The sequence below is a fragment of the Falco biarmicus genome, chromosome 5 (genome assembly GCF_023638135.1).
Source record: "Falco biarmicus isolate bFalBia1 chromosome 5, bFalBia1.pri, whole genome shotgun sequence".
Classification (NCBI taxonomy): Eukaryota; Metazoa; Chordata; class Aves; order Falconiformes; family Falconidae; genus Falco; species Falco biarmicus.
Window position 1 is genome coordinate 32978209 of NC_079292.1, and position 71112 is coordinate 33049320.

General features: G+C 43.2%; 2 protein-coding genes across 6 annotated transcripts; both read left to right on the top strand.

Annotated features, from left to right (window-relative positions):
• Window positions 1-11669: 11669 nt before the first annotated feature.
• Window positions 11670-43510, top strand: NAP1L1 (nucleosome assembly protein 1 like 1). Of its 4 annotated transcripts, none has more exons than XM_056340317.1 (15): window positions 11670-11801; window positions 25710-25744; window positions 26438-26526; window positions 30680-30782; window positions 33869-34010; window positions 34456-34536; window positions 34773-34901; window positions 35397-35468; window positions 36120-36259; window positions 37981-38126; window positions 38210-38229; window positions 39426-39548; window positions 40565-40597; window positions 41000-41110; window positions 42796-43510. In XM_056340317.1, exons 2-14 carry the CDS (start codon window positions 25728-25730, stop codon window positions 41060-41062), a joined length of 1158 nt encoding a protein of 385 aa, XP_056196292.1. In that variant the 5' UTR covers window positions 11670-11801; window positions 25710-25727; the 3' UTR covers window positions 41063-41110; window positions 42796-43510. The 4 variants fall into 4 exon arrangements, with proteins under 4 accessions (XP_056196292.1, XP_056196291.1, XP_056196290.1 ...); XM_056340316.1 differs by having other exon boundaries at window positions 34776-34901; window positions 41000-41050; XM_056340315.1 differs by having other exon boundaries at window positions 11672-11801; window positions 41000-41050.
• A 7690-nt stretch (window positions 43511-51200) lies between these two features.
• On the top strand, window positions 51201-59044 carry PHLDA1 (pleckstrin homology like domain family A member 1). 2 transcript variants are annotated; one of them, XM_056341543.1, is made up of 3 exons: window positions 51311-51912; window positions 52160-52416; window positions 57940-59044. In XM_056341543.1, exon 1 carries the CDS (start codon window positions 51455-51457, stop codon window positions 51905-51907), a length of 453 nt encoding a protein of 150 aa, XP_056197518.1. In that variant the 5' UTR covers window positions 51311-51454; the 3' UTR covers window positions 51908-51912; window positions 52160-52416; window positions 57940-59044. The 2 variants fall into 2 exon arrangements, with proteins under 2 accessions (XP_056197519.1, XP_056197518.1); XM_056341544.1 differs by lacking the exon at window positions 57940-59044 and having other exon boundaries at window positions 51201-51912; window positions 52160-56016.
• The last annotated feature ends 12068 nt before the right edge of the window (window positions 59045-71112 follow it).

A 71112-nucleotide genomic window follows, 5' to 3' on the forward strand; every position in this document is an offset into this window, starting at 1 on the left:
ATTCCAAAGTGATGGTTTTTCAATAAGTTGTTTATATAACACACGCACATTGGGATTACCAAGTCTGCTTTCAGTCTTTTCTCTCTGTGTAGCTTCACTGTTGGATCAGCTTACCTCGTCACCTGTACAGTGTCTTGTTTGGATGAATCCCCCCTGCTTAAATGCTGCTTTATAACCAGGCATTTCTAGCTCACTGCAGATTTGTTCACCAAGGGGCACATCCTCTAGCAGATTTAGACCTTTCAGGAATCTTGACCATCGTTTTTGTCCTGGCATTTGCAATAATACTTAGACTTATGGCTTCCTGACACAGCAAATTTATGAGAAAAGGTATCCTGAGGCCAAGGACCACAACTGCTCCAAAACAGCAGAGCTGCACTAATGGAAAGGAGCAACATATCTGACAAGATTTGCACATGCGCCCATGTCTGGAATTTTGCAGCCACCATCAAGAACCAGCAAGTAATTCCAGAGCATCTCAGGAAGAAGGGACCCAGCCAGGTCCCTACTTATTTCTCTACCTAACCTGAGGACAGCCAGGTGGCCTCAGGAGGAGATGTCACCCTTTACAGCTCCAAACCCAAGCCAAACAACCAGACCCTACTTATACTCTGTGCATTTCAGAGCCAGACACCACTGTGGAAAACAGAAAGCAAAAACAACACTAAACATGCAAAATAGATACACTGGGTGATTCATGTTCCAGGTGCTCTGGGGAACCACCAGCTTTGGCAGGTAAAAGCTGCCCAGATTTCTTATGTTGTTCAGCTTCCTTTCTTCATTTTTAGGTGTTCAAAACAGTGCTAGAGAGTTGAGGTTGATTCAGTAAATGCACACACTTACATTTGAGCTCATCCTCTAAGCCTTGTATCGTTAGTAGACAGAAAGAGGCATTTCTAAGGCACAAGACAGCCCATCTACAAGCAGATAATTGAAACAGCCCAGGTGAATTACACTGTACAACAGCTTATGTTTCTTCGCTATTAAGGCAACCTAAGAGAGATGAGATATTGAAGCTGAGAACATCTGAAGTTAGCTGGAAGTTAGTTCCATTCCCGATTTTTAAAGGCTTTGGTTATTTCACGTCGCAAATCCACAGCTCTCAACACACTTCCTCTCCTTTGCTCTCCTCCCATCCGTTGCAACGGCCCTTTATTTTTCTGCCTAGTTTCTGCCCTTCATCCTTTTTCAGCTAATGTAGCACTATCGGAGTTCTTAAGAATGGCAAGTCTGTTTATTTGCAGTTGGAGACAGAGAAAGATGAAAAGTAAAAGCATCAAAATAAAGCAATGGAACAAAATGACAAGCAAAAACTCCAAAGCAGTTTTATCACTACCCTCAGCTTTTAAGTACTGTTATATTTCATAAGAAAACTGCCTAAATTGGGATACAGATACAATTTGAAACACACAGAGATTATAAGACTAAATGATGCAGAAGCAGTCTGCTTTTCTGCAGAATACTAAAAAACTATATTTATAAACAGGACTCGGCATGGCTTTATAGAAAGAGACCTAATAAACAGCAGAGAGTATAGCCAACTTTCAGTTCCCCAATTAAGAAGGCTTTCTTTCCCCATGCAAATATGTCACGCAAATCATGGAGAACAATTCCAATTTGCCTTCTACATGAACACTTTGGAGTTAATCAGACAGACATGTGAGCACTGTGTATGTTAGACGTGCTGTGCTACTGTTCCAGTGGTTTTAAATTAATAGTATGACATTGCACTTTTCATTATGAAAAATTTAGCTGAGGTTTTTTCCACAGTTTTTCAGTCTCGCATCCTTGAACATCAAATATCAACAAGGCTTTTATGTAAATATCACAGAATAGTTGAGGCTGGAAGGCACCTCTAGTCCAAACCCCTGCTCAAAGCAGGAACAGCTAGGGCAGGTTGCTGAGGGTCATATTCACCTGGGGTTTGAGTATCTCCAAGGGTTCAGCCTGTGACAGTGTTTGATCAGAGTTAAGTGTTTTCATGTGTTTGAATGGAATTTTGCATATATTGATTTGTGCCCATTGTCCCTTGTCTTTTCACTGGGCACCGCTGAGAAAAGTCTGGCTCTGTCTTCTTTACTACCCCTGAGAAGGTGTTCATAAACACGGATATAACCTCCCTGAGACTTCCCTTCTCACACTAAACAGTACTGGCTCTCTCTGCCTCTCCTTATATGAGTCCCTTTATCAGCTTCACGATTCTTTTCCAAACCCAATATGTCTGTCCATATTGCTTACTGGGGAGCCCCGGACTGGACCCAGCACTCCAGATACCTCTCACCAGGGTGGAGCAGAGGGGAAGATCACCTCCCTTTACCTCATGCAACCCAGCAGGCTGTCGGCCTTGGCGGCAAGGGCACATTGCTGGCTCGTTTCACTCGGTGCTCACTGGGACCCCCAGGTCCTTTCCTGTAAAGCTGTTTTCCAGCCTATCGTTTCCCAGCTTGTCCTGTTGCCTGGAGTTGTACCTCCTCAGAGGCAGGACTTTAAATCTCCCTTTGTTGAACTTCATGAGGTTCCTGGCAGCCCATTTATCCAGCCTTTCAAGGCAGTGCAACCATCTAGATTATCAGCTAGTCCTCCCAATTTTGTACCAAGTTTTGCAAGCTTGCTGAGGGTGCATACTATCCTACTATCCATGTCATTAATGAAGATGTTAAACAGTGTTGGCCCCAGTGTTGACCCCTGGGGTACACCACCAGTGACTGGCCTCCAGCTGGACTTTGTGCTGCTGACCACAACCATCTGGGCCCAGCCATACAGCCAGTTTTCAGTCCACTGCCCATTTATTTAGTCATCAGTTTGTCTACAAGGGTGTTATGAGAGACAGTGTTGAAAGTGTGCTTTCAACATAAGTAAAAATAAACATCCACTGTTGTCCCTTCACCCTCCAAGCCAGTCATTTCATCGTAGAAGGCTACTGGGAGGGTGAGGCACAATCTCCCCTTTGTAAATACACGCTGACTGCTTCCAATCACCTTTTTGTCCTGACAAGACAATTGTCAGTGGCCAAAGACAATTGAGTGTCCCCGCAATGACATTAGCTGTTCCCTCAGTGCTCAAGGCTGCATCCTGTCAGGTTCCATGGACTGCTGTGTGTTCAGCTAGTTTAAATGTTCCCTAACCTGATCTTCCTCCACCAAAGATAAGTCTTCCTTGTTCCAAACTTTCCTCCTGATTTCAGGGACCTGGAATGCTTGAAGGCAAATCTTATCTGTGAAAACTGGGGCAAAGAAGGCATTGAGTATCTTGGCCACTCCTGTGTCATTTGTTACAGTTTCCTGGTCCCATTCAGCGCTGGGTCCTTCCTGCTGAGATACTTGTAGAAGCCCTTCTGGTGGCCCTTCATGTCCCCTAACAGATTTAAATCCTGATAGGCTTTGACTTTTCTAATGCTATTCCTGCATGCTCAGACAGTGTCTCTACATTCCTCACAGGTCACCTGTCCCTACTCCCACCTCTTGTTATGCTTCCTTTATATGTCAGAGTTATGTCAGGAGCAATTTGTCCATCCATGCAGACTTCCTGCCACCTTTGCTTGACTTCCTGCAAATCAGGATGGACTACTCTTGAGCTTGGAAGAGCCGGTCCTTGAAAAATTAGCAAACTCACCTGGACCCCTCATCTCTGCAGGTCCATCTCCTATGGGATTCCCCTAAGTAGATCCCTGAGCAGGCCGAAGTCTGCTGCCCTGCAGTTCAGGGTTATGAACCTGACACTGCCTTGCTCTGTCTCCTCAGTATCCTGAACATCACCATTTTACAGTCACTGCAGTCAAGGTTGCTCCCAAAGGTTGCTTCACTTCCCTGACCAGTTCTTCCTTGTTTGCAAGTACGAGGTCCAGCAGAGTGCCTCCCATCATTGGCTCATTGATCATCTGTGCTAGGAAGTAACCAGCAATGTACTCCAGAAACCTCCTGGACTGCTTGTGCCTTGCTGTGCTGTCCCTCCAGCAGATATTAGGGTGGCTGAAGTCCCCTGTGACCAGATCCTGTGAACATGAGGTTTCTTCCAGTTATTTGATGAAGGTGCCTCATCTATTTCTTCCTAATCAGGTGGTCCACAATAAACACACACAATGTTGGCCTTGCTAGTCTGTCCTCAAATCCTAAGTGGTAAACTCCTCATTGGCTTGTCATCCATCTCTAGGAAGAGCCCCACACACTCCTGCTGCTCTCACGTAAAGGCCTCTTTGAAGGATGCCCAATGCACCTGGATCACTCCAGCCATGTGAGCTATCCCGTTATGTCTCTGTGACCCCAATGAGATTGCAGCAACAGTACACGGAGCTCAAATTCCTCCTGTCTGCTTGCTCCCCATGCTGCATACATTAGTGTATTAGGCATTTCAGAGAGGCACAGGGTTGTGCTGATTTCCCAGGAAAGGTGTGAGAGCTTCCCTCATACCGTAGTCCTCTTGACACTTCCTCATTTGAGTGTATATGCTTGAGGTCCCATTCTGTACCTCTGGTTTTGAGGTCTCTCTCATCCATCCTACATCTTTTGCCAGCCAACCAAGTTCATCACTTCCTCACTTGACTGTGGGTTATCATCATTTCCCTCCCCCATCATTCCCAGTTTCAAACTTTCTTTACCAGGTTTGCCAGCCTGTTGGAAAAGATGGTTTTGCCCTCCCTAGTCAGGTGGGATCCCATCTCTTCCCCTACAGTCTTTGATCCTCACAAAGGATCCACGGTCATAAAAAACAAATCCCTGTCATTGATACCAGCTGCACAACAACAGCTGTTCATCACAGGATCCATTCACTCCATGTTAAACCCTTCACCCTCACCAGCAGGATCAAGGACAAAACCATTCGGGCCCCTATGCCCTTGTCATTTGGTCATGTTCAATACACTCCAGGTCTTCCCTGGTGGCAACATTGGTGTTCACCTGGAAGAGCAGCAGGGGTTAACAGTCTGAGGACAGGACAAGTCATGTCAGTATTTCCACAATGTCTCAGATCTAAGCCCTCAGCAAGTCTCAAACCTCCCTAGACAGGGTTCAGGTTGGTAGATGGGGGCCTTGCAGCACTATCTTCTGATCAAAAAGTTTGCTTTGGTTTTTGCAGAAAACAGGATTTGAGCATCTTAGAAGACCATCAGTACAAACTCTTGCAGGCACCCTTTGTGACAGAATAGGTATCAGTTCCTGACAAACTGTCCTGAGAAACTGTGTCTGGGAACATGCAGGGATAACGTGAGATACTGCTGCTGTTGGCCCAAACTCAAAGGTCTTCAGCTGAATATCCTTCCCTTTCCCTTTTCCTCTTCTCAGTTCTAGCCTCAAGCCAAAGCTAAGAGGAAGCAGTACAGGAGTAAAGAGAGAAAATCATCGTTACAAAAAATTTTAAATATTTTTTTTTCTTACAGATTTACTTAATAGTTTGTCAATATCCCTAGGCTGACATTCTTCAGACAGCGTTTGCTATGCAGCTGATCGGCCTTTGAAAGCCATCCACTTGAAGTGCTGTGTTTCGAAGTATAACTTTAAGACACTAAGTTATATAAAAACTTAGGTTTTTGGCTGACTGAAGTAGGGTAGCTGCAATTCTTACCACCCATATTCTGCACTGCTGTGGGATGCCGAGGCACCTTCCTTCAGACAGAAGTGTTGTCCATGTTGCTGAAAAAAGCAAAGTTTTATAAAAATGTGTTGAAAAAAGCAAGTAGTCTGTATACATCTGTGCTTATTGAAGGTTCACCATCTTCTGAGAAATCAGGCTGCAAGGGAGGAAGGAACTAGCTCTCCTGTGCCATGTCATACTCTAACCAGAACTGCTGAGAACTTTTTTTTTAAAGGGCAAGGTCAGAGATTAAATTGGCAGTTGTCAATTCATTGAAACTTAAATTGCTCATCCAGAAAGATTAGTTTTAGCCAATGTTTCAACTCAGAAGTATATGGGACAAAAAGTTCTAAAAATGTCAGCGTTTCATTTTGACGAGTTTTAATAATAACATGCAATATTTAAGCTTTATTTTGATTTTTGGTTGCAAAAATGGAATTAATGCTAGTAAAGACATAGGGAAATGGTAAAAAACCAAAACAATTGAAGATGATATAAATGGAAAGTTTGGACTTGCTCCACTTGTGATTTGGGGTGTGGGGGGAGGGGAGGAGGGAGGGATCACAGTCCATGGAACAGGTAATTGTCTTTTCCTCCCTATTTGGGATGTTATTTTGTCATATGGCTTAGAACCATTTCCGGCCCAGTTCTGGGGCTGAATATATATCCTGTCCCTGCCAGAGGTGCTACTGTGGGCATTTTTAGCAGTAGCAGGGAGTTCTGGCCGTGGCAAGTACACCCTTATACAGTGACAAAATCAAACCAAATAAACCCAAATTCCAAATCATTAAACCTCTGAAGGTCAAAGAACTAGCTTCCTCCTTTCATATATAAGGTAACTATGAGAAAGTTGGGCAGTTTAGGCAATATATTAATTACATCCTTATGACACCACAGCAAAACCCTTGACTGTAACTATCCAATTTCATGGCATTTTATTTTATCATGTGAAATAGCCAATAATACCAGAAACAAGGACCCCTCTGTATGTAGTTTTGCTGTCATGTTAGATACATTAGGACCAACTGCAGGCACTGCAAGCGATACAGCTTCTTCTATTTGATGTCTTTTTTTCTCTTATGACTTAACAAATTTATATGCAATATAAAGATTTGTTCTAATGTAATAATTGAATAATCTATCAGTTAGCACCTACAGCTTCTTTAAAAAGTCTATTCTACAGTGATATTTCAGTTAGCACAGTTCCTCTTCCCTGATAAAATTATTTCACAGGAAGAGCAATATTTAAAAAAAACCCCAACCCTGCAGTGAGTTCTAGCCCCCAGCAATGACCCTAAAAAACACCAGGTGCACTGTACTTGAGATTTTAACTGCTGCACCACTTCTAAAGTATTTGTACATATATTTCTTCACCGATTTCAGCACCCCTGTATCATTTATTTCCCCTCCCAGTTTATCACTCCACACTCCACTATTTTCTCCATCTCTCCCTTAGGTTGTTTTCTTAGTTGTTGGGGTTTGGTTTTTTCCTGTTACTTTTGGTTTATACCTTCTGTATCTATGAGCAATCCCTATAATGTAAGACAAGAGTCACAATTTAGTCCCTGGAGATTTAAAAGTATTGAGAAATAAAAGATGTTAAAGGTTTATTATGTCAAAAAGTGTATAATCACATTTCAGCATTTCACTTTTTCCAAACCATGTCATTTTGCTTTGTCTTTTATTACAGTATCTCAAAGGTTACACACACTGTATTTCTTTAGTTTGCTGCTACGCCTGTCTGCAAATGTGTTCCCTGAGGGAAAATTTGCTCTCATTTCACAGAAGCAGAAGCAAGTGCAAAACAGGAATCTGTGAGAGGTGTTCATTCAACTCTACACAGGGATTTGCATGATTTGCCATGTGATAGTTCAGCAGAACTTTCTATGCTGTCTGTGGCACTGTTTATGACTTGCTTTCTGGGATGATGTTCTTTCCTTTAGAAAACAAGTAGTTCCTCAAAAAGTAAACAATACGTGGAAGAACTAACAACAGCTCTGCACTGTACCATTCATTGGCTAGCCATGTAATTTGGAATAATCATTCAGTAAGAGTTGAAAGAATTGCTTTTGCCACAAGAAAGCAATTCAGTCTTAAAAAGAATACTCTGGATTCACTGTTTTCATTGTGTACTGGTAAACCTAGTACTTCCGCACAGGATTTCAAACTGTACTGAGAAAAAGGCATCTCTTTGTGGCAGCTGGGGAACCTTGGGTTTTCTACTCTGTAAATAGTTCAGCGAGGGTGTTCTCAATTTCGGTGACGGATGATAACTTCCATGGTGACTGTAACTCAGCCAGCTACCGCAGACAGAAGCAGACAAGGAGCACTCCTATCATCCCTGGTTGTAACTCATTGCTTACACAAGGAGCACTGCCAGCTGATTTCGGGAGAGGGTAACCTTGGGCAATCAGTACTTTGGAAAACAGTCAGGGCTGATCTGATCTAAAATGAGCTATGATCAGCAGAGAATGTGTGGTTGTAGCTTTTCATGCATTGCAGGTTTGCAGCACTGAGCAGGTCCTAAGTCCTGTAAAACTGAGGCTTTGGAAGGTGCCAAGCGTGCCTAGTACTCTGAAGGGTTGTCTAGGTGTTCCTGTAATCAGATCCAGGTCCATACCAAGGACCTTTTGCATTTTTCTGTTAGTACAAAAGGGGCTGAAAGCAGCTTAAATGTTCAGTGAATTGCCTGTCACAGGGGAGTTCTTGATCCAAAGTAAGTATACCAAGCTCCATGACCAACACATTTTCCTAAGCTAAAGCACTGTCGCTTCAGCTTAGCTTTAGCCTGAATGCAGCTCAAGTACACAGGATACATGCTGTGCTTCAGCAGATTGAGCCTGGATGTGAGTGCCAAACTCATTTGTTGCAACAGGCTGCTACAGGAATACTGGCTTACCCTTCTGCAACAGCTTCAGTGCTTGACCTTCTTCAGGCTCCTCCACATACAAACCTAGACCTGTGCTCCGTCCCTGAGTGTCCCCATGGCCTCTGCCTGGAGATAACCCCTGCCTGAGCCTCCCTCTGCAGCCAACGTGAGTCAGTGATGCAGGCTGTGGGGGGAAGGACTCAAATGTGAGTGTAGCGGATAAGGCTTATGCATTCAAGGTAGAGGTCAGGTTCCATGATATTTAATAGCTCCATAAATAAGACACTCAACTACCATGTGAGATACCTAGTTCAAACTCTTCTGCTGATTTGGAGCAGCAATTCAACCTCAAGTCATTGTCTCCAGAAGACTCACTCTAGCTTCTATGCCACAGGGCAGTTCTCTTTTTATCTTTTTTTATCTTTTTTATCAAAGCTCTTCCAGCCTGGAGAAAATGTTGTGCCTCTGTGCATGCAGTGACCACATCTGCACAGTTCTTACACACACATTTTAAGGCTCTTAAAAAAGCTTCAGGATGTAATATTTTGAAAAATAATACATGTTTATGAGGAAACTATACCTGTGCCAGTATCTAATGCATTCTCAGGTGATTTGATTCCCATTATGCAAAAAATGGTGTTAGTTTGACTTTCTGTGCAACACCAAGGCAATACTCCAACTATCCAGCCAGTAACTATCCAGCCAGATTGAAAGTAAAAGTTGCAGAGCATGCTCTAAAGCATGGCAAACACACAGGAAGATGAAAATTCAGAGCAAAGAAAAATATATGGGCCATTAAAACTCAAGCACAGGTTTAATTTCCACTCAAGTCTAACTTTAAATTTGCTTTTGTCTCATTATCATGACTGCACAAATGCCAGGATAAGTTGAACTGTTTTGATAGCAAAACAAACTAAACTAGAAAGCTTACATGTGCATACAATTCAGGTATTTGAGAAATAGGCTTCTCCTGTCCTCTTTCCATACATGTGTGATGGCAGGTGCCATGTGGAAGCAGGACTAGTGCCCATATGTCCTCTCCCTTGTCCTGTCCTGCTTAGCTATCCACAGAAACTGCTGCTGATTGAAAAACGTTCCTAACTATTGTTTGTGAAAAACTGCTGAAGAGCCCTAGTATAAGGACTTTGGTTTTATTTTGTCTCATGAGAAGGGGTTGATTTATGTGACAAATGCAAAACCCCTAAAAGACATCTGTGAATTTGGATGAAAAGGCATTTCCTTCCAGTCTGAAGGAATGATTCCATCTTAGACCTCCTTAGACCTGTCCCCACTCCTTGGCCCCTGCTGTTGACTACCTTACTCCACACTGCTGGCTTCTGCACCTCTCATTTCTTTTGTACCTCACTCCTATATAGGGGTCACTGGGTCTCACCTCAGGGTTCTGCATGTCATGAGGTGGTAGGTCCCAGAAAGATGAGCCACCACCTTGTGAATCACTTGTTTATAGAAGATTGCCTCTTTAGCTGATTGAATAAAGGGAACGCCTGCAATAGCATATAATTGCTCTTGCAATAAATACCAATCGGTTGCTCATTTTTATCAAATGCCTTCTGTACACCTCTGATTTCTTCATCTTCCCAAGCACCAGACAGCTCAGATAAATAAAAAACTAGCATATAGTACAATTTTAAAAACTGAGGGTTGCAAGGGGTCTACAGGTACTTTCATTTTAGAATCATGTAACATCTCCATCCCTGTTTCTCCCTAATTATCACTTGGACTATGCTATGCAACCTTTTGCCTGGATCTTTCTTTTGCCTCCTTAAACTTTCTCAGTTTCTAGCTATTTTAAATTGCATGTTGTAAAAAAAAAAAAAGCTCACCTATCAAAATTCAGTGTGCTGGGGAATATGGCATCATTAAGTTCACTTCATAAGCTTCTGCTTGCAGATGGGATTTCTTTACCACAAAGACTTTGGGGGCTGATTTTACTGCTGTTCACTGGAACAAGACTGGTGTGGCACCGTACAGTGAAGAACAGGATCCTTTAGCTTTTGCTTGTTCTTAACATAGATTGTGTTGCAGATACTAAGCAGATCCACCACTTCTTTTGCTTTCCGTTGTCATTTCCAGTATTTAAATAGCTACACTTACACTGCAGATTGCTTCAGAGAAGTAGATGCAAAAATTTAGTAAAATGTAAAGAATACACATTAAATATTTGGTGATATATCCTCAACAAACAGCTCTTATTGCCATCTCCCTATGTGTTTGTCCATCCCATCTGCTTCTAATTATGTTTGAAATCATTGGCTCATTCCAGCCAAGAGGAGCTGAAGTCTCAAAGACATTTACATTTCCTCTAAGTTTAGCGCAGATCTAGTGTCTTCTCCAAGTATGCTCCATGCTTTTACTCAAGATCATGTGCATGGGAGAGAAACCCAAGGAAGGAATGGGTTTTAGGGAAGGCTTCACTCAGAGCTGGCAGTCACGCATGAGAGGCATTTGTAGGAAACCAGGCTGCTTAGGACTCTGACAGGCAAATACACCAAGTTAAAATGGGAGGGTTGAAGCTGTTTCTGCCTCTGGCTGTCCATCCCAGCCAAGGCAGGAACAATCGAAACTCTGATGAAACAGCGTTTGAACCACCGTGGTTTTCAGCTTGGGCTTTTAAGGTAAGGTAGTGCTGACTGGCGTTTTGCGGTACCTGTAGCCCGTGCATATAGGGTTTACCTGTGTGAGTAACTTCTATTTTTGCGCAGGTGCCTTCAGCAACGCCCCCGGGTTCGTCCTTAAAGCAGCACTAAAGCGGCCGGGGTAGCGTTACCCGCCGGCTCCTCGCAGGCCCACCCTCGACACCCCGCTGCCGAGGAGGGGGTGCCTTCAGCGCCATGCTGTGGCCCACCGAGCGGCGTAACAGCTCTTGGGCCCGCAGCCCAGCCCAGGCCGGGCGGCCCCGCGGGGGATGCCCTTGCCGGCACCGTGCCACCCCGCCCGCCTTTCCCCTCGGGCCCACGGCGGGGACAGGGACCAGCCCGCGGTACGTGAGAAGACACACGTCCCGGTCGATGACGCGCCCCTGGCCTTCCCTCTGCGCCTCCCCGCCCGGCGCGGCCCGGCCGACGCGGCGGCAGCGGGGTACGGCGCGGGCTCCGGCCGGGCAGGCCCCAACGGCCTCGGCCGACGGCCAGCGCGTGCCCGAGGTGGGCGTGCGGCCGGCGCGAGGGCCCGCGCGTGCGCGCGCGCGTTGCCAGGAGACCCGGGGCGCGCGGGGGAGGGGGAGGGGGGTTACGTGGTGACGTTAATTCTATATGAGCGCGAGCGGCGGGAGCTCGGGTCTTTTTACCGCCAGCCGCGCGGCGCCTCCTCCTCGCTCCTGAGTCACCGCCAGCCCCGGCCCGCGCAGGTACCGGGAGGGGCGCCGTGGGCCGCCGCCGCCGCGGCGGGGGGTGCGGGCGGGGGGCAGCGAGCAGGGGGCGCTTGGGCCCCGCTCCCGCGCGGGGAGGCCGCGGGCGCCGGCCCGGCCTAGCGGGGCCCCTCGGCCGCCGGGGCGCGGGGGGGCGGCGGTGCCCGCGCCGCCCCGAGCCTCTCCCGCGGGGCGCCGCCGCCCGCCCGGCCCCTCGGCGGGGAGCGCTGCTCGCCGTCCCCTCCCCCCTCCCGCGGAGCTAGGCCGGGCCGCGGGGCTCGGGCCGGCGCTGAGGGGAGGCGAGTCCGCCCGGCAACACGTGGGGACGGAGCGGGGCCCGCGGGGCGCGCCCGGCGCTGCCGGAGGGGGGGAGGGCGGCGGGGCCGGAGAGCCGCGGCGGGGCCGGAGAGCCGCGCCGGGCGGAGCGGGGCCGTACGTGTTCGTCCGGCCGCGGGGGGGGCCGGGTGCCGGCCGGGCTCGGCGGCCGAGTGGGGGGCGGGGAGGGCGGTGGTTGCGCACATGGCGGAGGGGGCGGCGGGTGGCTGCGCGCCGTGGCCTTGGGCTGGCCCCCCGCCTTGTTCTCGCTGCCGCGCGGGGAGCCGCGGCGGGGCTGTGCTGTGCCCCTGGCTGCTGGCAGGGGGACCCAGAGACTGAGCCAGGGGACGGGCAGCTCGCTTCCTGCCTCAGGAGAGAGCGTGCATCGGTTCTCCGGAGTTCAACATGTCGCTCCTCTGGGTGCCTGCTAGCCGGTATCGCCCAAGCTGAGGCCTTTGCTTTCCACCTGATGGTGGATGTGTCCATTGTCCACAGTAGCAGGTACAAGAGGTGCGTGATGTCTGTCACCAAGGAAGGCAAAGAAACGACCTGAAAGATCTAGTAACTACAGATGGAAGCATTGGCTTCTGTTTAGCATTCATGTAGATCTATCTGCATAAAAAACATATTCTATCTACTCCATATTGCATGCTTAGGGGACCTGCGCTGCCAATACCTCTGAGTATTTAATACAAAACCTGCCTTATTTGCTTGCAGAAGAAAACATGAGCCTTTTCTCGTGACTGTGGCATGGTGGCAATATGTCAGAATCTTCCACAGTTTATCTCCAGGCACATGGCAGTTTTGTGTATGTCTATTTGTGTTTGAAGCCTTATAGAGATAGGTGTACATTTCATGCTCTCTAGCTCCTCTGAGGAAGGTAAGAGAAGTGGGCACTGGCAGTGCAGGGTATGACAGATACTTCCCTCTGCTCACCACCTCTGCTGGGACTTTGTCTGCTGGTGGATGTTATATTAATCGGGCAGGAGGTAGTACCTGGTTATTTCCATTTGAATCATGAGATAAAACTCCAAAGAAGAGCTAAGGCCTAAGGTTGTGTACAGCTGACAGGTAGCTTCTGACAAAAATGTTAGTAGCTTGTTGGTTAGTAGCTTTCCTGCTGCGTCTGTTTTACAGTGGTACCCTCTTTAAAGAATGAGGAAAGCACTGTACGAGGATTGAAGCCAGCTGACTGGCTTCCAGTGTCTTGTAAATCTAGTAATTATCCTAATTCTTAGGGCAAAATAGGGTTTGAAACCTGCATACATTCACATTTTAGTGACATGGATGCCTCTGTACCAGACAAAAGTTTAGGCTGCTCAGGCTTCAGGTACCTGAAACGTAGATATGAGTGCTTAGAACAGGTCATTGATACCTCATCTTCTGTTTGTATGGCCCTCCTGTGAGACTGATATATATACTCCTGTATGTACTCCTGTGAGACTGATAACATGCTAGCTGTCTCCCATCCTTCCACTTAAAGTTTGAGTTTTGTGGCAGGTTTTCCATATCATGTGTTTTGGTTTCTGAGGACAGAGGATTGTAGAATAAGGATTTTGTGCACAGGTGGTAGATCTGGTGTTTTTCAGAGCCTGTGGCTCTCTTCTGATGTTTAAGGACTGGGAAGTGAGTGTTGGGACTGCTGGAAGTGCGTAGAAGTACCGTGCTGCATCTGTGCCGCCAGCCCAGTGTTACAGGAAGTGCCAATACTGCTGGATCTGCTGTACTGCTGTGTGTGCGCAGCACAGTCATGCTCTTGCCGTTCTTGTGCTTCATCTAGCCCCACCTCACTCAAAAAATGTTCCTGGGAGCAGGCAGGGGACTTGTTAAGGTGATCTGCGTACTGAGCACCCTCAAAATGGGTAGTCTGTTGGTGTGGGTTTTTTCTTAGCTCCTTGCATAACTGACAATGAATATGTGTGCACAAGTGAAACTGAAAGCCAGGCATTGTGGTTACGTATGTTATGAAGCTTTCTTAACAGAGTTTTTACAACCCTGAGTGAGACCTGAGTCTTCCAGGCTGTGGAACAGTGTTAGAACTCCAGATCTTAAAGGAAATTTTGGCTTACTGCACTGTTAGTCGCATTGGTACATATCTGTTTATTTACTTAGCTCCTAAAAGTTGAAACAATTGTAACACAGTGAACTTAACTCATTGTGGCAGATACTGTATTTCTTAAGGGAATAAAATAACTTTAGGATTTGAATTTCAGTAGTGAAGAATCTCAGGAGAAATAAGACGAGCATCTTGTATTTTGAATTTTTGATTGAATCCTTTGGTGAAAGCCAGTTTGTGCCAGTAATGGGTGTAATGAATGTATCTATGGTATCTACACTTTTTTGTTAATATGACTGTAACCCAGTTCATCTTCAGGTTCTTGTGATACAGCTGCAAACATGCTGTATCTTGAACTAAACATCTGATTCTTACTACTTTTAGGGAAACTTCAGGAATTGGACAGATTGCAGAAAATGGAGATGCAGGTGTTCTTTAAATGCCTGTTCATTTTTCTGCATTTGTGTATACACTCAGTAGAACTTTAGCTCTGGGTTTTTCCATGAACTGATAGTGCTTTGCTATTTGTGTGGTACTAGTAGGTACTTACACAGATGACAGTACTTTGCAGGCAGAAACAAGACTTTTTAATGCTGGTTGTATTTTACTAGAGCTGATGAGTCTTCTGAGTTAGCTTCTTGTCTGGGTGACTGTGTTCCACTCTAGCTTCTCATTAGAAAACTAGCGAGTAAATAATAGAGCAGAATCGCATTGTGCAAGTGGTGTTTAATCTGAGGAATGGTTGTGATGATGGGTTTAATGTTTATAGGTCAATTTTCATTTGTAAATTACTTCAAGCTCAAAAGTGATGATAATTAAAGTTAATTCAATCTAGCTGATCTTCACTCAGCTCAGAGGTTAGTGCGGTTCCTCATCACCTAACATTGTTAATCTGGAGAGTAGGTCTGGTGTCGTAATGTATTTGTCTAGAAAACCAGACATGCCTGGAAGGCATCACAAAAGTTGCTTGGGATTCATTTGACGACCTTGTGAAAAATTAAGCGATTTAGAAGCAATGCATGAGGTTTTTGAGGACTTCCTACACTCATCAAAGTTAATGCAAAGGGAAAAATCTTAGTTACAGATATGGCCTCCTGTATTTAGTGATAACTTTAACCCGAAGTTTTCAGGAAGTCTACATGTGCTGCAGACCAAAACTTCAACTGCATAAAAAAAAAGACTTTGCTAATTTACTTTTGATACTTATATTTAGTTTTAAAATATAAATAATCGAAGATTTGAAGTAATCAGTGTTCTCCCTAAAGAGTAATCTTTTAAATGAGTTCACGTATTAACAAATTGTAATCTGCACCTTAACTACTGTCAAAGGTTAGACTGGATATCTTCCTAAATGGAAAGCTGTTTAGATTTTGGTACTGGAGAACACAGATGCATTTGAAGGCTGAGTGTGTGCTTGAATGTACATCTGCACAGACATAGTTTACAATGGTGATGTCTCAGTTTAAAGCTTAACTTGAGGTAATGAACAGGCAGTTGCACATCAGCTGTTTCACCTGGTCTTGGTAGACTTTAGAATGAAATATTAGCAGTTTATCCTTAGTAGCTTTCTTTTAGATACATCCAGAAACAGAAATTTTCATATCTGGAGCCATGAAGCATTCAGGTGCTGATTTGACACTTCATCTTGTTAAAAAAACCCCATCACCACCAGCCAAATCACAATCAAACAACAAAGAAACCTTCACCCAAAACCTGAGAGATGTTAGAATTATTCTCATTAAGTGTTGGAAATTCTGATTAAGGGATTTGATTAAGCAGGTGACTGAAATTTGGAATGGAACAAGCCTCCAGGATTCTAAGGCCCAGGTTAGAATCATAAATGGTTGTTGTCTTTGCTGAGCAGCAAGGTTAGTTCAGGCCACTACTTTATCTAGTTGTTGTTTAATATGTGATGTTGCAAAGGAAGGAGGGGCAGTTCTTTCATATTTCTTGTGGGATGACTAGCTCGTGAGGGAAAGTTTCCTGTTAGTTCTGGCTCCAGTTAAAATCCTGACTTAAGCATTGAAAGGTTAAGTTGGGATGTGACATGAAATAAAACAATTAATTGTTTACATCCAAACCAACTTTTAATCAGTTCTTTCTGAACACCTTTTAACTTGGGTTTTGTCACTTCTCATTCTTCGCCTCTCAAATACTATTAATGTAAATTTAAACTGTTTCTGTTCCTCGGGTATTCATGTTACTGGGTCTTCAGCCTCTCTTCTGCAGTGTTCAGCAGTGAATATAGGATACATTACTGAAGCATGTGACAATTTTGCATTGTGTGTTTTAGTCGTTGTGGATTCATTTCAGATCTTGACTACTTCTGCATGTCGAGTAGAAGTCTTCAGTGGGCTGCATGCAATTCTATCTGTGTCTTTACACAGCAATTTATTTTACCTTTTAATTCTAATTAGCTTGAATTGCTTCTTTTAATATATGTTACTTTAGATATTAGTACTATTTATTTTGAGTCACTTGGATCAACTTTGAAGCATCTCGTAATTCTGTGATATTACAGTTCTGGAAATTACTCATCTTAACTTTAGATGGTTAACTATGAGCTGGTAGTGCTTTATTCTGTTCCTTGTGTGTGCAAGGTACCATAATCAGAAATGTGGTCACTGTTTTTGACGTGGTGAGATCTTTGTGGCATGGCTGCTTGATGCTTTTATCACCTTTTTCACTGTTATGCAGGTGTTGGCTACTTCTGCTAGTGCCAACCAGAAAAAGTTTTTGAAGATCACTTTGTAAATAGGGCTCAAGTTCTTTGGCTTAAGTTCTCTTTTACAGGTGTAGTATATGTTTACAAATGCTTTTTAGACTCTGCACCTGTATTAATTTGAAAGTGACTTACTGAAACCATAACCATGTGTATATTTTTTCTAGGTATTACGACCAATTGTAACATCTCACCCCTAACAGCCTCCAAAACTGTGTTAGATAGATGATTGTTGTATTCCTTTTTTAGTGAATGCTAGCTTGTTAGTTGAAAACTGTGTTTAAAGGTTTGCAGTTTAGTAATGGCTTTGTTTCCATGGAAAAAACAATGAACTGAAGCTAACAAAAGAGTTGCTAAATACATTTTAGGGATTTCAGTGGCTTCTTGGGGAGTGAATGAATTTAAAATACTGCATTCATCGGATGTTCCAGCAAACCCCATGCTTTTGAAACCTCATTTTTCAGTGTTTAACTTTCTTTTCAGATAGGGATGTTTAGACGTTTAAGTCAAACTGGATGAAAACTAATGCTGCAGTGTGTGTCTTGCACATAGTAGTGTAACTGCCAATGTGGCTGTTTGTGACAATCTCAGTAGTCAACTGACACTTCTTTCCTTTGTTTGATGTGGCATGCACAAGTTGATCTTTTAAACTGTTAAAATGTATGCTGCTACTTGAAGTAATTTTGTTAAAACACAGTTTTTGTATTACTTTGACACTTTTTAACAAACTGAATACTTGTACCAACATGGACTGTATATAGAAATACTCTTAGGAAATCTTAAATATATTTTTGGATACAAAGATTTTCAGCCCTTTAGGATGGCTGCTGTTTTTCCATTGTCAGTGACAGAAAGGAGAAACTACAACAAGCTATACTGATTAGTTTGTTCTAAAAAAAAAATCAACAATCCTTGTTTAGGTTTTTCAGATTTGAATTTAAACTTTTGTATTACTTTTCTAATAATAAGAGATTGTTCTAAATAGAAATTGTATGTTTTCTGCTACAGAATCTTGGCATCCAGAACAAAGGCCATGTTGTGTGTTAATTACCCTATTTTTAGAATGTGATCAGGGAGCTCATATCGGTAGCACAGACAAACATGCAGATAAAATTCAGTCCTAATTTTAAATTGTAATTCTGTAGTCAATTTCCTTTTCCTGATGGAGACTATTTTTTGCTGCAAGAGTAAACTCGCACTATGTAAAATTAAAGTGCTGCAAAAATAGAGTTTAGTATTTGTTGACTGTGTCTTAATTTCCTGATTTAAAAACTACTTAAGGGGCAAGCGTTAGAAAGTATTTCCACATGAATGAAACAAACTCTGTGGTTACTAGTAACTGTTTTGTTTTGAAGAATTTCAGTTTTTCCCATCATGTAACTGGCGTTCTCATGCAAGTTGTAGAGCAGTTGAAAGTTGAAACGTGGAAAGTTTGTGTTTTCATGCCATAACATGTAATGTGCAGAGGCCTGCAAGCCCTAGTGGAATAGTTGCATTGGCAAATGGCTGAAGTTTGTGATTTTACCTCGGGAATTATTAGGAAGAGCAAAAAAAAAATACCACTCTTAAGGGGAAAGAGCAGTCAGTTTCAATTAATTGTGTTACTTAGGTTCAGCATTATCATTTTCTAGTGTTTTTATTCTTTACAGATTCTGAATTTTGCCATCTTACCACAAGGTAAAATGTGGCATACAGTTTCACAGAAACTTCAAACTTGCCTAACCCTATTCATGAGCTTTTATATAAAAGGTACTTGCCTGTGGTGGCTACCACCTCTTGGCTCTGCTGTTACTCATGCAACTGCAGGCCTAGCCCTGTACAGAGAAATACCTAGCACTTTTTTCCTGCTTTACAGCTGTTCAGACATTGCTGATGAAAGGAAGACAGTGTGCATAGCTAAGGAAGAACCATGATAAGCTTTTCCAGCAGCATTTGCCAGTTACATTGGCTTTAGCTGGCTGGAAGATTAAGCAGAGAAACTTGCTGTTCCTTTTATGAAGGGGGCATACCTCCCTTGGGGTAGTGTGAGTGTTTACCATCTTAGTCAATTTAACAGTTGCATGTAGCTAAAAATTCTGAGGGTGTTTTGTGAAACACCACTACTCATCTGAATTTCTTGGTCCAGAAGGCCTTACTCAAGCATCTGTTGAAGATTCTCCTGTATCATAACCATGCCAGTTAGTGTTTCTGCTGTTGACTGTGCGTGTCCTTTGGACATAGTGGATGAGTTGGTGCTTACACAATCAATTGCAACGAAACAGTTGTTTTAGTTCCTGCAAGGGTCCAGCAGCACCTTCTTGCTGGTGTATTGAGGAACCTGTATTCATTGCTTCCATTGGCCATTAGCTCCTTAAGTCTTTTTATCAGGCCTTGATTGCCCTTATATTAGTACTATCTTGTTTATTATTTCATTCTCTTGTTTTCTGTGCTTGTATTTAGGCAGAAAATCTTAATTATCTACTCTAGATTTGAAAATTTAATCTTGTCAGTTTTTGCTCTCCTATGTTAACAGTCAGAAATCTTTTGTTAGCAGAAGAACTTTGAGGCACTAATAAAAGGAAATTCTCTGGAGAGTTCAGTGGCTGATAATGTCTTTCGTCAAATAGATGTGGTATCATGGTTATCCAGCATAGGACTACCCTGCTCACTTAATTGAGATTGATTATTTTTTTTTGACCTTCAAATTTCCTAAGAAGGCATATTTTTCTGTAATATGAATGATGTAATCAGTTTGTAACAATTTGCTTATCTGCCATGATAATTAGTACAATATCCCTTGTTTCATGGCCAGTTTCCATGCTAATGTTAATATCTATTTCATGAATTTGATCACACAAGTGAAAAGGAAACACTTGGTCTTCTGCTTGATTACCTTTTGAAATGACATTTTAAAATTTGATACGTTATTTAATTACTACTTTTTGAAAAGGAGCTAAGTGCTCTCCTAGTTACTACTGAACTGTGATCCTTTCTCATAACAGTTTTCCTGTATGGTGGTTGGTACCATATCTTCTGCTAACAGATGTGAAATGATAGATACATTTCTTCAGGTCTTGGTACCAACAAATTTGAAGTGTGCAACTCTGTGCTATGTACTGTGCACTCTTTAAACAGTTCACCCAGTTCTGACATTGATGTGAATGAAACTGCACTATGCAGAGCATCTTGGCACTTCAAAGTTAAAACCCTCTCTTAGTGGTTGTGAGCAAACTACTCCAGTTATTTTGAACACCTGCTGTCAAATAATGTCTTTTAATGTATCTTTACACTACTATTTTTATTTTTGTTTTCTTTTTGGGTGCTAAATGTATGAAGGAAAATGTTAAAAGTTGCCCTCCTGGAATGCTAGACAAGAACATCAGTTTGAAGTAGCTTTCGGTGAATATATTGCTCTTGAGTTTCCCAGTCTAGTAAGAGTTGAACTTGGCTGGTATGATGTCATTTGTCTGGCACCTGTGGTTTCTGCAGGCATTGCAAATAGCTTACAGGACTTAATCCTGATAGTTTTTTTTATACAACTAGCTGTCCTCTAGCTGGACCTCTCTTTTTTTCCCTGACATCTAACTTAGTCCACTTAGTTCATTGTCCTGTGTTGCAGCTTCTTAATCCCACATAGGGCTCATTTGTTTTAGGTATTTTCTGTTAATGTATTGCTTTCAGTTGCCCAAGGCTTGCCAGGGACAGAAAAAGGCTGATAATGCTATTCTGTGGATAGGCTGACTTATTTGCAGTGCTCTGAATTACTGACTACTGAGGAAATTCGTTTGGGCATCAAGGGTATGTTTCTTTTAAAGACGTGAGTAAACAAGGCTTGGCTGTAGTTTGGGTCCAGTGTCCTCAAAAAGCCCATTTGTGTCCCTTGAACTACTTGAGAAATTTCTTCTACTTGCTATTGCGAGCTAATTGTGTGAGAAATTTGTGTCTAGAGAAGGGGAAATGGTGTTTCCTGAAAGGGAGGGAATGGGTATGGTGTGTGGTATGGTATCCACAGAGATGCTGAACAGCTGAGATCTGTTGGCGGCCTGCCAGCCTTAGGGCTTGTGCAAAAAAGCTGTTGTTTTGCTGGAGGAACTGTGTCTCAGGAATGTCTTGCCTCCTCAGCTGACTCCTAATTCACCTCACTATAACCTGTCGTCTTGAGGCTGAGCGGGTGTCAGGGTAATCTAATGCTGGCATGCTTACTTGGGTCACTTAAAGCTGATACTCAAAAAGAAAAGGCTTCTCAACAGACCGTTTGTGTCCTAGCTGCAGTAATATAGCTAGTGCTGCTGTGCAAGCTCAGACTGGTTTCTGTGTGGATAAAGGCAAACTGGGAAAAAAGGAGGGACTGGGAAGGGCTGACTATTTACAGTTTGTGTTTCTGTCTTCACTTGAGCAAAGTCACTTTTAGTGAAGAAACAATCACCCCTGAAAACTGAAAGCTTACTAACTGGTAACTTGAGGATGAACACATGGCAATATCATTGCTAGTTTCTGCATGTATTGAACTACATTTCTTATAAAACATGACAGATTTAAGAGGTGAAGTGTCCTTTAAACATTATAAAATAAGCAAAATTTCATAGTGTTTTGGTAATAAATTTTTAAGAGTTCTGCTAATTTTTAGTGATTCTCCAGGATGCACTCAGAACTGTGGCTGAGCCTGCGCTGGACTAAGTCTCCTAAGCTTTCCATTTTGACCTAAGCTTTCCATTTTGAAAAGAACATGTTTCTTGTAATGGCAGACAGGGTTGTGATTTAAGCTACCTGTATGAAAGAGGTTTTAAGATTTAGCCTTTAGAAAACTGGCACTGCAGCTTGCTTTTCTGTGCTTTTGCTTCCTTTTTGTAGCATGAACTTCCTATGCATTCTCCTTAAAACCCTGCAAAGATAACTATTTTCCTCTGCATATTATTCCAGTGAGCAGCAAAACTTTGTGAGTGAAGCCTCCGGGCACCTCTGTATTTGACCATAATGCAGTGCTACTGGCTGTAGCTGTTTAAGTAACAGGGAAATAGAATGTTTAATAAATGAGGTTATTTGCCTGCTGGCTTTTGCACAAGGAGGAAGATACCCTTTGTTAGTACTCATAAGCCTTTTCTTGCAGTCATGAGGCCTAGATTCCAAGTAGTATCTCAGTCCAAAGCAATCACTTAAATGGCAAGGCTTGAAGTAACACACCAACTGTAGCCAGGTTTGTTGTAATCCTGCGCTGATGACTGGTCAACTTGTTTCTTCCAGGAGTGACACGAATAGAATGCCTCTTGCTGCTCACGTGCCAAGGTGCAGCTGCTGTTCACAATTCTAAATGCACCTATGAAACAAATTGGGAAGGACGACTGCATCTTTCTTGAGAAAGCTGAGTGATAGAGTACTATATCCAAGGATTTAGTGTTTGGGGAGATACTGCGAAATACTGCAGTGATATGTTTTAGTATTACTCTTCATGGTACATACTGTATCCACACAGAGTAAAACTCTACATACTAGACTGGGACATTGTATTAGGCATTGTGCAAAAATAGTGGAGGCTGTTTGCTCTTAGTGCATTTTCTCAGTGCTTTTCTGCCTCGGCAGTTTTTCTGCCAGTAGAACAGTGTTTGCAGAGAAGCTTATGGTTGTTTAAGTAAATGAAGATAAACTAAATGTGATACAACTATATATCCATGCTAGTGGATTGCACAGATTAGTCTAAATGCTTGCCAGTGTAGTTCTGGTGGCATAGTGCCTTGTAGTCTCCTCATGCAAAAACTGTTGTCTGGAGCTGGCAGATGACAGTGTCATGACTAACAGTAGCATCTCCTCAGTTTGCAGAAGAACTCTTCCAACTGCAAATGTTCTGATACTGGGTTGTGTAAAAAGTGGAGGGAAGATGAAAGGATGAGACATGAAAAAGGATGACACAAGGAGAATAGGGAAAATGGGATGAGGCAGATAGGAACACACTGGAGGGAGGCTTTGAAGTTGACAGCTGCTTGATACAGTCTATTTTAATTTCTAAAAGATCTTTGAAGAATGTTATTCAAAGTCTTTTGGTAAATTGGGCCATAGTTGGAAAACACACAGTGATTGCATGGATTGTTTAGAAGCCAGGAAGCAGAGGGTGAGTAACTGCCCCTTGCAAAGAGGAGAGAGGCAGGCAGATGCTAGACTTCCACAAGGTGCTGTACCTGATCTGAGTGCCTTTGGCATGGTCATAAGCGATCCTGGAAAGAGGGGTGAAGAGTGGAAGGTTGAAGGTTGCCGATGATAGGTTGTTGTTCAGAATGGTGAAAACAGGGACCCACTGAGGAATGCTGGTGAACCTTCCTCTGCCACACTGTTGCCAGTGTAGAAAAATCTTAGTTATGATCTCTGAACTGAATGTTGCAACTCAAACAGGATTTTAGCTCTTTGATATGTGATTGATAACATCATTTTACCAGCATGGTTTCAGGGCAAGGTTAGGACTAGTTTTTGACCACATCATAATACATTTTTATTTCATATACCTTCACTTCTTGAGCCAGTGTGTTTTTTCCTAAATGGGATTGAAAGCTAGAAGAGCTTCTGAGGGAATTCTTGCTATGTCATTGCTTTTTTTTTTTTTCTATGCATCTGCTAATGGCTGGTATTGAAGATGGGATGGCTACTTCTTAAAGTTTTTAAGCATGACTTAATCATAGCAAATCTCATGTCCTCATTTAGAAAAAAATATTTGAACTGTGATAAAGTCAGTCTCTTTCAGCAAATGTGTATCTGAGATGTTTCAGCTGCTGTTTCATTTAGCTTATTGGCTTGGTGACACCATAAGGTTTGCAAGGTTTGTGTTGTCATTGGTTATACCTTTGTTGAAAGAACTGCCTCTAATTTTATGGAAAGCGAAGCTATATTTAAGGAGGAGAATGGAAAGAGGAAATGTTGGTCTCTGCAAGGAGCAATAATAATTTGTGAATCTGATCACTGTCACATTTGCATAAAAGTGTGTGAAAGGCAGGTGAACTGTGCATCTTGCGTTCTTTTGCACAGTGATTGTGCCAGTCTCCTTGAAAAGGTCCTGCATGAATAACTCAAGAGGAAATCTGTAAGGAAAAGGTCACATATTGTACATTGATAAACTCTTGCAAATCAGAAATAATGCTAATTATGTTGCTCAAGAAATATGGAGATGTGTAAATGTGAGTTGTAATTGTAGTAGGCTTTCAGTTTCTATTATCTTCACTTCATGCTATATTTTGAGAATTGCTGGAATTGTTATATAGGCAGCTTACATCCATATGTAAACTTGAAGTTGCTGGGCAGACAAATGTGATCTGAATTTCAGGAAACTTAAAATGAGTCAAAAACATTATTGGAATTCCTTGATTTTTTTAACTGAATTGTTAGATGTACTTTGGTTTACAGTAGTGCTGCCATTCTATTTGAATAGCAAATACTCGTATTTATAAGTCTGAAACAGATTAACAGGTAGTTGGTTCTCTAGTTTTTCTGCATACTAGGGAATTTAACCTTCTTGATTGCATGCAGCCTCCTAAATACTTAGTTGGCACTGTAAAGTTGCGTCCTAAATTAAAATGTCAGATACTTCCTTCCTATGTAACTGTTGGGAAATCAGTCTGACATCAGAGAAAGATGCTTGATTATATCTACATAGAATGTAGGTGATAAAATCTGAAGTCTAGATTCTAACATGTCTCTTCATACTGACTGTTAATGTCCTGATCTCACTGCGATTGTGCTCATGTTACACACTTTGGACAGATCAAATGCAATTTCCATTTTTTTCTGGAACACAATCTCCAACAATTTGACTAAAATTTTCATTGGAACACGTTATAAGGAGTTGAACTTCCTGAAGGAAACTTGAATTTATTTAGCTTACCAGACAGCAGCTAAAATGGGGACACTAAAGCAGCGGGTTCTATGCTTCCTGGGCCAGTGGATTATTTTTTAATACTTGCTGTCCTGAACCATTGGACCTAAGTCAGCAGTAATGACATGGTGTTTTGTTGTGTGTGGTATTGTCTCTGACTTCAAATTACCTGAAACATCTTCTTGGAGACTAGACTCTGAAGTACTGCTTTGCTGGTGGAAGGTGGTTATTCATCTTGTAATACATTTGAGAACGAAAGTGCTTCACAGTGTGTGAGATTTGCCATAGTCTCAACATGTACTATATATAGTTACTGTGTCTGGAATGTGTTTATGATGATACTGAGATACTTCAGAAAATTCTGATAATTCAGGATGTGGAAATTAGGCATGTCAAATACCTTGGCACCTGGCATGATTTTTTTAAATGTAGCAGTTCTCTGGGTATTCTGAGGAACTACTTGGATTGATTTTGTAAAGTTGAGATTAAAAGTAAATCCACAAAAAGGCATCTTTAGTATTAAAAGAAACTGATTTAGCTGCAAGTATCCCCTGTCTGCAATTACATGCTGGAAATAAGTAAACAGTTACCAAAAGGTTTCTAGCATACTTTTTGCTTCTGTTTTTCCTCAGGTTATGTTTCTATTGTATATTTAGACAGGACTAGTTTTCCATCTGTGATATTAGTACAGTCCTATGATGCAGAAGGCAACATGGCATTTTACTGTACTTAAATTTATGTGAGTAGGTCTACGGGTTCTAAACCAGAACGAAGTTTTGCAGTATTTCTGTATGCTGTAGAGTGAGAGCTCAAAAAGTGCATGCGAGATACACTGCTCTTCAGACTATGCTATGTATTTATCCTGTTTCTTAAGGCTGACATGGTTTGAGTTTCTTTCCATTTTAGTATTATGGCACTTGCCTGTAGACCTTGTAAGTGAAGTCTAATGCTGCTGTTCTTACGTTTTTGTTTTTTTTTCTCTAGGGTTTGAAATCTGGGAGAATGGCAGACATAGACAAGTAAGTAAAATCGGTAGGTTACTGAAGTGTTCTGACAGTTTCAGATTGTGATCTGCAGATCCTTGATAGGCAGGGTCTAGGTAGTGATCTTGGCACTTGCAAGATTGAGGCTTGTAGTATGTGGGAGAAAAGCTTTAGTTGCTTATGCCAAATGGATTTGTGATCTTAATTGTAAGTAAACCTAAAACTGGGACAAGGCACCACTCAACTTACTAATTAGTTGGAATTCTAGGGGGCAAAAAATTGTAGTACTATCTGTTACTATTGTTTTACTCTGTTTTTTTATATACTTCAAATGCATGTATTTTGTGGTGTTCAGAGTGTAGTTTATAGTAAACTTATCCTCAGTTCTCAAGGCCTGCCCATTTTAATAAAGGGGATGTGTAGAGCAGAAGGAGGCTTTGACTTGCTGATATGAACAGGAACTGAAGGAATTATTTTGTAAAAAGGAATCTTCAAAATTCTGGAAAGCTGCTAGTTCTTTAAACTGTTCTGAGATGGCTGAATGTGAAACTTGAATCTATGAAGGCAAATTTGGCTTTGCTTGGCTATTAAGACTTCTAGTTTGTCATAGATAAAAACTGATGCAACAGTTTGCTTCTACCCACATGATCTCTAATTTGGGCTCTTTAAGCTTATTATAGTATTTTATAAAATTAACTTCTTGCTACTGTTATTGAATATTCCTAATAGCAAAGAACAGTCTGAACTTGATCAACAGGATATGGAAGATGTTGAAGAAGTAGAAGAAGAAGAAACTGGTGAAGATGCCAACAGCAAAGGTAACATTGAAAACAAGCATTTCTAAGCAGCTGCATAGGTGCTTTCTAATTAATGTGCTAGAAGGATTTTACTGCTCAATATATTAGGAAATGATAAAACATAACTACTAATGCACAACTGTATTTAAATTCTGAAGCAAGGACTGTTTTTCCAGTTGTGTGATTTTTATTGATTGTCTGCAGTCACTCATCTTAGTCGTAGTTAGTATCAGTTTAGGCAGTGCTGGCCACCTGTAAGGTTGTATAACTGGAAAAGAAAGGGTTACTATTGGTATGTGACTAATTCTTTTAAAACTAACAACAGTTAAAAGCTGTTACGATGTGCAGCTTTGGGTAGAAAAAAATTCAGGTGCGTGTGTGTATATATCATTTTTTGATCAATTACTTGGTAATTTGCTGCTGAGTTGTTTGATTGTGAGCAGAACAAAAATCATACTTAATGTTATTGCTCTTAAAATCAAGAAATCTTTTTTTTTGCCTCCCTCAAGAAAAACTGAACATGTATTACAATACCTGTCCTGCCTGTGCTGAACAGTCTTACTCATGCCGTGTAGTTAAAGACAGGGGGTACAAATAGAACCTGAAGAGCAAGTAGCCAAAAGAGAAATAATTAATAATCTTTGCAATAATATTATTTGGACTGCTGATAGTACCACATTATGTGATTGCTTGAACAGAATAATAACACTGAAGAAAAGTAGGATAATTTTGCTCAGGATGATGTCAGAGGCTTTTCTATATCTATTGAAAAAAGTATTATCAAAACTGGGTTGCAAAATTCTGGGGAGCACACTGGTCAGCTGAAGAACAGCTTACAGTAATTAAAAGGTAGGTATTCAGGTGTCCCAAAGGAACCTAGAGACGAATAATGTGTATTTTTAGTGATTAATCCCAACTATTGTAGGTGAGGATCTGAAGGGAAATTATACTATAGGAATCTCCTTTGGTCAAGGAGGATCGTGATGGAGATTACTTAAGCAAACTCGACACCCACAAATCCACAGGCCTCAATGGGATGCTGAGTGCTAAGGGAGCTGGCAGGTGTTATTGTCGAGCCACTCACCATCATCTTAGAAAGATTGTGGAGAACAGGAGAGGTGCCTGAGGATTGGAGGAAAGCCAGTGTCACTCCAGTCTTCAAAAAGGGCTAGAAGGAAGACCCAGGAAACCAGGCCAGTCAGCCTCACCTCCATCCCTGGAAAGATGATGGAACAGTTCATCCTGGAGGTCATCTTGAAGCATGTGGAGGAAAAGGTCATCGGGAACAGTCAAAATGGATTCACTAAGGGGAAATGGTGCCTGACCGACCTGATAGCCTTCTCTGATGGAGTGACTGGCTGGGTCGACCAGGGAAGAGCAGTGGATGTTGTCTGCCTTGACCTCAGCAAGGTGTTTGACACTGTCTCCACAACATCCTCATAGGTAGGCTCAGTCAGTGTGGGTGAGATGTGTGGACAGTGAGGTGGATCGAGAACTGGCTGAAGGGCAGAGCTCAGAGTTGTGATCAGTGGCAGAGTCCAGCTGCAGGCCTGTAGCCAGCGGTGTGCCCCTGGGGTTGGTACTGGGTCCAGTCCTGTTCAACTTGCTCATCAGTGACCCGGATGAAGGAACAGAGCACACTCCCAGCAGGTTTGCTGATGATACAAAACTGGGAGCAGTGGCTGATACACCCGAAGGCTGCGCTGCTGTTCACTGAGACCTGGACAGGCTGGAGAGCTGGGTGGAGGGGAACCTGATGAAATTCAGCAGAAGCAAGTGTAAGGTCCTGCACCTCGGGAGGAACAGCCCCAGGCACCAGCACAGGCTGGGGGCTGACCTGCTGGAAGGTAGCTCTGTGGAGAATGACCTGGGAGCCCTGGTGGACAGCAAGCCGCCCATGAGCCAGCAGTGTGCCCTGGTGGCCAAGAAGGCCAGTGGGATCCTGGGGGGCATTAGGGGGAGTGTGGCCGGCAGGTGGAGGGAGGTGATCCTGCCCCTCTGCTCTGCCCTGGTGAGGCAGCACCTGGAGTGCTGGGTCCACCAGTTTGAGTGCTGGGCTCCCAGTTTGAGAGACAGGACCACTGCAGAGGGGCCAGCAGAGGGCTATGAAGATGATGAGGGGACTGCAGCACCCATCAGCAGGATAAGGCTGGGAGAGCTGGGCCTGTTTAGCCTGGAGAAGACTGAGGGGGGATCTTATCAATGTATGCAAATATCTTAAGGGCAAGTGTCAACAGGACTGGACCAGACTCTTCAGTGGTGCCCAGCGACAGGACAAGGGGCAACGGGCACAAACTGCACCACAGGCAGTTCCATCTGAATACGAGGAAGAAATTCTTTACCCTGAGGGTGACGGAGCACTGGAACGGGCTGCCCGGAGAGGCTGTGGAGTCTCCTTCTCGGGAGACATTCAAAACCCGTCTGGATGTTATTCTGTGCAACCTGATCTAGGTGAACTTGCTTTAGAAGGGGGCTGGACTAGATGATCTCCAGAGGTCCCATCTGACCCTGACCAGGCTGTGATTTGTAATCCTGAAGGGAAATTGCTTTCCATGAATCAGAAACGTGTTTCATTAGTAACGAAACTTGACACAGTGTTAAACAGCTTTTTTACGGCTGTAATTCTTGCTTGTCTAGTTTTCAAGTATTTTTAATGCACAATTTTTCCTTAGATTTTACTAATTTACATTTTTTAACCTAGATAATGCCATTTTAAAATATTTTTTTTAAAAAGGTCCATTTGTGGACACTAAGTAAAGCACTGATGCTTTCAGGAAAAAGCTCTTTGAAGAAATAGTGTTCATGCAACCGAGAACTTGCAGAACAGAATATGTGGTTGCATTTCAGTTTGAAGGGGATGTGACTGCTGGCATTGTCATGCCACGTGTATGATGTGTATACTGATTTAGTAATAAAGAATAACTGGCAACATACTCAAATGTCATCACTGGGTATTTTTTCAAGTGTATAGGAAAGATTAATGAATCATAAGACCAGAGAAAACTAGATACCTTGATAAGAGGAGTAGTGTTGACTAACGTGAGGTAGTACCTTTTGAGAAGTTATTACAGCTTCTACTGCTAAAATATAAACTGATTACAATCATTAGGGAGAAACAAGACACTTATTTTTCAAGAGACATCAAAAAACCCCCAACTTTTCAGCATGTAATTTCAGTGCTAGGACATAAAAATGGAAGAGAATATTCATGTGTGGTTACTGTAGTGAAGGGTGTAGAAATGGAAAATGGTATGCTATTTCCAAAAGCTTTGTGCATCAGGAAGGATTAAAAAGCTTCACTCTGAATGTGTGAGAGGAATGCTGTATATACCTAGTATCTTACAAGGAGTGCGAAGTACTTGTTTGCCTATCTGTAGATGCTGAGGATGGGGGAAGAGGGCAAAACAGAATGATAAAAATTGTTCATAAATTCTTATTAAAAATACAAAGTTGTGAAATTTCTGCAGGTTGAGGCACAGATTTTGAGCTGAAGTAAAATGGTTGCTGTTAATATGGATAAAAAAACCACTTAGGCTAGGAATCCCTGTTTTTTTTCTAAATATACTTCTACCTTGTAGTTTGAAACAAGTTTCCCATTTGGACAGTGTTTTTTAGAGATGATAGACTTCAAGGACCTAGTACTGATATTCTGTAGTAAAAAATGTGTCAGACTATTCTAATGAATAATTTGTTCTTTTGCAGGAAAAATTAGGAAAATAATTTCTAAAGCAGTGTTAAATCCAAGTCTGAAACTGTCCTGTCTCTTTCCATTTACCTTAAATGGAATGAAAATCCCAATTCCAGTTTTTATTCCCTTAAAGTTAAAAGCACAAATTGTTCTATCTTGCCTTTCCGTAATTAATTCAAAATAAAAGCGGTCAAGGCAAAAATGATGCTTTACGGGCATTGTATAAAACCTCCCCTTTTAACAAAAAAGCTCAGCTTGCTGAGTAGCAGCCATTTTAATCCAGGTGCTGTTTCCGTGTTCAGAATGGGATGGATTTGATCCATGTTTCCAAAATGGAGAGGCTCTTGAAATACTACTTTGCCTGTGTTTCTTTTTGTAAGTGTATACACAGTAAACATAATGCTCTTTTGTAGTGTTTAAGTAATTTTTTTCAGATTAGTTTGTAAGTGTAAAGTGCATCTTTCATAATTTTCTTTTTTAATTTAGCTCGGCAATTGACTGTGCAGATGATGCAAAACCCTCAGATTCTGGCAGCCCTTCAGGAAAGACTTGATGGTCTGGTAGGAACATCTACAGGATACATAGAAAGGTACAGTATTTGTTCAGTATGAGCAGAGTGGTATAAATGGTTCTTTTGCTTTCTGAACAGTATCGTCTGTAGCATTAATAGTCATAAACAACTGTGCTGCTCAGATAGCCGGAAAGCTAATATAGTCTGTCTGTAGTATATCTCACAATTGAAGGGTTATTTGGGCTTTTATCAAGGAAAAAATGCTAATATTTAGTGGCTGACGCTGTCCCCTGCAGTTGCAATATGGCACAGTTTTAAAAGCACAGTTTTAAAAGATACTTTCCTGGTAGTTGCAGTATCTTTTGCAGCTTTGCTTTAATCATGAAATGTCAGTTTTCTTAAGTATGGACAAATACTTGGCGACCCAGTGTCTCAAATATAGACATTTTTTGGTTAGTGTGTAACCAGTAGCTAACAAAATTAGGAATGTTATCAGTACTTCACATGGTCTCCTTACATACCAAAACTTGGAACAATCCCTTGCTAACATTTTCTTGATCTGCATTAACAGGTAGAATTTTCTGGTTCTTATGTATGTTGTGGTTGTGTATAAACATTTCACCACATCCACAGGAATTTTGAGGCATACAACTGTCTTGCGGTGGTAGTGTCCTATGTTGCTATTGACTTGAACTGAGGCTGCTGCCGAGTAAGAGCTGTTGCTGCTACTCCTGCCACTTTCCTGTTATAGATGATAGCATGGAAGAAAAACAGATTTAACAGCTTTCCCTAATAAATACTGGCCTAAGAAAGAGCATGGAGTCAAAGGGTACCCAAGTTCTTTCTTTTCTAGGTACTGTACACTACAGATTTTCTATACCCAATATTTTTCCTCAGTTTTTCAACAGATTAACCTCTACTAAATCTTTCAGGTTCTTGATCTAAGGAAGTGAACAGAAGTGGTAACATTGATTTACATGTCATTCTTCTAGTTAACTGCTCTCTAAGATACTGTACCATTTCTTCATCAAATCCAAGTACAGTAGTGCATTCTCTATCAGAAAAGTGTTGCAACTTTGTAGTGTACTAAACGCTTACCTAACTTGCAATGCAGAAATAACTGGAAAATGTGTGTAACTTGAATCTGCACTTTCTCAACATATGCATGCCGACTTAACCAGGCTTTACAGGTGCCTCTTACGTGTCTTCCCAAGTATTACTTTGAGCTCATTTGTCTACAGAGTCTAGACACTGAGATGGCCCTGAAGTCAGCAGAAATCTGGGATCCTAAAAGCCTGTTACATAGGCTGTTAAGAAACTAGATGCATAAGCTGGGAGGAAACTGAATAGGTTCTAGGAAAACAACTGTCTGCTCAGGCTTAGAATCTGCTAATTGCTTGGCAGCTGTCCAACAATTTACTACTTCACCTGTGCCTGGACAATTTTCATGAAACTTACTTTCATTGAGTATAATTTCTTTCAACTGCTTGCAGGAGTTTGTATTCTTGTGTGATCTAGTGGCTTGTATTCAGAGCAGACGGCTTTTACTTGTGTTGTTGTACTTGCGCAGTCCAGTTCACATTTCTTGGTCTGCTTCTCCATTTTGGATTTACTTGTAAGAGTGGTCTCTTTCATGAAGCTACTTTTTAAATAAGTACAGAGTTTTGTAAAGGTAGTGGGATGTACAGCTTTTGAAATTTTAACTAGTTGGCATGGACTGTAATGAAATGTAGCTTTGACACATGCAAGAGAATCTAGATTCTCTAATAAAGGGGTTAAAATCTTTACTCTGATATACTGGAGTTGGACAGACTGCATGTACGGCACCACCTCCTAGAAATTTCGTAGTGCTTTATATGGAATTGCTAGGACCAGTACTCTTAGTCTATATGTGTGTGTGGCATTATGGGTGATTGTATGACTTACCTGTGCAGTCATGTTAATTTTCTTCCTTAACACCTTTTTCTTTAACTGAACTTGCTATTTAAATCAGTGTTAGTTCTGATACTGTACTTGAAGATAAAATTGCAGCAAGTGATGAACTTGACTGGAAGAATGTTAGAATAACAAGAATGTTACCAAGCTTTATAAGCATACATGTCTAAATTTAAGTGTTTTTCATAGTTTGTGTAGCAGATGTACTTTTGCCCAAATTGAAAGGTTAAGGGAAATCTTGATTTAATGGTGATAAGCATGTTATCTTAGTAACCAGAAATGGTATATTCATGTTGAGCATAAAGCTGTCGGGGAGAAGGGGTCTGTGTGTTAAAGTGAACAAGGATGTTGTAGCACGTCCTTGTCCTACCTGATAGAAGTAAGATAGCTTTACTGGTTAATATGAACCTTCGGTGTTTAACTGAGCTAATGCATTCTTGGTTACTTCCTCTAATCCTTGTCCTAACGATGCCTAAAAGCATTTGTTTACTACTGTGTTCTAAATAATGTGGCACAATTGCTTAAATGAGAAGTAATCTTCTGGAGGTTGGCTCACCTCACAAGCAGTGGAGATGGCTGACAGTCTACCCCATTATCAGTAGGACAAAAGTTACCTACATCAAGGCTACAGTAACTCTGTGTTAGCATAGCTTACTAAAGTGGAAGTAGCATTAAAGAGTGTAGCTGACAAGTGTTTATAATGATTGCATTAATTGCTTTCCTTTTACACATGTATAATACAGTGGCTCATTTAGCAAAACTGGTTTTGTTCATTTTGGAAGTGACAGTTAATATGTTACAAGACAGTAGTACCAGCTGCTTTCCTCAGTGAAACAAATGTGAATTTTGGAGATAACTTTCTTGGCAAAGAATAATTCAATTGCCTTGACCTTTCTTTCATAAAACCAAGCCAATTAGTGAAAGTTTACTGTACTGCTCATTGACAATGTAAAACTAAAACTAGCTTTGTCTCACGATTGACCCAGGTGTTTGGAATACTCTGGCTCTAACTGAGGTTAAGCCTCAGTTCTAAGAGCCCATGCTAACAGGTTTAATCTGCATGGTGCAGTGGGTCATAGTTTAGATTTGCACAGCTTTCTAAAGCTTAAAATAAAGTATAAAATCTGTCTTGATGCTAGTTGGTTAACTTGAAAGGGGACTGGTTGAGGAGGGGTCAATATGTGCTTAGAATGCGGTGTTAGTAACGGTTCTGTCACTGAATTTTTCAGCTTGCCTAAAGTTGTTAAAAGACGTGTGAATGCTCTCAAGAACCTTCAGGTTCAGTGTGCGCAGATAGAAGCAAAGTTCTATGAGGAAGTTCATGAGCTGGAAAGAAAGTATGCTGCTCTCTATCAGCCCTTATTTGACAAGGTATTTTAATGCTAATCTGATTTGTGCTTACAAGCTGTAGCTAAAACACAAGGGAATATTAACTGAAGGCTTATATTTTGAATTACTTTGGTCTCATATGTGCCCATTCAATTCAGTTGTTACAATTTTACCATCCATGTGAATATTGACTAAGATTAAGGGGGAGAGAGGTTTGGTCTGTTCCACGGTTACCAAAATCACTTCAATATACCAGGCCTCCTCTTGTTAACTGAACTTATGTCAGATGGTATGATAACCTTTCTGGAACTTCAGTGCTTATTTTAGTGTGTTGAAAAGCTTGTAACTGCTGAGTTGTCTTCTAGGGGCCAGAGGAAAAAGTTTGGGTAAATAGTTAATGTATTTCTAATTGTGTAACTTAATGATTAGGGTATTTCTGGTTGCAGTGACTAGGAAATGTGAAAATGTTTTTGGTTTAATCTTCCAGCGAAGTGAAATCATCAATGCAATTTATGAACCTACAGAGGAAGAGTGTGAATGGAAAGCAGACGTTGAGGAAGAAATTTCAGTGAGTATCTTAACTGAGTCTCATCAATAGTTCAAGCTGTAGTGTGAAGCAAGATTCAATGCAGTAGTGAAAGTTCAAAAAAAATAGGGGTGCATAATGATTACTTGCTGATAATGATTCTTAATGATTGCTTAAAGCATGCACATAAAACTTGTACTGGTATCAGCATAAAATTGTTAACAAACCTTGTGAGCATTCTTGAAATGAAGAAAACGTAACATTTTTATTCCATCAAGGAGGAAATGAAAGAGAGAGCCAAACTTGAAGAGGAAAAAAAAGATGAAGAAAAAGAAGACCCTAAAGGAATTCCTGAGTTTTGGCTGACAGTATTCAAGAACGTGGACTTGCTCAGTGATATGGTTCAGGTAGGTCATGACCTGGGCTTGTTTAAAGTTGCATTAGTCCTCAATCCAAGTGTTTTTAAGAAAAGAGTAGAAATAGTATGTTACTGCGTGTGTCTGGAGAGCAAAATGGAAGAAGTACTTGAATGTCACCTCTGGTACTTTATTAAACTGAGAGCACAGAGCACTCTGAAATACCTTCTTACTGTGTGTGTTGAACTTATTTTACTTTATTATTTACACTGTTGCTTATAGGAGTATGCATATGAGATGTGTATTAGATACTGCTGAAAAACGTACTTGGTGGTTGCACGGATTTGTGTTGTGTACTGCAGTAGAAACTCTGTACAGCCGTTGTTGCCATCTGCTGGTCATGTTCATGAAAATGTTTCAGTGCTGTAGCAAGGTTCTTGCCCTGTGTAAAAGCTCATTCTAAATAATGGCTTTTTATCTCTGCGGGGTCTTAAGCCTGTGTAAACTTGATTGTTATGAAAACTGAGTAAACTGTTTTCTTTACAGGAACATGATGAGCCAATCCTGAAACACTTAAAAGATATAAAAGTGAAATTTTCAGAAGTTGGACAGCCTATGGTTAGTTTAACCTATTAACACAAAAGTAATCTTGTTTGTCTTAAGACTTGCTTGTGTATTAGTAGTATGGTCTGTGATAGCCAATTGTCTTATGGCAGTCATGAGAAATATGGAGCTGCTTCTTGTCTTTTGAAAAAAGTACATGGACTGGTACTAGTCTTGTGGTACTGTATGAATGAAATTACATTTGGCTTAACCTGCAAATTCTGATGAGTTAATAACTTGGCCTTAATATGTGGTGAAACTTAGTAACCTTTAAATTTTGATACCTTCAGGTACTTTTTGTATAACTGCTATAATAGGGTATAATTTCCTTGGAAGAAATCAGATCACTTGCTAAGTTCCAATATTTAAATTTTTTAAGTTATTTCTATATGATAGCACCAGGAAAGCTGTGCACTGGGAGTTCTTGTCATTACTGCAAGCAGTATATTAACTAATAAGCACAAGATTAACATGTAAATGAAAACATTTGAAAATTTATTGTACAAATTGGCAGCAAGTTCTAGAGTAAGTTACGTATGTGTACCATTTCAGTGTTGGAGGGGATGGATATATTCTGTTGCATGTGTATTTTTGGTTTTGGACTGTAGGTATTTAGAAGTTAAAGGTACGTGTTGCTAAAGTTGTTGCTCTGCAATTCTTTTTAAGAGTTTCACATTAGAATTCCATTTTGAACCAAATGACTACTTCACAAATGAAGTATTGTCAAAGACATATAGAATGAGGTCAGAGCCAGATGATTCTGATCCTTTCTCCTTTGACGGACCGGAAATCATGGGTTGTACAGGGTAAGTACTAATAAATAACTTTCAGGCAATGTAACAGTTCCTTCCTTAGCATTATCCAGCCGTAGACTTAGAACATCTGGGGAAGGTGCTGGAAAAGGTAGCACTACCTAATAACTTGTAAACAGCTGGGTTTGACTTGAATTTTTAGTGTTTTTCAGTAACTTCAATACAATATATAAAACTATGTATTGTATGTTTTATAAGTATAGAATACTTGTAATATGCATATAAATAAAAAAATCTAATCGATATTTATCTAGAAATACTATTCCACAATCACTAAAGCTGAATTGGTAGGTGGATGATGTTATCTTTTTGTAGGCCTTGATGGCTTTTCTCAAAATCTGTTTGATTGCTTTTAATCTTCATGACGTGCAGCATTTTGGGAAGTCTGTTCCAGTTTTACTTTCTATATTCCAGTTGTCTGGTTTGTTTAAGTGTCGAACATTTGCCACTGAGTGTCTTTCAGTTGATCTATTTGAGAAGTGGCACACAGCCATTTCCTATTAACTCCAAGTTCTTAATGATTTTAAAGAGTTGTCACACTCCTTTCTCAGTGATGTCTTTTGTTCTAAATTAGCTCTTATTCCTCACACTAAGTGATCTCTATTCTGTACATACCCCTTGTGAGCAGAAGGACGAGAGAAACCAGAGTTGTACATAATTAGCTTTACAGGTGCATCAGGGCTCTATGCATCACAGCCTGTTCGGTTGCTTTTGTGTTAACGTCTCTTTAATGTTCTGACTGCTCTTCTGCGCGATAACTAATTTAGAGCCTGTTACTGCATAGTTGTAATACCCATACATTAATCTGCAGTTACTGATACTGACTTCTATTTACCTTTTCGTTTCCCATTCACTTAACTTAAGATTTTTCTGCAAATGTTCTGTAAGATTTGGTCTTAAGTGCTTGAGTAGCTTTGATCAACCTGTGTGTTTTCCTCAGCTTGACTGTTTTTGAAAAGCGTAAATCCTGGCAGAGGGCAAGATGAGACTCTGTTTCTGTGAAAGAAAATGGCTTATTCCTGGTTCTTGTTTTGTGTTTTGACTATGACTGCCTCACTTATCCCCAAACTCAGCCCCTTCATCTGAGCCTTTAAAGGAATCTAATCAAAACTTACGCAAATGCAGAGTCTTATTAATGTAACTTCTTGATTTATGTGTCCCCAGAATTCTTTGCCAGTGTGAAACAAGTCTGTGGGTGTGATTTTGCTCTGTAAGCAGGGTAGAGTTAAAAACCAACAAACAAACAAAACGACAAAAAACCAAATCAAGACAAAGGCAAAACCCTCACAAACTAAAACCCAACCAAAACCTACACACCTACTTGATGCATTATTTTAAGGACTTAGTGATGACAACGCTAGGCATGGTGTAAACCTTGATATATTACTAACATGACATTACTTTATAATGGATAGATAACTCTAAAATGGTGTGATGCTACTCTTTGATAGGAAACTGCGCAGAACTTGGTAGCTACTGAAAATTAGCGTTTCAGACTGAGTGGGGAAGGAGTAACTTTTGGATGAAAACACTTCAATCCTAAAGAGAACCTGTTACTCTTGTTCCCAATGTATAAACAATTAAAAGATAGCACTGAGTAAATACTGCCTTATTGTTTGATATTCACTGTATCCCTTGTAGTTGTGATAGTCTTAGTAGGTATCTGTAACAAGTGGAATGGGATTAAGCGGCACCTTTTTTCCTTTCCTCTTCAGTTGCCAAATAGACTGGAAAAAAGGAAAGAATGTTACTTTGAAAACCATTAAGAAGAAGCAGAAGCATAAGGGTCGTGGAACAGTTAGAACAGTGACAAAAACTGTTTCCAATGACTCCTTCTTCAACTTCTTTAGTCCTCCTGAAGGTAAACTGAGTGTTAGTTTACATATATTAACTTCAAATGTAGCATGAACTTCACTCACTTGTTCCTTCTGTTTTTTTCTACAGTTCCTGAAAGTGGAGACCTGGTAAGTTGGCTTATTTAAAATACAGAGGTGGAGGGATGTAGAATTCAAAGTGTGTGTTGAAATTGTTTGGGTATTTTTTAAACTGTTTTTTAGCTTTAACCATTTCAGTATTTAACTGAGAATACTTGTGATGGATAGTATGTATTTAAATTTTCTTGATTAAAGGAGTATTTCTTGAGTTGGATGATGGAGTTCAATTTAGTAAACTTTTAACAGCTTATCCTCCCTGAAAACTACCTTGTGAAATGTTAACATTAACTACGTTGTTATACAGATGTAGTGATCTTCATTTTTAGCCTTTGGTTTGATATGTGGTGTTTCTCCCTTTGGGTATTGTTTGGATGATTGGCTGCATGTGTCTGGTTTGTGTATTATGCTGTTAAAAATTTCCCAAGCTGTTAACTCTTGGAAAAGTAATAAACAAGAATAGAAAACTGCAAGAGCCACTCTTCTGTGTGCTCACTAGTAGAAAACTCTGTGGCAATAAGGCATGTTACTGTAAGGAGGAAAAACTGCCAAAACCACTTAGCAGTGAATACATCATGCAGTTTGAGTGAGAAATCTGATTAAAGCCTCTAGAACCATGCTGTTGGACACTAAAAGCTGTATTCAATAACATTAAAAGAAGCAGCCTTTTGAATTGAAGATAACTTTTCAAATGGGAAACAGAAGAACTTGGTGTGTAAACAGGAGTGAAAACCTGGGGACTGGCTTAGAGAGCATTTTTAGGTGTTCAGGTGTTTCACAATGGCTTTCTTAATGGGAATCATGTAGGAGGTGCACTGCAGAAATCAGAAGTAGCTTGTAAAATCTTTAATTATACAGGCTCACCTGGCTAGTCTTTAGTTCTTAAGGGTATTTTGTGTGTGAAATGAAAGTCTGTGGGAGGTATTAAACAGCTTTTCTACTTGGAATAATAGTAAGTTGGGGATGGGGGAGGAATAAAACTTAAACTTCAGAATTTTGTATAATTAAGCTTACTGAAGAAGCAGCCCTCCACTGCGTAATGCGGGTAGGCTGTTTAAAGTGTAAAACTAGGCTTCACAATTGCAATTCTGTATAGTAACTCCTGAACAAAAAAAGCCAGTACGTGGGATTTGTATAAATCTGGCCACATCAAAGTCTGTGCAACTTATGGTTTTCTGTCAAAAGTAGTTATTGGTTTATGGTTTAGGAAATACTGTTGTTCTATGCAGGATGATGATGCTGAGGCAATCCTTGCTGCAGACTTTGAAATAGGTCATTTCTTGCGTGAACGTATAGTCCCCCGATCAGTATTGTACTTTACGGGAGAAGCTATTGAAGATGATGATGATGATGTAAGTATAATGTTCTTTCAAAATGCTAAAAGTTTTGAAATAATGCTGTTTAAAGACTTTGGGTAATTTGTAACTTTAAAATGTTGCTATCGTTAGAATGGGATGTATCAGTGTTAATTTCAGTTGAGCTTCCTAGAGTGTCAGTGAAAGAGCACTGCAAATGTGATTAGTCTTTGAACTAGTGACTTCAGGGTTTTGTGGCAAAAGTAGTGGTAGAAGCTGAACATTTAGAGGATGTCAGAGTAGAATTTTGTCTATAAGGCATTCCTAGGGTGGCATAGCTAGTACTTTGGTAGAGGCATAATGAGCTGCAAGAGAACGAATCAGTCTGTGTAGCTGTTCAGCCTGTTCTTTGTGCTTATAGTAGCTTACTGGGCTACCAAGTTCCTTGAAGTTCAAGCCTGACCCTTTCAGGAGGGAACTCTATTAGAAAATGATGGATACATACATTCAAAGCATACCAAAATATGCAAAGCAAACTCTGCAAAAGCTTGAAATAAGTGCTTTAAAGGAGCTATGATTGAAAAGGAAACCACGAACCCTCAGAACTTACATGGAGAAAATATATTCTCTCCCCTCCTCCACGTAAACAAGAACAGTTTGACAGTTAAGAGCTTAGATAAATCCTGCCTTAACATTAATTTTTAAAATGTAAAATGCTAGCCCTTAGTCCAAAGCCTTGACTCAGGGAGGTAGAAGAGGCAAGTGGCTGATGATCGCTTTAAGCTTTGAGACACTCTGCTGACCAGAAGTGTTATCACAGTCCAATAAGCTCTTCTAGTGTTGCACATAAGGAACTTAAGCTAGATTGTTTTCTCTGCCAGAGCATAGCTTAAGAGATTGAACGCTGCTCATGCTGATGCATAAAGCACTTCTAAGTCTGTCAGATAAAGGAAAGGTACTCCTGGAGCACAACACAGTGTGGTCTCTGGCATCTACTTGAGTTATCTGGCTGTACTTGAGTCATAAATGACTGCATTTATGACACTATCAAAACTATTCCTTTTCTTTCCTAGTATGATGAAGAAGGTGAAGAGGCAGATGATGAGGTAAGTTGACAGATGGCCTTGATTTCACTAGTTTCCCTCTTGTAGTCTGTTATCTGGAATAAGAGTTCCTTGAGTTTTTGAGTGCTCTGGACACTTAAGTTTTGGTATGACTTACAAACATAAGGTACAACGTACTGTTCTATGGCTCTAGGGTGAATACTAAAAAAACCCAACCAACAAACCAAAAAACCCAAAGACGACAACCCTAAGGTATTTTACAAATTAAGCTGCAATTGATGTTAATAGATGATGTGCTTTGTGGAGGGCAAACTAATACAATATGCGTAACTTAGTGGTAATTAATGTGTTTAAGAGTAAAATTTAATCTTAGTTTTCATGAAAACAGCCTAGGAAGCTGAATGTGGATAAGCTAGAGAAATATAAACAAATATCGTCTTTCAGGAGGGGGAAGAAGAAGCAGATGAAGAAAATGATCCCGATTATGACCCAAAAGTAAGGAATTGAAAAGAATATCTGAAGTTTGTGTATGCATACATGCACTTAAAATTTTATGTAAGTTAAGTCTTGATTTTTAGTTTTAAGTATTTAATCAATAGTTCCTATGGTGAGTATATCTTGGCTGAGGCTGTTTCAGTCCCAGTTCTGGCAGACTAGTAGAGCAACTTCTAAAAAGTTCTTTATCCAAGAATCATTTTGTAAAAGTAACTTTTGGCTTTGACCACTGAAATTAGTCAGGCTTGTTTTTCTATAAAATTCTCGCAGCAAGTTGCTGTTAATGATGAAAATGTTCTGTAATGGTTGTAAGGACATGCAGAGAACTGTGTAATCCAGGTTCAGTTTTTGGGAACTTGTCACAAGCTGACTCTGGCACAGATTTTCCCAGCAGAATACAAAACCAAGGCATCTTTGGGGTAGATAATGGCAAGTCTTTCATTGCTTGAGGTAGCAGAAGTCAAGGTTCAGGAATGCATCTACAGTCATGTACTAAAATGTGAACAATGAAGAGCAACTGGCAACTTTCTTATTCCATGGAGGGGGCAAATCACTAGTCAGGCGCAGCCTGCTGGAAAAGTGATTGTGAGCCACTCTGTTCATAGTTTTTTCCTAGCTGAGAGAAAGGCACATTTGGCCACCTGAAAGCATCTGATGGTGGTAGGTGAAAGCTGCAGTCATGAAATTGAAGTCTGTGTGAACTAAAAATGTCTGCTGTAATTTCAATTGAGGACACAGCATATTTTTCAGTAGGAATGGTTTGAGCTACAATCAAAGTACTATTGAAAGAATTGCATAATCTTAGCGTTGTACCTAGAAAGATACAGGGTATAAAACTTGTGAATCAAAATGTACAGCCTGTTGGTGGTGATTCATCTGCTGTAGTATATTCAAGTTACTTCCTATTCAAGAAAGTTTTGGAATCACAATGAAACAATTGCAAGATGGGCTCCTTATTTCCACCATTTCAGATTGCTTTCCTAGGCTAAACAGAACTGAGAAAGGGCAAGACTGTATGCTCAGTTTGAGAGAACTACCAAAGGGCTAGAGACAGTACCATAGTGTATAGACATAGAAATAAATAATTGTAAGCTGGTCACAGGCTGAAAGCCAACTGAATCTATTAAAAACCAAGGTAGTGGAGTGAAGCCTGCAACTGAACTCACTTTTTCTTTAAATTCCCGTATTACTGTGGGATGTTATTGGTTGGTTGTTTCGATATAACAAGAAATTTTCTATGTTAGAATTACTTAATAACTGGAATTTATTGCAAAAGGTAATTCCAGAGTCTTAAGAACATACCATGATTTGGTGTTTCATTGTGTTGTTTTGCAGTGGCTTCTGGAGTAAGGCAGTACCCTTGTTCCTGCCCATAGGAAGTTTCTTTTGCCTCAAAGTGTGTAGCAGGCCTGGATGTGGCTTCTGAGCTGGGTTGTTTGTTACTACGCATAACTCATCCTCCTTTTTCCAGTTTTAGTGGCTTTCAGAGTATCCCACCACACTTAGTTCTGAACACATTTTTGTTCTGGATCATATACCTATGCATGAGCAAGGCAAAAATAAATGCACTGTGGATGTTGCCACATCTAGAGACAGTGGTATTACGAATACTAGGCAGTTAGTTTAAGGGAAAAGATGAAAGAACTTGAATACTGGAACTTGAGAAAAGTATACTTAGTGGTCTTAACAGTTCTTTAAAGAACACTGATACCTGTAAACTGATATTTCCTTTTTTATCTCAACAGAAGGATCAAAACCCAGCAGAATGCAAGCAGCAGTGAAGCAGTGTGTATGTGGCCTTGAGGATTACCTGCACTGTAATAGCCTAAACACAAATATTAGTTACTTACAGCCTTATGTTTTGTATCTTGGTAGAATTAAGTAACCAATTTGTTAAAGAAATCAGACACATAAGAAGTTTAAAAATGTAGGTTCAATCTACCTAGCATTTTAACAGTATAATTTTCTGCCAATATGTAGAATGCAGTAAATCCCCTAAAGCATGAATGTTAATTCATTGCTGCATAGTTTGGTTCTCGTGAAGTCTTTGTCATGTAGCTATTAGACTGCAGCTGTGAAGATTATCAGAACTGTTAACTGAGACCAATATTTGTTTAGAGAAAACTCTCCTGAAGAACCAACCAAAGTATTTTTCAGCCCAGTAGTCTGAACGGGTTTAAGTCTGCTTGCACTAGCTGTGCCTTCATTACTTCGTTATAGAAATGGCAGTGACTTGTACTAACTAGGAGATGATGATACATTTTGAATTTGACTACTTGAGAAGACTAGTATAACTTGTTTAATTTCCAACGAGACCACATTAAACGTTCATAACTGTCAGCTTGTTTATGCTATGGGTTTTGTATTTTATGTGACATAGTGATCTACAAAAGAAACTAGTCATCATATTAAGGTTATTGTTTACCACTGGGGTGTGAATAAAACCTAGTATTTTCAGAAGCTAGTCTTGTTTTATTATGATGTGTGTATCTGCATGTGTAAACTGGTAAGGCATATCTTTCATGCTGCAGTTCACTTTTTACTTGTAACAAAAGTTGAGTTACTAAAAAGCAAATTGTATAGCTTTTTAAAAACAAACAATAGTTTGGAAAGTTTGATCCATCCTTTCCACTTGCAGTGTGATACTTGTGAATGAGCTAGGTGTTTCAGTGATTGGTCAACGCTGCCATTTTGGAGAAGACAAGTTTTTGGAAGAGGGGCTAGATCTGATAAAGGACTTCGGTATTGCCATGCCTGACTAAGGCACTGGTTGTTAGTTTGAAATGTGGAGCCAAGGAACTTGCCTTGGATTTCCGCTCTGTGTAGAGAGAGCTAGGCTGTCTTGAAGAAAACCTGCCCTGCAGCCTAAAGGAGTGCTAGAACACTTAGCTGTATTCTAGGTTGTACTCACTGTATCAAGCGTCTAGAGAGGAGGAAACAAAACCCAAGGAATTCCTCCCTCCTCACCTAATGTTCTGTTCACTACACTTATGTTTGCACGTTCTGGTTCATACTTTGTCCATATTGTATGTTCTTTGTCAGTTCAAACATGGGCTAGAAGATATTTTCTCATACTAACCCTGCTTCTAGCCTAGCAGTGGAGGTGCTGTGGAGATGTGATTTGAATGTGCTTGGCTTGAAGAGGCTATGAACTGATGTCTTCCATTAGAGTTTTCTCAGTCAGTAAGATGTTAATGTACTCTCTGTGGTCTCGTCTTTCACATAACTATAGAAGTTAGGATCTTCTAAGCAAGTACCCAGATGACTTTTTGAGGGATGGGAAGGTCCTCGTAGGGTTGGAAAGAAGTGTCCAGCTAGCTGTGGATCTATTTCTGCAGTAGCTACTTTATTACCACTGATATACTGACTTAGCCATAAAGGGTTAAAGGTTTGAAAAGATCAGGGCCAGCAGGAGGCAAGAGTCACATTGAGGATAAGGCTGGTGGAGGAGTTCCTCTAGCATGTCTCTTGCCTGGAGGGTAATACAGGATGAAGTTTATCCCAAGTGCTTCTCAATCCTCAGCCCCCCCGAGAGGAAGAAGGTCTAGTGTACTCTTACTAAACTGATTCTTTTTTTTAATTCCTTGAAGACACTGCTTCACTTTAGAATCCCTGTCAGGCTTGATCTTTTTCTTCTCCAGATATTCATGGATTTGGGAAAAGGAGCTTTTATCTATAGATGTATATAAAACTGTACTGTTGAAGCTGTGCTTTTAAGTGTGGTGGTTTTGTTTTTTTGGTTGTTTTTTTTTTTTTAGGTAATGCATCGATAATAGCATAGAAAAAGAGTAATGGTATCATCACACTTTCTGGTAGCTGCATGTCAAAGTAGATTTAGTTGTGTTCTTGTGATACAAATCTTGACAGAATATACTTATCCTTTGAGGCACTGACCCTGCCAGGTACCCCACCAGCTGTTTGGGTTTAACTTGGTCTCTTCTCTGAATGTCTCCCAGGGTTAAGTTTAAACTTCAGGGCATGCAGAGACCAAGCTGATGATATGTTATGAGCTCAAGCAGTCACTAATACAGGGTTGTGGGGTTTGTATTTTTGGACATGAAAAGTCTCTGAAGTCCTTACTTAGATCTAGCCCATTTTTACAACGAGCATCTGGCAATTGTATCTTAAAAAAAAAAGCACTTATAAAAGGTGTCCAGTGAATTTCAGAAGTCACTGTTCTTAAGAAATTTGGCTTGTTTTGCCTGCTTTCTCATTTAATATCTTATCATACAATGGGATACAATATTTGAAAAGGAGTTAGCAGATGTCAAAGCTCACCTGCAGCCTGCAAGATCCAGAGCCATGAATCCATCTCTTGTCAAGAGATTTTGGTAAGCTTCTCTCTAGACTGACTTGCTAGTTCTAAATCAGCAGTTCTCATGCTCTCCAGACTGCAGCAAAAGGAAGGATATAATCATACAAAGTGAGGTGCCAGTTATTATGGCATCCGTGAAATAAAAACTGTTTTGGTGCTTAACGTAGTTTTGTGATCAACAACACTTGTTCAGCAATTCTGAAAGGCAGTATGTAGCAGGAACATTAAACTTTCAACATTGACTGGAGTATTGTGACTCATTTTTTTTCACTTCTCATGGATTTATACCAGCTGTAGATAAATTCCTCATTTAGTTTGAGGAGGCTAAGTTACCTTGTTAACAAGTTCTGGCTAGGAAAATGTATCACTGAAACAGGATTTCTTGGTCAGTTCTTGCAGTACTGCACCAAAATTTAAGATCTATGTAAATGGTGCCTTCTGTCCAGTTTTGGTTGCTGTATTGAAGGGAGAATTATCTTGGTGGAAAAATGGGGAGTTGGTGAGGAAAGAGGTAGGAGAATTAACTGAGACTTTGGATGAAGGAGAAGGGTGCTCGGAGCTTATTGTTGGAGAGTGATGCTACTTGGTAATTAAGCTTTTAGCAAACGTAGATTAGATTACCTGATTATTAAAGAGTTTTCTTGTCTGTTATGACTTTGTTAATGTAAAAACAACAAAATCCAAAAATGACAGTATCCTGAAATAAAACAGTAGACCAAATTTAAGCTTATCATTCTTAAGTTTTACATTTTGGAGAAGGGTGATGTCAGATGCAGTGAGAAATGCTGCCTTGGATTATTTAAACACTAGACATAGCAACACTCCTTACCAATGTTTCCTACAGCTAACTAGTTTCATGAGCTCAGATTGAGTTGGATTCATGGAATTGATGTTTCCTAAGATAATAGCAGATACTGTAATTCTTGGTTTTAGTTAAGTGGGGGAAAAAAATACCCAGCAGAACGTAGAGAACTTGCAGGAATTCAATGTGTTCATCTTTGCCTTCAAGCTGGTACTTAAACTTTCCCTGTGTTTTGAGGCCCACTGCTGTAGACCTGATTCAGAAATTGATAGGGAACTTAAATGTAAATGGATTATTAGCCTGTCTACCAGAAAGGTTCTATTTCCAAAGGCGCCTGTGCAGCAGCCGTTTCTCAGATGCCTCGTGTTGGGTAGGAGGATTGTGCTCTGGTATTCACAGTGGCTTAAAGAAACAAATTGCTAAACTCCTTGGTACAAAGGGGGTGGTCTGATAATGCAGGTGTTTCTGTATGTAACAGCCTTGAAGGCCTGCTAGGTTGGGGCTGGAGCTGCATAGATGATGGAGTAGGTAGATTCGGCTCTACAGTGCTTCCTCCTTCATTCTGTGCAGGCGTAGCCTCCTCCAGTCAAAGACTTGTACAGGTCAGAGAAGTCATTGCTACCACATCTTCAGTTTCATTTCTTAGTAAGTGCTCAGTTCTGTTTGAGATGCACTGGTTCCCTGCAAGTTTTCAAGAGGGTGTTGAAATAATGACTTCCAATTGCTAATGCTTACCTGAAGCAAACATAAATCTATCTACTGGAAATAGTCTTAATTTTGTACACTATCAAGAGGAGTTGGAAGTTTGGCCACATGGCATGTTGGGTAAGATTTGTCTCATCACTCTTTAAAGCCTCCTGTTAGACTTATGCTCAGACCTAGTAGCCTTCCACATGTGGCCTGTGTCTCTGCTTTTGTAGGAAAATTGCAGAGTAAGTAAAGCAGACAAGATGGAGCCCACCAAGCAAAAGATAAGCTGATCTGCGTCTTGGTGTGCTTGGTGTGTGCCACAAATGGTGCACAAGGAGTGTGGGGGTGTGACGGAAGGGCTCTTGTTCTCACAGGTATCCAAAGTGTGCTGAGTTGACAAAAATGTTGTCTGCAGCTGCAGAGGGAGCTTAGCTCCTGATTGTTGCTGTTGTGAGCTTTGCTTTGTATGCGTAAGCATTGTAAGTATCTGCCCAAACTTAAGTTTACCCCTGCAGTTGACGAGAAGCAGTCGGTATGTTCTGCAATTGTAGTGTTTTACTCTGGTAGTTAAATCTGGGAAAATTCTAAACGCTTACAGGCTGGCTTTGCTCTACAACGTGTGCTTAAGTGTTTTAATACTTGGAAGACTGGTATCTCAGAGGTGTGAGGGACTTTGGAAAAGCCAGGCTGGAGCAGCTGCAATGCGAATAGACTGTGCGTTGCACACAGCTTCTTTGTTTGGTACTGCCATGGGTTATAGGGAATGCTAAGGCATGGGGCGGTGTGGTTGATCGTTAGGGTAAGTCTTTGATTTGTGCCTGGTTTACTGCATATATACAAGTATCTGTGAGGCGGAGTTCATAAAAGGGGAAGCCTGCCCCCCAGATTGCGTGTTCAGTGCCTCAGTGTCCGGTCAGCAGCAAGCTCTAGTGATGAAATTACTGGGAGATGGGTAAAGGTCTGGAAGATGCTTTTAGGTATCTGCCACTTATTATCAAACTGCTTTAATCACATACATGACAAATGAATGCACTGTAGTATTTCTCAGCCCTTGACTATTTCCCTCAGTCCCCCCTCATTTTCCTTCTGCCTAGCAATGGCCAGAACTTCTGATCACATGATTCATGTTTCCTTTGGGTTTCCCTCTTAACCCTTTTTTTGGCTTAGCCACTTCTCAGTGATGGAAGAAGTGATGATGCTTAAGGATGGTCACTCGGGACATGTTTAGCATCCCTTTGAAACTAATAGTTGATGGTGTTGTGCTGCTGTCTGCAGATCCTTTACCCAGGAGAACACTAGTAAAATTATAGGCTTTTTAGTCTTTCGTGGTGGCTTCTCAAAACGATGTTTAACTTGCCTCGGGCTTTAAAAAGAACACTTTAATTATCCTTAACCATAATTATTCTTCAAGGTTACATGTAAAAAATTTTCGACTACTTGAGTGAAGTTAGGAAGCTGATGCTATGGTAGACCAGTGTATTTAACAACCAGACACTTCTGTTACCAGTGCCAGCTTTGAACGTGGAAGCATTCAGTAAGGAATACGTGCATCTTGGATGTAGAGACTTCCAAGGATCAGATTCAGTGTGTGGTGGTGGGGTTCGGGCTGTAGTATTTCAGGTTTGACAGTAGGAGGCATCTGCACATCAGAGATTTCAGGAGGAACAGCTGCAGAACCTGCATAGTTTTTAGTGAAACTACAATAAAGGTAGTAGACATGGAACATTCGATAAAACTGCAATGGGTTAAATAGATATTTAAAGAAAAGTAAAATCTCAGTGAGATAATGTAGTATGCTTAACTGTGGTTATGTGGTGAATGGGGTTTTTCAAAATACTGATGTAAGAAGCACTTCTGGATGTTCAGTTTTGACTCCCGTCTAGGAAAATGAAGTTTGTTACCCTTTACTGGCAAATTCTGCACAACTAAACTGAGTTATCTTGTTCTCTTTCGATGAAACTGTCACTATTTCAGCTTACCTAGTCTCCTAGCTTTTGACTGATCTGGTGGTTTTGGTCAAATGTAGTGTGTTTTAAATGGCTGTTATACTTGTTAGCTTCTAGAGCACGTTTCAATGGATGTTTTGCGTGTTTACTTCTGATCACATGCTTAGTTGAATTTCACTAGGAGTAAACAGTTGTGAGTCTGTACATTAGCAGAGTATGTCCATCAGTGTTTAGAGTTGGGTTAAAAATCTGATATGCAACATTTGGAGAACTTTATGCCATGGAAGACCAAACTAGAGTGAATTTAGTCCCTTTCTCCTCCTGTATATTTGATGAAAACCTCTGGCCTTCCACACTAGTCTCACTTTTTTTCTTTGATGAATTGCAGATTACTGTTAGCACTGAGAACAAGCAGAAAAGCTCACATGAAAATACGGAGATAACAGATTATGTGGTGATGTCCTCAAGTGCTACAGTGCCGTATTTTGGGGGTGGGGTGGGGGGAAGTTCTTGAATGCTTGTTACAGAGCAACGTGTGGGACTCCCAAATGTAATACAGGTTTCCATACTAGTGGTTAGTGCATTTCCTTAGAATCAAATGGCTATTCACTTACAGCAGTGGAGCAGCAACCAAAACTGAACGGGTGAATTACTGGAAGAATTAGTCTTCTGTAGGTTTAGTTCAATGTCCCATGCCTTACATAAATGCAGTATTTTAATTAAGTTGTTTGATACAGATGAATACTTCTTAACCAGTTTATGTTCTAGTTGGATAACTTCAAAATTAAGTCTCTGCTCGTGGGATACACTTAAATCAGGAGTCAAGAAGTAGATGGTAGATGCAAAACACATTGGGTGAAAAAGCAGGAATTCTCTTTCCTCACTCAAGCTGTGTGTGAGGCTGCTGGTACGTGCACCAGCAGCTGAAGGCACAGATTGTGTGCTGGGGAATTTAGGTTCACATGGCAATGAACTGGAGACTGAGGCCGTTGTGAATGGTATACAGATATCTTGAAAATTAGCATGTGCCTCTCCTAAAATAAGCATAAGATGAATAAGTAAGAATGAACTGTATCTTCCAGCATCTATGAAGCTCTAAGGAGAAGGGACTATTCTTTAGATAAATGGATGTTTAAGATACTCATGTCTCTTTTTGTTCAGTTTGTGGCTAGCAAGTTGCCTTTATTACTGATTTGAGTCTTCCAGTTACCTCAGGAAAGGTAAAACAGCTGAATAATTGCTGTTATTTCCTTAATGGTTTACCTCAATTTAAGTTTAAAGTTAGTTTTGATAAAGTGGAAAATATAAGAGGAAATCTTTTTTTAAATGTTCTTGGAGATAAACTCCATTAAAGCTATCACTAATACTAATTTTATTTTTTTTTCTAATGGGCTCCCACTGACCTATGCTACAGCATGTCCTGCTTCCTAGCTGCCAGGATTACTGTGAGGAGTATTTTTTAATGGTGCTGTTAAACTCGTATTTAGCAAAACTGCTCTCAAACATGGCATGGAACTTCCAGCATTGTTCACATCGGTGGTGTCAGCCAAATTTACATCGAATACATCAAAGGACTTAGAGTTTAATATTAACCTTAGGTCACTTTTCTACTCAAATAAATGAATTCAAAAGCTAACTGCAGGGGAGAATCCAAACAACAAATGTGTAGCAACAGAGCAGAACAACGAGCAAGATGGTGCTAGCTGCCGGTTTGGTTTTGTTTGGGGTTTGTTTTTCTGACTAGTCTGCTTTTAAGATTTCCAAGTACTGAGATTGTGGTGTTTCCTTTGGGAAGTGACATACCGATACTTGCTTATTTTAGTCTCTGCAGCAGTTTTGAGTAATGTCTATTTGATAAATGCAGTAGGAGCCGCTTCTGCCCAGCGCAGTGGGGGGCAGCGCGGGGCTGGAGCCCTGGGCCGCGTCGTGCCCTTTGTTCGGGGGAGCGCGGCGAGCGCTTGGGTACCGGTCGTGCCGGCCTTGGAGCAAAACCGCGCAGGATGGGCGGGGGGTGGGGGCTGGGCTTCGTTGTTCCCAGCACGTGCTGCTGGGGGACCCCGGTGAAAGCGGGGGAACTCTGAGGGGCGTTCGAGCCGTCAGGCTGATGGCCGTGGTTGCCCGCCGGTAGCGCGGCACGGCGGGGGGGCCCTTCCCGCAGCCTGTCGCGCCTGCCCGCGCTGTCGCGCTGCGGGAGGGGCGGCCGGGGCGCTGCCCGGCGAGGGGGGCCGGGCCGGACCGGGAGCGCTGCCGCCGCCGGGGAGCGCAGCCCGTAGCCCCGCCGCCGGGCCGCCCCAGGCCGGGCGGGGCCGCCGCCCCCCTCCGCACAGCGGCCGCGCCGTCGGCGGCGCTGGGCTTCCCCGTGGCCGGCGGGAGGAGCCGCCGCTTCCGCTGGGTGTCACTCTGGGGTGGGAAAGGCGCGTTCAAAAGCCGAGGGGAGGGAAAAGCCGCCGCCACAGCCGCCCGCACCGGCAGCGCGCCCGCCGCCGCCCGCCACGCCGCGGCACGGGTGGCAGCCGCTCCGCTTGCTGCGGGCCGGGGCGCTGCCGACCCTCCGCCTGGGCGCCGGCGCGGGGCGGCGCGTCTTCGGCTGGTGCCGGCTGCCCCCCGAGCCCAGCCCCCGCGGGCGGCGGCCGCCGGCCCCTGCCAGAAGGATGCTGGAGAGCGGCTGCAAGGCGGTGAAGGAGGGCGTGCTGGAGAAGCGGAGCGACGGGCTGCTGCAGCTCTGGAAGAAGAAGCGCTGCATCCTCACCGAGGAGGGGCTGCTGCTCATCCCCCCCAAGCAGCAGCAGCCGCCGCCGCAGCAGCAGCCGCTGCCGGCCGAGCCGGCGGCCAAGATCAAGGAGCTTCACTTCTCCAACATGAAGACGGTGGACTGCGTGGAGCGGAAGGGCAAGTACGTGTACTTCACGGTGGTGATGGCCGAGGGGAAGGAGATCGACTTTCGGTGCGCGCAGGAGCAGGGCTGGAACGCGGCGATCACGCTGCAGATGGTGCAGTACAAGAACCGCCAGGCCATCCTGGCCGTGCGCTCCACCCGCCAGAAGCAGCAGCACCTGGCGCAGCCCCACGGCCCGCGCCTCCGCAGCGCCTCCAACTCCGCCTAGCGCAGGTAGGGCCGCCGCTCCCGGGACCCGCTCCCGGGACCCGCTCCCGGGACCCGCTCCCGGGACCCGCTCCCGGCCCGGGGCCGCCGAGCCGCGCTCCCCCGCCGCCGCCGGCCCCGCGGGTGCCCCGGGCTGGAGCCGGCCGCTGCCCTGTCCCCGTCCCCATCCCCGCGGCGCGGCTGCCGGCGGGCAGGGCCCGCTCCCGCCGCCCTCCTGCGGCTCACGGCCCCGCGCTGTGCTGTCTGATTGCAGGTGAAGCCGACGCCGCGCTGCGGGGAAGCGGGACTGAGCGCGCCCGTCGCGGACGGACTTCGGCTGGGCGAAAGCCGGGCAAACGCCAGAGCTGCGGGGAGCAGCGGCCCGGCCACCGGCACCCCGGCCACCGGCACCCCCGCCAGCCGCCGCCGCTGCTGCTTTGCCACCCTCGGTGCCGAGAAGCATTTCAAATCTATTATTTATGAACCTTGGAAAGGATCCTTTGGTGTGATGGGACATCTAGGACACATGATGTACTGTAACTTTATTTTAATGTATTTTATTTTATTTATTAGGATTGTTTGGTTTTGTTTTTCTTTTGTTGTTTTGTTGGTGGGTTTTTTTAAGGCTTATTTGCAAGATGTTTCTGAATGTGGGCCGTATCAAAAATGCAAAGGGAAAAAAATTAGTATGTACATTAGCTCCCTAAAAGAACTAAAAAGTTCTGGGTAGTTCGGCCACGCGTGATTTGACAAGAGGTTTGTTCAGTTTTTTTCTTCAATTTCACCCAAAATATGCTGCATTACGCTAACATGGAAAATGTGATGTGAAGTTTGGATTTTGGCTGAAACCCGTCCCACATACAAAAACTATTTTCTCTAACGAGAATAACAACTATAGTCTGGGTTTTAAATAATTTTTCTTTTAAAGCATTATGCATGGTGGAAGATGATAAAACTTATTCACACTTGGTTATTCCAAAAAATAACGTTGGTTGTCACTCTGAGTTTAAAACCAGTCTGCCTAATGTGCAAGCAGAGGGGAACCCGACCAACAACTTCTGCGGTAACGGGAACTGCAGCTGGATCCCCAGTGCTGGATCCCAGTGCCCGGTTTGGTGTTCTTGCGCTGAGGCTGGAGGGCCAGAGCGCAGAGGCATTCCTGAACGTTTCGTTGTGTCCAAGTTCAGGGTGCTCTCTACACCGTCGGTTTGTAAGCGATCTGGGCTCTCCACCTGCGTTGAATTTTGATGGCGGTTTTTAAATGTCATGCATTAAAGTAGCCCCTAGTTTAAAAATCCATTTTATGTATGTCTTAGTGTGCAAATGGCTTATTTTGGTCACAGTTTTCATAAGCTGAAAGTTGCTCTCTAGCTGAGATAAACTAGATTAATTTTGGTGTTTAGCACTGTCAGATGTTGAGAGAGGCATGCGATCTCGCCTCTTAAAAATGTTGACGAAGCCATGGAGTTGGAAAACAAAGGGCTAATTGCACAGCTGGTGTGTCTTCCTCTGCCTCTTAAAAGTCGGTGGGAGTTTGGCTGGCGATGCTGGCGAGAGCGGGCTGGAGCTGTTCGCCCGCTGCAGAGGCGCCGGGCGCAGGCTGCGTGCTGTCTAGGACGGGGCCCTTCAGGCGAGGGGTGGTTTCGTGTGTGTCGCTACAGCCCGGATCTCTGGTGTCAATTAAGCGGCAAGGTCGTAAGCGGGACAGAGCGATGTGGCCCAGTATCGCTGGTTGAAGGTAAAAAGCTGCAGCCGTGGAGCTATTTTAACTCAGGTGGTGAGGAAAACTGCTTTTGGCCCGTTTACGAGTTACACGAATGTAAACAAAATCAAAGCCACACATGCAGGACTTTTCTGTTTGTGTGGCTGAGGTGTAGCTTGACTGTAAAAGTCCCCCGTTCTTGGTTCAAGTTGTTTCTGTAAGTGTTTAAAGCAAAAGACTGAAGTGACGCCCAGGGGAAGATCTCGGAATTGGCTATGGCACATGATGGTCCCTTCCTCTGCACCCTGAGCTTAAGCTCCGTCCCATAAGGAACAAGTCAAGGTCTCTTTTAGCCCTCCGCTTTTGTTCTTTGCCCCCAGGTGTCAAGGTCACGTACCTAGACATGCAAAACACATCGTGGTGCAGAATTGAATGGTGGTCCTCCGTGGTTACTCCCGAGTGCTTCTTTCCGATCTGGCTCTTGACAAGGTTGCATGACAGGCTTGGGGTGGTAGATTACAGCTGTCCTAATGACGTTACTACTTTGAGATTAATTGAAATCAAAGGTGCCCTGCGTCTTCTAGGATTAGATCACTGTCTTGGCAGTCGTAATTGCCAATTTCCACATCTCCGTACATCTGCCATTATCATTCTGCTAATGCTTGGATGTTAGAGCTGCAAGGGGATTCTCTAATGAGCTAGTCAAAGACTCACAAAATAGACTGTAATTTGTAATTTGGCTCCTCTCTTTAGAGTTATTAATTACAGTTTACTGAGTAACTAATCCACCTTTTCAGATACACAGACGTATCACTGACATCTCACCTACTAAAATATGTTTTAGCCTACTGATGGATAAATATAATTGATGAACATTAATTCCTGTGTCATCAGAGACACATGTATTTCTGTATGAGAGGCAGAGGTTCCTGTCCTCAGTGGAATCAAGCCCCTGAATGCCACAAAAGTCTATGGATCTAGTCTAAAGCTGAAATGTTACTGCTCTTCTGGAAGTATTTGTACTTTGAAAATGAAAGATGACAATTTTAGTGATATAACTGGCATTAAGGTTTGAGAAAACAGCTTTCACTTCAAATTTGCCACTCTGTCAGCAGTTCAAGGTCAATGTCCCACTCTCACCTTGTGTTTCTTGTTTTAAGGTGGTCTGAAGGATGCTCTCAAAACCATTTGGACTGATATAGTTCACCAACCAACTTTTGCCAGTTGCCATTGCCTGCTGTGTTATCTTTTTAAAAATGTTGGTGTCAGCCAAACTCTTAGCATGAGTGGTGGTCACCTGACAAAATCCACCTTGAGCTGTTCCTGTGCCTGCAGCCCGAGTTGGTGTGATGGGTGCAAGGATCAAACCTCCCCCTTGTGCCTCCCAACTGTGTCCTGGAAGCTGAATGGGAACAAATTGGCTGTGGTCCCCCTGGGGACATTCGGACTGTGTGGCTCATGCCATGTCACTATAAATAAGGCTAAATTGTCTGACGTGGACAATCTGACAACTTTCTCACGCTCTGAATTCCACAGTTTGTTTTTGGTTTGGGTTTTTTTTTGTATGGATTTTTGTTTGTGTTTTTGGGGTTTTTTTTCTTTTTCTTTTTTTCTTGACTGACAGTAATTTTAGACCAAGACATTGTTATAAGTATTATAAATGAGGTAGTTCTGGAGCTTTTTTGGTTTGCCCCTCTACTACTGCATAGTGTTTATTAGAGCTACTTGGTTAAATACTCTCTGCACTGCCTTGTAAGCAATGGCTATGAAAGTATGTCCAGCAGATTGTGCTCCATCTTACTGGAGCTTTGCAAGCAAAGAAATCGGGTTGTCCTTCCCCTTACCAAAAAAAAAAAAAAAAAAAAAGCCAACAGCATGTGGCTGAAGTAAAATCATTAAATCATCAGAGAGCAAACAAAAATGCTGGTAAAACACACAGAGGCAAATGCTTGGTATAGGTAGCAAAAGCGTGGACAGTCAGTTCATAAAGAGGTCAAAATTACATGTCTTAAGTAAAAAGAAAAAAAGTGATTAAGGGGCAGATTCAGCAAGAAAATCCAAGCTGTGGTGACCAAGAAAATTTAGAAATTGGGGGAAAAGGAAGATCAAGGGGATGTTGCATCAGTGATATCCTGAAGTAATTCCTTTTCTTTTAAGGTTCATGATATGCAAATGCCAGCTTCTGATAGCTGCAGTGATGTACCAAATGTTTTCTAGCATATCCTAATGTGAGCAGAAATATCAGTGTCGTCAAAAAAAATGGTGTGTAAATATGACTCATAAATGATTTCTGAGAGATGTGATTTATTTTTCATATTTTTCAAGATGCATTCCATTTCAAATAAAGAGGTATCTATTGAAAGAGCTCTTGATATGTTGGAGGCATGGTTGTTGGGTGGGCTGTCTGTTATGATTAAAGCCTGATCTGAGATTTTCCAATGTCTTAAGCTCAACCTAAGGCCCTAAGAGGAACACTTTGAACCTGTGTCAATACCTTCCAAAGGAAAGACCCACTTAGATGCTCCAATTAATCTTTATACACAGCACAATTACGAGGCTCAGAGTCCTCAGTTTTGCTTCTTGCTGTGTGTAATGTGTGAGCACCCACGCAGAGTCTACTAATTTCAGTAATACTCCACTTGGCGCCACAGTCCACGTCCAACACATCTTTGGGACACAGACTTCAGGCTCATAATCTCGTATCTGTGTATGCCTTGCTCTGTGTGACATTAAGAATCTAAACCGAAGCATTAAATGTGCCTTGTTGCTCTTTTGTATGTATCTGAAGAACTGTAATTGAATTTCAAGTAACCTGAAAGTAGTCCTGAAAGAACACTTCCACCATTCGGCATATTCCCTGACACGTTCTCTTCTAGCTGCGTGGGAAAAGAAGTGAGGTATGACAAAAAAAATATGTGATGACTTCTGCTGCTCTGGGGTCTCCACAGAACTGCAGCCCTTTGGATGGCTTGAACTCCCCTGAGGTGTATTTGTGTTGCAGCAGGTCCTCGTTTTTAAGCATCTTCCGTAAGTGTATTAACTTTTGTGGCACAGTGTGCATTGACCTAGACTAATTGGTGCTGTTTGCCTTCGCTGGAGAGATGTCAGTAACCTATTCCGTAAGAAAGCTATTGCTGTAGCAAGTACAAGCTCTCTTTTCAATAGTAAGCATCCAAAATGTAGGCATTTGAGCTTAATATTTGATACACTAATGATGGCTTAAAGAGTTGACCTCTCACAAGCGCTGGTGCTCGGCAGCTTTGAAAAGCCAGTTAAGCATCTGTGGATTTGTTGTCTGTTTGAGGGCCCACCATTGTTTACAGCTTTTAGAGATGTCCCCTCTGAGCTTTTAATAATAGTGATAAACAGACATCTCTGTAAGGGCATAAATATAGTAGAACAAGAATGTAATAATTTCTTGTTGTTTCTGCTCCTGCATCAATGGTAATGTCTTTGTAAAGATGCAATGAAAATGTGTTTCGCTGCTTTAAGTTTTGACTAAGAGGATATAAAAGAACGCTGCTCACATATTCGTGGTACGTATGAAACGGTCCTAGAAACAGGGCCATTATTTTCCTAGTGAGGAATAAAGTCTTAATAGGCTTTTCTCGAACATCTTCTTTGATCCAAAGTAGGACAGGAAGAATGCTGAAACTTAGGGATCAACACAAGGTACAGAGATAAAATCTGGGGCTGATTCAAAATCCATTGAAATCAACAGGAATTTTTCCAGACTAAGACAGATTTTGATCTTTTGCAAAAATAGTGCCTGCTTCTCTTCTTCTGTTTAGAAAACCCAGGAATGAAACCCCAGAAGCTGGACCTTTGCCCATGATCTGTGCCAGTAGTGATGGTGTGTGATCAGGATGGCACTGACATTGCTGGTCTTTCATCTTTTCCAATGAAGTGAGGGGGAGAGGAATATGAAGATGGAATAACGCCTAGGTTTTCCAAGCAAAATAAAATAAGAAAGACCAATCTAAACGTCGTCTTTCCCCTCCTAAACAAAATCTAGACCAGAACGGTTTCTTGCAATTTCACTGAATTCATAGCGCAGCTGAAATGGAACAATTTTCTTTGTAACTGAACCCAAATCAGAACTAAACCAAAGCCTTTACAATTTTGTTTCTAAGCACCAAGATCTCAGTCCTTCCTTGAAAGTGCCTAAATGACTCCTCACCTACCTGTATTTTCTTTTTTGTTTTGTTTTTAAATCAACTGTTATGAAGACCGTCAACTTCAGTCTTTTTTAAAAAAGCTTATTTTGAATTTATAACGTTTTAAATGGTATTGTGGGTGTTTGTGACAATGTTTTTTCTGTCTTTCTGCTGGGGGCTGTTTGATGTGTGAAGTGAGGACCCTGGAAACGCCACGCAGCTGTTACCCACTGCTCACAGCGCTGCTTGGTGCCTTCCATGCTGAAGATGGGCAGAGCAGAAGATGGTGACTTTGGTCCTGCCAAGAGCTGAACACCCTCAGGGTGTCCTGACACCCAAAGGACCTGGGAGCTGCTTGGAACCTCACGATGGGGCTCAGTTACTCGCGGGGTCTTGGCCTATTTCACACACTGAATTTACAAGGAGGGGGGCATGAGCTCCCAGATGAGGCACTGACAGATGGGGTTGTGTTGCCAGCTGGCAACCACGTGAAGCTGGTGCTCGGTGTCAACAGCCTGGTTTGATTGCAGTGCCTTAAAGTTTTCCTTAGGAGACTTGTAGGGAAAGCGAGAGGTGAGGCTTCTGTGCTTAAGTACTTGGGATTTTTCTGCTTTGTTTAGGTTTTTAGGAAAACATCGAAGCAGAGGCAGTTACCCCAATACAGACTCACCACAGACACTTTAAATTAGCCAATTTTACAGCCATTCCAAGTCGTTCTGCTAGATGTCCCTAGTGATACCAGCCACCAGTGCAGGGGAAATGGGTGTTTGGATGGGGGTTTGGTTTACCTTTTTGTGTAAAACTGTGCTATGACATTTCACATAAACAAGATTTTATTGACCCTGCTTCATCATCTTTGTCTTGCAATAATTTGTAACCAGCCATAGTAGGTGAACCGAACCAGTAAATATGTGTAGAATGACTAATCATTACAATGAAGCATACAGGGCTCTGTGGTCAGCAGAATATTTTAAATGGGACAGTTTTACCGCATGTTTTCTAAGGCTTCCAGGGAAATGAGGAAATCACTGCTTTTGTTTTTAAGATCTTGTCAGTGTTTTGTAAATATTTCTGATATTCATGACTGTACATATGGTTTTGATTATAACTTGTAGGAGGCTCAAGAATTGGGTCATATACCATTTAGGAGGGGATTGTTTCATTAACTGTAATTTTTGTTGGGCTTTGTCACTCAGCCTTCAGGATCTTCTGCACCTACTGCCATTTACAAAGGTAAAAGTACAGCATGTAGCAATGTCAGTGAACCTGCAAGTCTGAGAACAAATCCAGCCTGCTCTTGGCTTGGGTGCTAGAGCCAGGGTCCTTTGAGGGAATGGCTCTCCTTCATGTTGCTGTGTGCTTTGGACCTGGGCCTGGGGATGATAATTCCCTGTACCAGCGATAGCACCTCTCTGCAAGGCTCTCAGCCCACTTGTATATCATATCTCTGTTTTGGAGAAGAGGAAACTCGGGACCAGAGAGCCCGTGCCGCCTGCCCAAGGTCGTGCCTTGGGAGATGGAGAGCAGCGTTCCAACTGTAGGCAGCGTCCCTGTCCCTGCATGAGAACCACTGCCTCTCGCAGCAGAGGATCCTTCAATTTCTGTGCTTTGTTAGGGACCTTCCTTAGAGCCAACTGCAAACGCAGTGTCCAAGCCCCCCGCTGGTGCCACAGGTCCTTGGATGGAGACCCATGTGTGACTGACCTGACAGGTAAGTTCCAGCCTTAAAAAAGCCTCACCATGGTGCAGCTACTTGCCCAGTGGGAATAAGAGCAAGACAAAACACTTAAGTTTCACATGGGATTCAGCACAGCCTTTGAATGGCTTCAGGTTATTAAATCAGCTTCTGGTTATTCCCAGTGCTAGGTACTGTGCAAACAACGTACTAGGAGCGAAGGGATCCGTGAGTTGTTACCCATTTCAGCAGCAATTAAGCTCCTCTGTTTACTGCATGTTACAAGGACAAAGAGAGGTTATCAGCCCCATAATAACTTGAAAGGTCTGTGTAGATATGAATCCAGCATTAATACAGCTTTTTCAGCCTTCTAACTGCCTTAACTAAAACACATGAAGAAAAGAGGGGGGGGGGGGGAAAAGGGGGAACAATTTTTTTCTCTCTACCATTCTGTTATCACTTGACCATTTCACTCAGAAATTAGGAGTTATGAAAGAAATCCTTTTAGCCAGAAACACTTAGCCCAATTGTGTGGTATTTTTACCAGAAAAAAAATTTTGATTGACGCACAGAGCTGTAGTAGCTCATAGACAACCATCTTACCCTAACCCGCTGCTGGAAGGTGACAGAGCTGGGTGAGTCTGTGGGCTTTCGCAACAGCCCCTTAAACCAGCTGCGGGGCTGAAAACTCCGTACCCTCTCCTGTGCCAGCAGCTACTGCAATTTGCAGATGACCTTGCTTGGGGGCTTTTCTCGTACACAGATAAACATGAGGAAAATTACTCCGTTCCTTTAAAAGAAGTCAGCCTTGAAGTGGAAAATTTATTCCTTTATTGGCTTTTTTTGGGAGCTGTCACTGCTCTTGGCCAGTCACGGAGTGGCGCCTCCAGCTGAGTTAGACATGCACTGGCTGCCTTTTTCATTTTTTATCACAGATTGTTAATATTTCCTGTTCCACTAAGCCACGTTTCCCTGGTGCTCGTTCCTAGTGCTTGCCTCCTAGACAAAGTCACAGCTCTTGTCACAAGGCAGCGGGCTGCAAGCTTATCCTTCATCGGAGTGATGACTGAGGGCTCAGCAGCAGGGAAGTAATGCTGACAGCTCCGCTCCCCGGACGGCAGATTGTCAGCATTCCTCACCAGGGCACCCAGCCGGCCTGGGAAAAGGCTGCTGTTTCGAGGCGGGGGGGCAGGAAGGGGGGTAGCTCTAAAATAGATGGACTGTCTGTCCAGGGCTGAGGAAGATGGAGAGGGATGGTGAGCCCATCTTATCCTGAGCAGGGGAGGAGTCAGACCCATGAAGCTGCAGAACCCAAAGCGACTGCTACAATTCTGCAGGCACAAGCCGAGTGGTCGGGTGTGAAGAGAGAGGGGCGTCTGCGTGCTGAGAGAGCAGTAAGGCTTTACAAAATCATGAGAATTATCAACTCTAAGACGCCCCACCCCCATTCTCATTGTTAGAGAAAAGACAGTAGCTTGCATAAAAAGGCAGGTGACGGCTCGCTGGGTGGGTATGTCTGGGATGACACTGAGATCATTTCTGCAGCTAATCCATGGGCCCACTCTGGTGTTTAAGAATTAGCCCAGAGAGAGCGGGAGCAGCAGCTGCAAAGGAGCGCTTTGCTGCCGCCTCAGGGAACTGCTACACTCACTCCCAAACAATTTGGAAATTGTTCCTCTGTGTTTTCCTGAGGGCTTATGAAGCTCCCAGTCATGGCCCGCAGACGTCTTGTGTTGTGAAATGGCAGCCGGGGAGGGGGTCGGCTCCCTGCCACCCTGCTCCTCGCTCTTAGTCACCTGGGTGGGTGGCCGAGGAGGGGCTCCCTGGGCAGTGGGTGCCTCCTGGGGTGACTCCAGGATGGCAGCTGGGAGGGCTGGGGGCTCGCCTCCACCCAGTGGTGCTGGTCACGTCTGATAGGAGACGCCTTCCTGGGCCACCCCAGCTCCCAAGGCCCCTGTGCGTGTGAAATAGGAATGGGCTTTGTTGTAAATGATCTCCAAGGCGCTCGCTACCCCTCTGAGGATGAGCCATGCCACCACCTTCCTGGCGGCTTCACCAGCACTGCCATCCCTCACCGCAGCTGTGTGAGTGCTGGCGCTCAGGATGAGCAGCTGAATGAGGACTTCTTCAGAAAGTTTAACAGGGGTCTCCAAAACACCTTCAGCCCTGCAGTTCTGCTGCTAATAACCTCAGAAACAGCTCTGCTGCCCTGTCTTGAACTGGGGCTGGGGAGAAGGTACTCTGAGTTGAACGTGCGAGATACATTTATCTCAAGAATCAGGGTCCCCTTGCCCTGTGAGCAGGGTGCTAGCTGCTGCAGATGCGGGAGCATAGCACCCGCGGTTGGCACCTTCATTTGCAGGGCTGGGGCCTTTGTTTTTGTTCCCAGGTTTTCCCTAATTCTACTTGTTCCAGCTACAGAACCACCTATCAAAGGGTATTTTCTTTCTCAAAGGTAATTCTAAACAATTCTGTCATTTTTCTGTTAGCTGAAAATCTGCAGCAATCTCAGCTGAGCCACTGAAGCTCAGTGAGCAAGGATAAGTACTTACACAGGTAGCTTTAATGTAATACTTAATTTTCATTCTGGGCAATGGCAGGGCTCTAACACAATGCAAAGCTTGCATAAAAGTAAAGATTTTGTGTATCTGCAAAGCTGGCATGGCTACAAAGATTGTTTCGCTGGCTTTGATTTCCTAATGTTTTAATTTAACTGACTCTGAGCGGATTTAATGGTTAATTTTCAGAGCATTCACTTTAGGATTTTTTTCAACGCATTCACTCAAAATGTAGTTGAAGCCTTAAATCAAGCTGAATTCGGGAGAAGTAATTTAGTTTTGCTGAGCTCTGGATATGCTTAGTCTTTCTCTAGCCTTCTTTTTCCTTCCTCATCTGACTTTAGCACGCAGCACTTAGTGGGAGAGGTTTGCAAACCATGATGCTAGCAGCTGTTCTGCTATCCATTTTGTGCGCCTTACTGATGAGGCTAGTCCTTTGTAAAGATATGGTAGCCCTTGAGCAGCCACAGCTACATCCTCTGCTCCGTCTGTACACAGCCGTTATCTATTAGGTTTGCCCTTGTAAAACAAAACTCTGGCATAGCTGGTGCTTGCTCTTAATTCAGCTGTCACAGCCTGCCCAGGGGTACTTGGTAGGCAAAGCCCTACAATGGCAATCCTGCACCGATGCCCTTCAGGGTGGTCTTTTTTTTTATTGCCAAACCTTTATTGCAGCCACTGAAAAGCGTTCACAGACATTCAGCAGATGGGATTAATATTCCCCTCTTTCAGCTGCTAACATCGCTGCCCGCATGTGATTGATTAAGGTAAGATCTGGTTTGCCTTTGCTGCCATTGTTGCTGTCTTTCTGCTGCAGGCAAGAGTTAAGGTGCACTGAAAGCAGGGACGGATCTAAAAGTACAGTCTATTTACGTGATACTCTTAACAGGTCTTCCAGTCCTGTGCCCTGTGGCCTTTCTTTAACCTTGACTTTACACAACTGTTGTAAAATCCAGTAGCTCCCTGATCCGCAGCCTGGGAGAGGCAGGCTCAGGGTGGCAAGGTTTGTGTGTACCATTTGGAAAAGAAAAATGCTTTTATAATCTAAAGAATTCCCATTTTATGGAGAAACACATGTGAGCGGGCCAGGACCTCATTCAGCATGATTCTTACGCAGGTGCCTAGCTCCCAATAGCATGGCTTTCTCTGGGGAGCCGGCAGGGTTAGCCCAGATTTAGGGGCCCGTGTGAGTCACCCCCCTGTTCCTGTGCATGAGGGCACCAGGACACAGCTGTTGTCAGCTCCCAGATGTTGACTACATGACACTAGAAAGCTGTATTTGCGATTTACTGCTGGTGGTCAATTTAACAGTGTTTCTATAGATGCTGCAATGTCAGCGGGCTAAACAGCTCTGAACTGCAGTCAGCTATTTTAATTGCTGCCCACTCCCAGGCCATAAAAAACCTCTGCCGTTCTCCCTTCACAGTTTTTGTATACTTCCCCTCCCTCCTCCAAGAATCCATGCTCTTAAGTTTCTCAGCAGCTTCAAAGAGATCTCCAGCCCCCAGGTTTGCATGCCACCTACTCATGGTGTTCAGATCCTTCACGTTCACAGACACGTGCACAGGTAAAGTGCCAGGAATGCAGAAAAAATAGTCTATTGAGCAGCTAGAGATGTTCAATAACTGCCCACCCTTGACAAGCTGTCATATTCCTACATCCTGCAGCTCAGGACATGGAGAGCGCTTGATAATAAAGTTTTTCATGTTTGAGGATTGCAAAGCTCTGGGGTCTGCTCTGCTTGTGAAATTTAAGCCCGTACACCTATGTGTGTGGAGGTGTGCACAGAGGTGAAAATGTGTGCACCCCCAGGGCAGGTCATGGGAGTAGTGGGGCACTGAGGGCTCCCCAGCAAGCACCAGAGCCCAGGTGCCCATGAAGGGGGTGAGTCCCTGATGGAAGTATCAAGAAATAACTCCGATTCCTCCTCTGTGGTCCCCTGGCACCCTGCAAGGCTTTTTTGCAGAGGATGGATTTGCTGCTGGCGATCATTATACATGTTGATGGAAAGCGAACCGTGGAGGAGGCTGCATAATTCACAGCTCTTCCTCTGATTAACTGCTTGGCCTCCTTGGCAATATGATCTCCTAATCCTGCCGGCTGCCCCAGAGGGAAGGGCACACCGTACCTTAACATTTGCCCTTCAGCCTGAGCATTACCCAGTGGCATACGGAGAGCCTCGGTCCTTCAGTGGGAGTGACGCATTGGTGAAATGGCTTAAGAAGCATGGTGACCAGCAGCTCTGCATAAAGTTCTTGAGGATACAGGACACCAGGGCCTCTCCCTGCCCTTCCCTGGCCTTGTAATTAGTTACTGTGCCCATATCCAAGGGAGTCTTTCTAACAGACTTCAAAACATGCTGGTGAAAGATTTAGCAAAGACCAGGCCTGTCTTTCCTTGGCCAAGCACCACCCAGCCTCGAGGAGAACCCTTCCACCCAGAACAAACTTGTTTCTGAGGCAGCCGCCTTTGCTGTGGTAATAGCACTGATTAAACCTTTCCGAAAATTTCCAAAAACAGGGCATGCAGGTCAATAAAGAGTAAAGGTCTAGAGGTGAAACTATGGCACTGCTTAAATCTATGACAAAATCTCATTGATTTCAGTGAAGGAGTTGTCCATTTAGAAGGACGGGATCAAAACAGGAAGTTTGGGATCCTATTCAATAGCCAATATGAAACAGATGCTTAAAAAGAATTCAGTTGCATTTGTCAGAATTTGTTTTAGCTGCTTCATTATTGGAAGGAGGAGGGGCAGGCACCAAAAAGGAAAAGCATCAGACATTCAGGTATTCACCCCCTGCCAGGGTGATTTCTGACAATCGAGCCTTGTAGGTGCCAGAAGAAGCTCCAGTGCTTGTTTAGATGTTGAAGAAAGAGCTTGTTTGACACACAGTCCCCAGTTGCACACACTTGAAGGGACATGCTGGGCTGTAGCAGCCACTTTGACACCGTTCCACTTTCCTGATTTTCTTTGGGAATTAAAAATTGGTCAGTGGTAACAAAATAGGTGTTGCTCATTCAATTCTTCCACCTTCCTCATTACTTACATTCCTATGCAGGAACAATAGCTATTGGCCTCTTCTCAACAACAATCCAGAAATTATAGAACTTTACGAGTTTTTTCTCATGATACTGATAATAGAAATGTGAGAAAAATGTGGCAGCATTAGCAAAGGGGTACTGAAAAGAATGGGACATCTGCAACAGCAGACCCAGGCTACTCCTGCTCAAGTAAAAGCTGTGCAAATCCTGATGTGCCAACACCTGCTCAAACTTTGTCCTGAGGGTGGGAATCGGCTCCCCAGCCTCCTGGCTGTGGCATAGCTTCATCCCTGCTCGAGCTTGTTTTGCTTTTGTATTGCAAAACTGCCACGAACCTATGCAGCAGCGTGCAAGCAGGAGCAAAGCCCAGGGCTGCCCTCATCAGCCCCTCAGGGGAATGTGCTCATGGCTGCCCCGAGCACCATGCCCGAAGGGACCTGTTTGTCTCCTCTTGGGCTTCCTAGGGTGCTGGCAACCCAGCTCCAGCCCCACTGAACTCCCTCACCAGTCTGGCATCAATGGTGCTGCTCCACCAGCGCGATGCTCTGGTTGGGTATGGGCTTCTTGAGGGCGGCAGAGGGGAAGGCAAACCTCTGTTGTGCTGGCAGAGCCAGGTGCTGTATGGCACCAAGTGGCTGAAACACTGCTCTCGGTTGCTGGTTCCCCAGAGCTGCTCTTAAACTGCAAAGCTCGGCTCATCTTGGTACCTCTGCCTGCTTGCCAACAGCTGCCTAATAAATCTTTTCTCTATGCAGTGTAAGCAATTACTAAGCTGTCTTCCCCTCTGTTGCTCACTCTGCCTCTGAGCCAGCCCCTGCTACCAGGGTCATGTTTATGCTGTCTATCCCTGAGGCTGCCTGCAAGCCCTGACATGCTGTCCCACACCGCCTGCAAGGAGAGCTGTGCAGGGCAGCCACTTCCCAGGGAGCGGGGCCATCAAGGAGGCAGCACTGTACTCCCACACAGCTGCCCCAGGGATGCTTTGCCAGGCAGCTGCCTGCAGCTGGGCAGCCAGCACCCCATGCACCCCACGCTTAGGGTGGTTTCACAGCCATACCCCTCTTTTCAAGGGTATTGCTAATGCTGGGGGAAACAAGTGACAGTCCAAATTCATCGTAGGGTGCTGGGAGAAGGAGCGGGTGCTCAGTCTGTCTTTGCATGAGGTGAGGTTTCCCGTGGTCCTACACATCCTTCCCTTGCTGCCAGTCGCTGTCTCCACAATAGTGGCTGTGGGCTGGTGGGTTGGAAAACCAGCTGCCTGGGGGCGTGCCAGGGCGATGCTGTGCAGGGGGCTGCTGCCCCAAACCCTGGCACAGCAGTGCCCACGGCAGCCTGCCATGAGGGGGACCTGCTACAGGCCAGCCACAGCTGTGTGCCAGAGCTGGGTCCAGCCCTAATGTTTCAGCTTGAAGAATGTTCCCACCTCTAAAGACTGATGCTTTTCTTGTGAGCACGTGTTGGCTTTTATACCCTCCACCCATAATCGCTGTCCCCAAAGGTGGAGGGTCCATTATATCTAGTGTGTGAAGAGCGACTTGCACCTCGTTGTTAGAGGCAGCTCTCACTGAAGGAGGGTGAGCAGTTTGCCATTACTGTCTTCCTCTGTGGCAGCTTCTCCTAGAAGCATGGGCTTCAAGCTAAGGAGCAAGTCCCGTTTGCCAGGTCCTGGTGACATTCCTGCTGGTTACCTCAGCTGTTTCTGGGTATAGCTGTATGAGGCATGCTGCAAGCCCTGGGAATACCACTCTGCAGGGCACGGGTCAAGCCTAACAGGGTGTGATAAAGAAATGGAAAGCCTGGTTCATTTGGGTTGTCTTTGTATTTGGAATGAAGTCACTTCTTGTATGTTTAAACGGGGAAGTTTGGATGAGAGGTCTGCCTGGAAGTGGTAAGGACCTCCTAGGTTGTGAGGGTGGTTCAAAGGAAGACAAAGAGGAATCTGTCCTTCCCCCTTGTGTTTGCTCCCCATCTGCTGCCCCCAACCCTGGAGGCAGGAGCACAGGCTGAGAGTGCTTTGGGTCACAACCTTTCATCACCTTGTGTCCGTGCAGCATGTTGACAGCAGGCTGGTCACCCAGGACTGGGCATCCTGTGTCCTGAGGATGTTGCAAATAATAACAAAGCAATATTATTCTTTAATGACTGCTGATCTACCACGGTGAATCCCACAGACTGAGTGTGGCATGGAGGATATTGGTTTTATTAACTCTAAGTGCATATTTTTTCCATGAGACATTGACTTTATAGTATCTGCAAAGAGGAGACCAAGGGATGTCATCCAGCTCTGACCCTTCCTTCTCGGCCTCCCCAGTTCTGACTCACCTTCTCCTTGCCTAATTGTTCTGTGTTGCCCCAAATCTAATCTGTTCTTCTGCGAGTGTGCCCAGCTCACAGCAAACTTCTCCACCTTTAGCTAGCACAGGCAGGGAAGCAGTTGCGTGATGTTATTGTCAGCGGATGGTTTATCTAGTTGTAATTCCCATGGCTCCAGCTCTGTGAGTGCTTATACACAGACCTCATTTTGCAGGGGTGGCAAGGGGAAAGGTCACTATTTGTGAATCATTTCCTCCTGGCTGTGGCAATGAGGTTGGTTTGCAGAGTGAGTCATGGAACAGCAGCCCAGAGAGGCAACAATCTCCAAGAAAAAGACCTTCAGGTCCTAAGTGACCCTTGGACGTTGCAGCCAAGTTACCATCACCATTTCATATCCCTGGTCACAAATACCTTTGTTTGCTTAAAACTGTAGGTTCTGTAGGTATCGTATACGATGTATGTGAGAAACACTGCTGCCCCTGGAAGTATTGCAAGGATTCACATGTATGACTGCCTGGATGGCAAATCAAATATTGCATAGCAAAAAGACGGAGGGAAGCTTAGCATGCCTTTCTCTATTAGGAAGATGGGCTTGTGTTTGAAATGCCTGTTCGTTATGGAAGGGGAAAGATGCTCCAAAGGGGAGTAACCCAATAAAACAGAGTAGTTGAGGCTGGACTGATTATCCCTTGGAACAAAATGTCCATGTTGGTGAAGAAGTGATGCTGCCACAAGGTTTTGTCTGCGTATTAACATCAAGGAGCCAATATGGTACTGCTGTGTTATGAGCTGCAAAAATATGGAGTAAGTCCCTCCTCGCAGTGCAGAGCACAAAACCTAAAAGGACAGAGATGCTGAGAGAGGTTGTACGTGATCTACCTCAACACTTTTGAAATAGCATCAGCAAATTACCACCCAAAGGATGCATCCTTTCAGTCAAGTGATCCAGTTTTAGTTCAGGCTTTCAGGGAAAACATTTAATTCCCTATATTAAAATGTTTTCCAGAAAAGCTGCCCAGCTGCAAGCTCTAAAATGTTCAAAACTTCCTCCAGAGTAGAGCTATTTATTTTCACTGCCCTGTTTCCCCTGCGCTCTCTAGTGCTGCCATTAGGACTATTAGGTGAGTCAGGCTCCTTCTTCACCAGACCCCTCCGAGGTTTCCAGCATGCCTTTTTGTCCCAGCATAGATGTGGCTGGCAGCGCCGGGACAGGTGGAAAGAGCCAGGCTGGGCTTTCTCAGGCACTTGGCAGGGTCTGGCTGCATTTGGCCAAGCGGAGCCTGTCCAGCCCCGGTACTGCCCATGCTGCGGATGCCTGGTCCTTCTCGGCTGTCGGACATCTGCGAGGGAAGCATGCCCATCCCATCCCCACCCCACTGTGGGAGCGCTCCCACAGAAGCTGGAGTCATATATCCCTGCTTGTTGAGACAGAGGGCAGAGGTTTGAGGGGCTAAAAGTAGAAGGGGAGCATGTTGCCTGATGGTGGTTCCTGAGTAAGCTGCTTCCAAATAATACTCCCAGCTGTTTCCCTGACAGGGCATCCATCTGAGCATCGTCCCAGAGCAACACAGGGCTTTCTGCTTGGCCTTTCGCACCACTGCCACAAGGCCATGGCCCTAAGGTGGTAGTTGTCAGTGTAAGGCAGGAAATCTAATTAAAAGGGAGATGAGCTACAAGAGGGTAACATAGGGTGCGTTCACTTGCAGCAGGCAGGAAAGGCAGGCAAGGGGAGGGCTTGCTCTGGGGGCTCACTCCAAGGCATGGTAGGGCTGGGAGGCTCAGACCTCCTGCCAAGGCTGCTTCCAGGCATGCCGTGCTTGCTGCAGTAAGCGCGAGGGAAACCAGCAGCCCTCTCTGCACAGCACAGGTAGTGACAGGCTAAACTGTACCCTGTCGCTGGCAAAATGCACCCCTGGCTGCCCTTGCACTGTGTAGGAATACATTTCCTGTAGCTTCTTTATCTTTGGCCAAAGTCACCCAATTTACAGTGACCCTGAGGGCTGCTGTCCAGGGAAAGGACCCCAGAAGTGGAGGGTCTGCACTGCTACCAATGGGATGCCATCGGCTGAGCCTGCCTGGGTATCCCACCTGCCATGCTGGAGAGGCTGCCCAGGAAAGCATTGTGCTTGTGCGTTATGGCCTTCCCACTATGGCAGGGCTTTGCTGGACATCTTCTGCAGCATCTCCCTGTGCAGAGATGGAGCTCGCTGACACAGCATGGCCACGGCGGGAGCTTGGCTGCTGGCGGGCTCCGGCTGGCTGATGTGCAGTCGGTGGTGCAATCTGGGATTAGAGAGGCTGAGCATGCAGCAGGGAGAGGAGGCTTTATTTAAGAACAGAAAGCACAAAACAAACTACCCACCTGTGGCCTCCTGCGAGTGCAGCAGGTGATGCAAGAGCGGCTCCCGAAGCTGAGCAGGTCTCACTGCTGCCCTGCTGACGGTGACTGACACTTCCTTGTTTTTAAAATAACCAGCAGCATGAAGTCTCAGCATTTCACACATCTGAAGGCCAGATCGTTTCCTCTGAAAGCAAATCCATAGCCACCTCCGATCACTGCAGAAAAACAAAGGTTGTCTGAATAATGTAACGTCCTGTGCTGGATGCTTTTAGTGCTGATGGCTGCATCACGATTAGCAAAGAGGCACCCCAAATCGCCACGGCAGTTGTCACATATACGGGAAGGTATTGTTCATCCTCAGGGATTTAGAGCTCTCTGGCAGAGTATTAACAAATATAATCCCTCCATTCAGTTTAGGACTTTAAGACTTTCTCATATATCTTCAGTATCCTCAGAACAGCACACTAATTCACAGGAAAAGCCTGAATGTGAAACACATGTTTCAGCAAGTTTCAAATCCTCAAAGTCAACATTTGGCTGGAGCTACTTCTTTTTCTTTCCCTCAAGAGCTTATCGATACTGTTGTTCAGGTGCACAGTAATTCTTGGAGACTTTGCTTCTTTTGTGCCTAATGAAAGGCAGTAGGTTTATATTACTGGGCTGATCAGTGATATTTGAGGAAGGGATATAAAATAATTTTGAGGTTGCACAATGCTCTTCCAGGTTGGACTGTGCCTGGTTTCTTAACGCTCCAATTTTCCACTGGGTACCCACAAGTCAGTAACATGAAGTGACTGCACTTCAAAAATCCTTCCACATTTTCATTTTCTCTCCCCTAGTTACAGCTATTTGACATGTTTTTCTATACATGGCTTGATAGTGAATCCTCTGGTTTGAACAAAATACTCAAGACTTTGTACTGTAAATATGTTACTAGGCGTTAAGGACACACATGTATGGTCATGGTCAGCACTAGCTCATATTTTCAATATGATCACTCTTCGGATCAACCATCTTGTGTGCAAGCCAACAATGATTATTTTTTTTTTTCCAGCTTTCCTTTTTGGCTTGTCTTCTTTCTTTGCTTGAAATCTCTTGTCATAAACCTCTTTGGAGAAGGCAGAGTGAAATACTCCACCTGCCTTCAAAACCGCTCAGCTCTCGAGGGAGTGTGGTCCTACTCCTGAGTGTGAATTAAGGCAATTCAAGCACTTGGCACTGCTGTGGGGAGAGGAAAGAGATGGGGAGACATGCCCGGGTGAAAATCCTTTTTGCAAAGGGTTTTGAGTTTCCAAATCTGGCTTTCTTTTAAGTGTGAAGAGCAGGACCCCGTTCCCAGAATTTGGGTGCCATTTTCTATACTGTTCATTTCTCCCATGATATGGCTGTTTTTCTTGCTGTCCCCACTTTCTGCTTTCCAACACATTGTCAGAAGAAAG

Bases quoted from the DNA above. Each gene is read 5' to 3' on its own strand.
- NAP1L1 (XM_056340315.1), top strand. The intron at 34,537-34,772 runs GTGAGTATCTTA...TATTCCATCAAG, and splicing joins ACGTTGAGGAAGAAATTTCA to GAGGAAATGAAAGAGAGAGC. The intron at 36,260-37,980 runs GTAAGTACTAAT...TTTCCTCTTCAG, and splicing joins GAAATCATGGGTTGTACAGG to TTGCCAAATAGACTGGAAAA.
- PHLDA1 (XM_056341544.1), top strand. From the start codon at position 51,455: ATGCTGGAGAGCGGCTGCAAGGCGGTGAAGGAGGGCGTGCTGGAGAAG.